Source organism: Cnephaeus nilssonii, assembly GCF_951640355.1.
Source record: "Cnephaeus nilssonii genome assembly, chromosome: X".
In the NCBI taxonomy this organism is placed as follows: Eukaryota; Metazoa; Chordata; class Mammalia; order Chiroptera; family Vespertilionidae; genus Cnephaeus; species Cnephaeus nilssonii.
The window spans coordinates 130,875,089-130,946,465 of record NC_137071.1 but is presented as its reverse complement, the minus strand read 5'-3'; the positions used below and the strand labels follow the sequence as shown (position 1 = coordinate 130,946,465).

General features: G+C 52.0%; 1 protein-coding gene across 1 annotated transcript; it reads left to right on the top strand.

The window, feature by feature from the left end:
* Positions 1-28,548: 28,548 nt before the first annotated feature.
* On the top strand, positions 28,549-46,593 carry NYX (nyctalopin; the record flags this gene model as incomplete). Its single annotated transcript, XM_079764654.1, is given in 5 exon segments — positions 28,549-28,663; positions 30,616-30,859; positions 31,696-31,769; positions 45,143-46,542; positions 46,546-46,593. Coding segments are annotated over 3 exon segments (1,470 nt in total). The 5' UTR covers positions 28,549-28,663; positions 30,616-30,859; positions 31,696-31,747.
* Between the last annotated feature and the right edge of the window lie 24,784 nt (positions 46,594-71,377).

Genomic DNA, 71,377 nt, shown 5'->3' with positions numbered 1-71,377 from the left:
AGGAGGAATCTGTGCACATCTCTGGCTCCTGGATGCCCGCCACTGCACCCCAAAGAGGCGGACACTGCTGGGAAAAAGGGTCTAGGAGTACTCGCCTCTCTTCTTCTCTTCCTCTCCCTGCCTCGCACCCCAGGCCTCCTGACCGGGCCATGCACACAAACTTTCCCTCAGCAGAATGTGGGTCACTGTGACCTCACTAGGAGGGAGTGTTTCTTTTTTTTTTCAGCCCTAAGGTCTCAAAGATGCTTAACGTTTTAGTTCATTTAGATGTTATTCGTCAAGACCCTGGAGTTTAAGGGAAAATGATGATTTGTCATGACAAGCAAATAGACACTGTGAAATCACAGCTGCCCCAGAAGAGCCAGAACATGTGACCAACATCTGGAAGACATCTGCATGACTGGGGTGGCCACAACAGATCCCAGAGAATTGAGGGTTTCTGGGTCCAAAGGACAGCAAAACAAAGTCCTTGTAATTAGGCAGCAAGCTGATGTGCCAGGGGATATTTTTAAAAGACCCTTTTGACTGTAAAATAAAACACAGACGCAGCGAAACCGATGCATGACTTAATGAACCAATCTGAGCTGAACATCCTGGGAACCACCACCCTGGACAGGGCACAGAGCTTTGCCAGGCACCCTGGCCACCCAGCACGTTTCCCACCAAATCACAGCTCCCCCTCCCCCAGAGGAACCCTGATCCCCACTTTTATGCTAATCACAACCAAGAGAGCTGTCATCCAATTGGCATCCCTTCCCACTAGAGTTTAGTTTGCTCCTTAAATGTCTTCTCAATCACTTTTAACTCGTTTCCTCCTTCCATCCCTTTCTTTTTCTTCCAGTTTATCTGGTGAAGAGCCGGAGCCATGTTGTCCTGCGAGTGTCCCCCCACGACCCGCGTGGTTTAGGGTTCAGGTTCAGGGTTCGGGCTCTGGAGGAGGCCGCACACAAATGAAAGACACTAGAAAATATTAATTTGGAAATATTGGGGGCCAGGCGGGAGCCCAACTCAAGGGGAAGGACTCTACCCCGATCTGGCCTAGGGATCCCTTTTATTAAGACTGGGCCAAAACCGGTTTGGCTTAGTGGATAGAGCGTCGGCCTGCGGACTGAAAGGTCCCGGGTTCGATTACAATCAAGGGCATGTACCTTGGTTGCGGGCACATCCCCAGTGGGGGGTGTGCAGGAGGCAGCTGGTCCATGTTTCTCTCTCATCGATGTTTCTAGCTCTCTATCCCTCTTCCTTCCTCTCTGTAAAAAAATCAATAAAATATATTAAAAAAAAGACTTTGGGATCCACCTATAGCTCTAGGCAGGCAATTCCAGTAATAGCCAATCAGCAAGGATTTACATAAGATTAAAAGATGGAGGTTGCATCCTGACCGGTTTGGCTCAGTGGATAGAGCGTCGGCCTGCAGACTGAAGGGTCCCAGGTTCGATTCTGGTCAAGGGCATGTACCTTGGTTGTGGGCACATCCCCAGTGGGGGGTGTGCAGGAGGCAGCTGATCGATGTTTCTCTCTCATCCATGTTTCTGACTCTCTATCCCTCCTCTCCCTTCCTCTCTGTGAAAAATCAATAAAATATATTTTTAAAAAAGATGGAGGTTGCTTTAGCTACCATTGTCTCCACTAGACAGTAGGTGGTTGGCTCTGACCTTTCAGAGCCTCAAGGTTGACCAGCTTTCCGGGTTCCTTGTCCACACCTCCCTGCTGGTGAGGGCAATGGGTGGCTCCCAACACTGTCCTGTGGGGCTTCCGGAGTCTGGATGTTGCCCCTTCACAGGCATGCGCTGTGAGCCATGTTCCTCTGGCTTCCATCAGAGGAGGTGCGCGCTGCGAAAGGAGGGATGGAGAATGTGACCACCTGGCCAGCTCATCCATGGTCTTTCCCCAGGAATCCTGGGAATGGGGCTGGTGCATGTGGAGCTCTCCATGTCCATCCTGTGTCCCCCACTGCGTCCCAGGGCCAGGGGACCTCGCACACAGCCACTGTCTCCTGGCTTCCTTCCCAGCCCTGGCTGCCTTCAGTGAGGTGGTTGGGCAAGCAGCCAGCTCCTGCCACAAGAATGCTGTGAAGCCCGCGTGGAATGGGGCCTGTCTTCCGGCAAGACAGCACTGCAGAGGCCAGGCCATCTGCCCACTGGCAGCGCCCCTGGCAGGTGGCTTCCAAAGCGAGTCGGTGGCCCGGGAAGAAGGTGACTGCCTGAGCTCGTTCTTTGTAGGAGCTTCTTGTTGCCCTGTCCTGGGTGGGCCGACAAGATGCGCTGGGCTGCCCCGCAGAGGAAGCTGCTCATCCTCGTGCCACATACCGCAAGAGCATGCAGAATCCGCGTGGTGGATACTGCACAGGCACCTCTGTCCGGACACCCAGTGGTCAGGACCCCACAGCCCTGAGCATTGAGCCAGGCCCTTGTAGGGACAGCCATTGCATGCCTCACACCGCTCAGGCCCCAGGAAATGACTGCTGTCCATCTCACCCCTTGTTCTGGAAGCCGAAGGCAGCCATTGACGGATTCCAGGGAGCCTGTGGCTGTGCCTCCTCGACCTCGGAGGTGGCCACTGCTAGGGGGGCCGGCAGGAGCTGAGCAGCAGAGGCTTTAGGTGGAAGAAGAGACGAATGGACTCGCCAAACCCTTCCTTCCAGACAGCATGACTGTGAGAGATTTCCACGGACCGAGTGTCATGTCCCACTGATGGTGGCTGTCCTTGTTGCTGCTTCTCTGTGTGCCAAACTGGTTCCAGAGGCACCACACGGGGGCTAGGGAACACTATGAGACAGCAAAAAATTCATGTTACTCCTGAATCTACATGTATGTATGATATCTATACACACACCTGCACATGCGTACACACACACACTTATAATATACAGGAAACAGGATATTGATTCTCTACAATGGAACCCAGATGGACATTGACCACTAAGAATGCAAAAAGTTATGTATATATCCTATCTAATAAAAGAGTAATATGCAAATTAACCATCACTTCACAATAAAGATGGCGGAACACACAGCCAATAAGGAGGGAATATGCAAATTGATGTGACAAAGATAGCGGTGCCGGCCAGATCCACAAAGCCAGCCAAGCTGGCCAGAGAGTGGGAGGGAGGCGGGGGCTTGGCTTCTTTGGTCGCACCCTGTGGGATCAGGCCTGAACCGGCAGCCGGACATCCCCCGAGGGGTCCCAGATTGAAGAGGGTGCAGGCTGGGCTGAGAGACACCACTCCCAGTGCACGAATTTCATGCACCGGGCCTCTAGTATATATATAAAAGACTAAGTGACCCTTACAGTGGAATGACCAGAACAATCAGTCTCTATGATACACACTGACCACCAAGGGACAGATGCTCAATGCAGGAGGTGCCCCCTGGTGATCAGTGCACTCCCAAAGGGGGAGTGCTGCTCAGCCAGAAGCTGGACTCACAGCTGGTGAGCGCAGCTGCCACAGTGGGAGCCTCTCCTGACTCCAGGGTAGCACTACAGAGCGGCGGCAGCAGGAGCAATGGGCCAGAATGAGCATGAGCAGTGTGGCGCCTGGCCCCAATTCGGGCTCCTCCCTGGCCACCTTCCTCTTGTCACACTGCTAAATCCCCCGAGGGGTCCCAGACTGCGAGAGGGATGTCTGACTGCTGGCTTAGGCCCGATCCCAGTGCCGTTCTGTGTAGAAGGCAGTCAGTCTGAACAACTCAGTGACTCAGGGAAGCACAGGGAACTCAGGGTGAGCCTGCCTCCATGCTTGACTCACCCACTCGATGGTGTTCACAGGACAGACGGTGGTGGCCCAGCCCGTGCATGTGCAGCAGCTGCTGAAGTTCAAGCAGCAGGCAGTGCAGCAGCAGAAGGCCATCCAGCCACAAGCCGGCAGGTGGACATCCCTCGAGGGTCCTGGACTGTGAGAGGGCACAGGCTGGTCTGAGGGCTCCCCATCCAGTGCACGAATTTTGTGCACCGGGCCTCTAGTATATTTATAAAAACATTTCACAAGATTTAATTAACATTTCAGATTAATAAAATTCCAGCCTGATTTAAATCACATACACTTTTAATTTTGAAGTATACATTTTCTCAGATTTTAAAAAATTTACCTTTACTATTGAGGGTATTACAGATGTCGCCCTTTTCACCTATTGACTCCTTTTAAACAGACATGCTGGGGGCTGAGCCAGATCTTATCTTTGGGCTCTGAGCTGTAAGACAGTCGGAGCAGCATCCCAGCAAGTCCTGCTAATTGCAAACTGCTTTCTCTAAAGCTCAGAGCCTGAGCCACTCTCCTTTGAGAATGCCATTGCTTCCTCCTTTTTTTTTTTTTTTTGCCTCTTTTTGGATTTCAGTGATGAAAGCAGATTACTTATTAATTGCAATCCTTAAAACCTTCAACTGTTTGTGGTAGCCCAGGGTAGTAAGACATGAGGATTCCTTCTCTTCGTACTTTTCAGTTGCTTCCAAATTCTCTACTTTTCTAAATTTCCAAGTTTTCCAAATTACTCTTATAATCTAAAGAAAAAACCAACAGCCTGGCTAATGTGGCTCAGTGGTTGAGCATCGACCTATGAACCAAGAGGTCATGTTTCAATTCCTGGTCAGGGCACATGCCCGGATTGTAGGCTCGGTCCCCAGTAGGGGGCATGCAGGAGGCAGCTGATCCATGATTCTCTCTCATCATTGATGTTTCTGTCTCTCTCTCCCTCTCCCTTCCTCTCTGAAATCAATAAAAATGTATTTTTAAAAACCCCAACAAACTTCTGTTGCTGAGCAGGCTATAACGCTTCTGGATCAGGAATCTGGTTCATGTAAACCCCAATAAATGTTAAGAGAATTGCTTCAGCCATTCAGTGACTATTGACTGAGCGTCTACTACATTCCAGGCACCATTCTGAGAGCTGGGGACACAGCAGCAAAGCTTTCATTTTCTGAAACAAAACATTAAATTTCTCTCCTAAAAAACCCGCAGAGAACTGAGGATGAAGCCACATGGAGATGGCTGGGGATGGGGAGATGTAGACACAGGAGGCAGCCTGAACTCTGCATTGGCTTGGGATTCATTCATCTTGTCTACACCTAAGTCTTGCTACGTATGAAATGATTTCAATATTCTTGTACACAAGTTTATGCAACAAATCCTATTTTAAATGTATACTCAGTAATCCTATATAATAAAAGAGTAATATGCAAATTGACTGTCACTCCAACACACAAGATGGTTGCCCCCATGTGGTCAAAGATGGATGCCCCATGTGGACACAAGATGGCTGCCACAAGATGGCCAGCAGGGGAGGGCAGTTGGGAGGGACCAGGCCTGCAAGGGAGGGCAGTTGGGGCGATCAAGCCTGCAGGGGAGGGCAGATAGGGGTGACCAAGCCAGCAGAGGAGGGAAGTTGGGGGTGAACGGGCCTGCAGGGGAGGGTAGTTGGGGGGGACCCAGGCCTGCAGGGGAGAGCAGTTAGGGGGACCAGGCCTGCAGGACAGAGCAGTTAAGGGTGACCAGGTTGGCAGGGAAGGGCAGTTAGGGGTGACCAGGTTGGCAGGGGAGGGCAGTTAGGGGTAATGGGGCTGGCACGGGAGCAATTAGGCATCAATCAGGCTGGCAGGGGAGTGGTTAGGGAGTGATCAGGCTGGCAGGCAAAAGCAGTTAGGGGCAGGCAGGCGATCAGTTAGGAGCCAGCAGTCCTGGATTGTGAGAGGGATGTCTGACTGCCCATTTAGGCCCGATCCCAGCAGGATCGGGCCTAAATGGGCAGTCGGACATTCCTTGAGGGGTCCCAGATTGGAGAGGGTTCAGGCTGGGCTGAAGGACACACAACCCTGTGCACGAATTTCGTGCACCAGGCCTCTAGTTATTACAATAAAATGGAGTCTTTTAAAATATATATATATATATATATATATATATATATATATATATATATATATATATATATATATTGATCTCAGAGAGGAAGGGAGAGGGAGTGAGAGAGAAACATCAATGATGAGAGAGAATCATGGATCAGCTGCCTCCTGCACGCCCCCCACTGGGGATGGAGCCCGCAACCCAGGCCTGTGCCCCGACTGGGAATCAAACCGTGACCTCCTGGTTCACAGGTCGATGCTCAGCCATGGAGCCACACCACCAGGTGGGAGTCGTTTTTGAGATGGGCTTTTGTGACATACAGATACTTATGTTTAAACTAGAGGCCCGGTGCATGAAAATTCATGCACTGGAGGGGGGGTCCCTCAGCCCAGCCTGTCCCCTCTCATAGTCTGGGAGCCCTCAGGGGCGGGAGGCGACCCGGCAATCAGGGGAAGGCGATGCCACATCACACTTCTGCTGCTGCCACTGCCGGCACCGCAAGCCTTGGCCGGCCCTCGTTACCTGAACCTCGGGCCAGCCCTGGGCAGCTGGGGGGCTGATGGGACTGGGGGACTCCAAAGGCAGGCACACGGAGTGGCCGGACCTGCCTGGGCGTAGGCCTGGCCTTGCCTGCCACCCCGGTGGGGCTGAGGGGACTGGGCACCGCCATCTTGTGGCTGTGGGCACCACCATATTTGAGGGCAGGGCAGTCAATTAGCATATTCCCTCCTTATTGGCTATGGGTGCTGCCATATTTGCAATGGCGTGAGGATCAAGAAGCATATTCCCTCTTTATTAGATAGGATATACACTTGGAAAAGCCTCAGTGAGAATGATGAGCAATTGCCACAGGCCCCATTCATGGAGCCCCGGGGTGGAAGACCTGCAGCTGCCTCCCTAGGGGAGAAGCCCACTGCCCATGGGGCTTTCAGCTCAGGGCTCCAAGGAACAGCACAGAAGCTTTCATTTTCTGAAACAAAACATTAAATTTCTCTCCTAAAAAACCCGCAGAGAACTGAGGATGAAGCCACATGGAGATGGCTGGGGCGGGCGAGGTGCTGGGGGCACACCCTGATGAAGCCGGATCTTGGCAGCTGCTGAAGGGCAGGCGGGGCGGAGACACAGCCAGGCCTGGTGCCCCTTCCTGGTCGGCTGCCAAGCCCCTGGCCTGGGGGTGGGAAACTTCAATATTTTGTAAATTAGCCCCACATTGAAGGGAGAAGGTCACTTCCGTTGGAGGGTGGGAAGTGGTGTTCCCCAATCAAGGGGGGGGGGGTTAGGAACTGTAGAAGGAGCGAGGGGAGGCCTCAGTGAGGGGCTCCGTGGGGTGGGGTGTGGCCAAGCCAGTATGACTCTTTTCTTGGTTATTATTATTATTATTATTTTTTTTTTTTTTGTTAATCCTCCTCTGAGGATATTTTCCCATTGATTTTAGGGAGAATGGAATAGAGTGGGAGAGACAGAGAGAAACATCGATGTGAGAGAAACACACGGATGGCTGCCTCCTGCATGAGCCCCGACCAGCGCCTGGGCCGGGGAGGAGCCTGTAACCGAGGTACGTGCCCTTGACCTGAATCAAACCCGGGACCCTTTGGTCCACCGGCGATGCTCTATCCACTGAGCCACACTGACTAGGGCCCTGGTCGACATTGACCTTTAGCTCTGATGGCAATGCCTGCAAAAGCACTGTTGCCGCCTCCTGTTTGTAGAACTGGCGGGAAGCTTGTCACACCTACCCTTGCCAAAGTCCCGGCTGAGGACCTGCTTCTTGAATTGGCTTTGATCGGCTCAGGTTCTCACAGCGAGTCCCATCCTTGGATCTGAGCCAGAGGGGCCCCTGCCCTGCGCCCCACATTTCAGAGAGCCCGCAGGCTACAAAACACAGCTCTGAACACAAGGGCACCGCTTGGCTGAGGCTCAGCTCGTCAGCATTGGCACAGCCTGGCCGTGACCTTGAACATCCCCTCCCATTGCTGACAGGATGTGTAGACATCCTGTGTCCATCAGACAGAAGGTAACCATGGCCACGTGCTGTGGAGACTTGCGGGTTGTGGCCTCAGGCGTCAGAGAAGAAGAGCATTTCAGAGTGTGAGGAGGAGGGACTGCAGTGCGCGGGGGTGGGGGGGGGGGTGGGGGGAGTATGAGCAGTCCCCTCCCCACCCCGGTGCTGAGTGTCTTCTGCTTAGAACCCCAATTCATGGATCTGAAAGGACTCATGCATTAAAGGTATCTTTCACAACATGGCAGGCGAGGGACATCAGTGAAATATTGAACGATACTTGCAAACCTAAATAATACAGACAATATTTTACAACATGTAACAATATTAAAAACAATTTCTGTTCCTCTTAACTTGGTAGATATGTAGCTCTCGACCAAATGTGTGCAATGTGACGCCAGTTTTTAAAAAGATGTATTTTTAGTGATTTCAGAGAGGAAGGGAGAGGGAGAGAGAGAGAAGCATCAGTGATGAGAGATAACCATTGACTGGCTGCCTCCTGCACGCCCCCCACTGGGGATCGAGCCTGCACCCCGGGCCTGTGCCCTGACCGGGCATCAATGCATGACCTCCTGGTTCATAGATTGACGCCCAACCACTGAGCCACACCAGCCGGGCCCGTTACTTCAATTTAGAAATTTGATGTAAATATATTTAAAACGTGTACAATTTTAACGCAAGTACATCTTGTGAGATAACAGGAAATAGATATATTGGTCTCTGTCCCCAGTTCCTGGCTCAGAGCTCCGGAAACTCTTGTAATTTCCTACGTGATGAGGGTACTAGGAGCGTCTTTTGTTCTGATGTTGGACTCCCAGACAGTTCAGGTGGCCAGATTTAGCAAGTAAAAATACAAAAGCCAAGTTAAATTTGAATTTCAAATAAACGATGAATAATTTTTTGAGGATGAGCATGTTCCGTGAAAACGTGGAATAGACTGACAACGCTATGCGGTGTTTGTCGGCAATGTTAGTTTCCCGGGCAGCTGCCCTCTACTTCATCTGGCAGCCCGACCTGAGTTCCCCCACGTGAGGAGGGGACCCCCCAACTCCTGTAATCTGCTCTGAAGCGCTGCTGTCAGGCAACTCTGTGTAAGCTGCTGGGTTTTTCTTAAACCTTTCTTCCTGTGAAGTAAAAAATCCCAGAAAGGTGTCTAAAACGGACACTTGTGATTTAAGAAATGTTTATGAAGCAAACTCCCGTGTCAACAGCACCCAGATCAGGAACTAGGACACGGTCCCACCCTCGAAGTTTCCACGCGCCCCTCCCTGTCACAGCCCGGGTCTGTCCTCAGGAAATAATCCCTCAAAAAAAGAGGAGAGGGGAAGGTCAATGGGGAAAAAAAGGAGACATATGTACTACTCTCTGTAATACTTTAAGCAATAAAATAAAATTTAAAAAAAAGAGAGAAGAAAGACAAGGAAAAGAAATAATTCCTCTCTCCTAACTTAAAAAAAATTTTTAATATATTTTTATTGATTTCAGAGAGGAAGGGAGAGGGAGAGAGAGAGAAACATCAATGCTGAGAGAGAATCATGGATCGGCTGCCTCCTGCACGCCCCGCACTGGGGATCGAGCCCAAAACTTGGGCCTGTGCCCTGACCGGGAATCGAACCAGGACCTCCTGGTTCATGGGTTGGGGCTCAACCACTGAGCCACGCCAGCTGGGCTCTCCTGACTTTTATAGTAATTATTTCCTTGCTTTTCCTTATCTTTTGCCCACTCCTGTGTGCACTCTAAAACACCATGGCTCAGCTTTGCCTGTGTTTGAACTTTAGAGAAATCAATGACGCCACAGGCATTGAAGGGGAGCTAACACTGTGTTGTGGCCTGTCGCTCCCGCATTCACTCTTCCTGCTGTGTAGGATCCCGTGGTGTGAGGACCACGTGGTTTAGCTCATCTTTCTGAGGTTAGTGGACAGCTGAGGTGTTTCCAGTTTGGAGCACTTATATGCTTGTTAAAGTTTAAGCCAGAAAGCAGTGTCATTTCTATATACATCTGAGAATATATAGTCCCCCCTCCCCCCCCCCCCCCCCGCCCCGGTTCTTTTACTTAAATGTAGGTATCACAGGCTTTTACTGTATTTTTCCGTGTATAAGACGCCCCCCTTTTCCAACCCCAAATTAAGAAATCAATATTGTAAACATGTTGCTGGTTCTCCTCTGAAGGCCTTCTTCTTTGTTGGCATCTTAAGGAGCTGTTCTTCCTGTTTTCTCCGCGGTCTGACCATGCACTCAGTGGGAGGAGGTCCACGTGGTCTCTCTGCAGCTCTGTGTCCACGCTCTTTGGCACAGCTGATGACAGTCAGTTTGAATCTTGCAGAGTAAGACCATCACTTACTGATGTTTATCTTTTTATTTTTTGACATCTTTATGGGCTCAGAACGCTCTGGTCCCTGGTGCATCTGCACTCCCCACCTCCACCTCCAATCACGGCGTCAGCTGACGTCAGTAACCATAAGGCTCATGATTGGAGGAAGCCTGTTTGACAAGGTCTGGGCAACTACGCACCCACATGGCTCCCTCCTCCGCTGACTTCTATGTATGAGACGCCCCTCGGTTTTCAGTCTAATGGTTTTAGAAAAAAATAGCGTCTTATACACGGAAAAATACGGTAGTTTGTGATTTCTGAAGTTTCCATGCCTGGGAAAAAGGGAATACCAAGTAACTACCCTTAGTTTTCTTGACCTTTTTATCTTGCCAGTTTTGTGGTTGTTCCATCAGCTCAACTGGTCCACCTGTGAGTATGGGTCTGTGTGCGGGAAACAAGACTTGGGAGGAATCAGAAACAGCTCCCGCTGACCCGGGTCCATTTTCCCAAGTGTGATGAGGTCAGTCATGATATTTTCCTGGGGAAAAAAAAGGAGTGACTTTAGGAAAAGAGTTTTAAAGCCGAACATGCCAGATAATGTCAGAGTTTGTTTCAATGTTTATCTACTCACTTTTCGTAAGAGATGAGTTTTCATAACACCAGCCTGTCCTCCAGAAGTAAAGGAAGATAAAAGTTTTAGAAAGAAACATGGCAAAAAGAAACAAAGAAACATAGTGATTAAAAAATATAATTTGGCTGGGGAAAGTCTTTTAAGGCAAGTGTTTCCAAACCCAGAATCCACAAAGCAAAAATGGGTTAGTTTAATTATATGATATTTAAAATGTCTGTGAAAACAAAAGTACCATAACTAAAGACAAAAGATAAATACAGACCAAAAGGAAATCTTTGAAATACACACGGCAGACTACAAGCTGCTTTTCTTAATATACAAAGAGGTCTAATTAATGAGAACTAAGACCAGTAATCAACAGGAAACAGGCAGAGGTCAGGAACTGGTCACTTACAGAAAAAGAAATATAGCCCCGGGCACATGCCTGGGTTGTGGGCTCTATCCCCAGTAGGCGGCGTGTAGGAGGCAGCCAATCAATGATTGTCTTTTATCATTGACTAGACGCCAGGTGCAAGAAATTCATGCACGGGGGAGGGGGGTCCCCTCAGCCCAGCCTGCACCCTCTCCAATCCAGGACCCCTTGGGGGATGTCTGACTGCCAGTTTAGGCCTGATGTCCTCTCACAATCCAGGACCACTGGCTCCTAACTGCTCATCTGCCTGCCTGACTGATTACCCCTAACTGCCCCCCCCCACCAGCCTGGTCACCCCTAACTGCCCCCCTTGCCGGCCTGGTTGCCCCTTACTGCCCCCCCCTTGCCAGTCTGGTCGCCCCATGCAGCCTGTTTGGTCATCCCTTCGGTTGTTTAGGTTTCGATGGTGGCTTAGGCTTTTATATATATAGATGTTTCTCTCTCTCCCCCTCCCTTCCTCTCTGAAATCAATAAAAATATATTTAAAAAAGAAAGAAAGGAAGAAAAAAAGAAAGGAAGAAAGAAAGAGAAAGATAGATCTCCGTGGTAGTCATTAAAGATGTTCCCAAGTCCTGCCTCTCTCATTTCTCCCCACACAGGGTAGAACTGCACTTTCCCACCCTCTCTGAAGATAGGTGTGGGCATGCGGCTTGTGGCTGATGAGATCTGAGCAGAGGTGACATGTCCCTTCTGAGTGAACACCTGAAGTGCCAGCACCTGCCAGCTCTTCCCCCTGGCCCAGTGACTGTGGACACAGTGTTGAGCTGGGGTCGGGGCCTCCGAGGGACAGTGCTGCGTGCAGCCTTCTTACGGACCTGGCCAGACATATAGTCGGAGTGGGAAGGGACATTTAACCGCTGAGACTGTGGATGCTTTTCATCACCTCAGCCTCCTCCAGCCCATGGTGACTAATCCCATCTCCCAGAGAGAAAACCCAAGCGCAGAAAGAGTGATCTCATTTGTATGCGTGTGTGTTTCTGAGCTTAAGACATTTCTGGAAGAAATCCTGAGGAGCTTAATAGGGCTTACGACAAAGGTGCTGAAAGGAGGCCGAGATGGGGGAGGCGGTTTCTGCTTTTCACATCACAGTCTGTAACGTTGGATTTGAAAACAAAACAAAACCATGACCACGGCTAGTGTAAGCTTCAAACTAGCTAACGTTTCCACAGAAAGCTTTCCACCAGGTTTCTGTTCATGGCAGCCTGATTCAGAGCTCCAAACTGGAAATAGCCCAGGTGTCCATGGAGGAGGGAGAAACACATTCTGGTAGAGTCACACAGTGCAATCCTTACTGTCTAGGAATGAGGATCAATGAACTACAGCAAATGTCACAACGTGGATACTCACAGCGATGTGACATTGAGCGGAAGAAGCACACGAAAGAATATGTACAGTTTATTCCGTTTATGTCAAGTATAGAAACTGGCCAAACTAATTGATGGTGTTAGAAGTCAGGAGAGTGGTCATCTACCAGGTGGGTTTTTTAAAAGTATATTTGTATTGATGTCAGAGAGAAAGGGAGAGGGAGAGAGAGAGAAACATCAGTGTGAGAGGTTAGCATGGATCAGCTGCCTCCTGCACGCCCCCTACTGGGGATGGAGCCCACAACCAGGGCATGTGCCTGGACCGGGAATCGAATTGTGACCTGGTTCACAGTCAATGCTCAAGCACTGAGCCACGCCGGCCGGGCATGGGTTTTAACTGGGAATGGCTCCTGGGGGCTTCTGGGGCAAGGGCCACACATATGCTCAGTGTGTGGAAACGCATAGATCTCTGTCTTATCATGCGTGCACATATGTAGGGCACAGTTCGAGACAAAGCTCTCGGCCCGATCTAGTTGCTATAAAGAATTAACAGCTGGAAAGAGGGTGGCACCTGGCTGGGTGGTGCTGGTGGCGCAGGGCACAGCTGGGCAGCCTGTCCTGGCTGGCGGTGCCCTGTGGGCACATACATGTACTGAAGCCGGGAGCCCAGTGCCCTCGTGTGAGCCCTGGGATTGATGGGGCAGAAAGAGAATGTTGGGGACCAGCTATAGTTGCAAGAAATACTAATCATCCTCTGTCGGCCGGGATGGCTTTGTGCTGATGAGAGAAGGCGCATGCTCACCGGGCTGGGAGTGGCACGTGGGCCCTGGAGCTCCCCTGGACACGCGGCCCAGCCCCCCATCCGGGAGCTGCCTCTGGTCCCGGGAACATCAGCACCCTGGTTGCAGAAGCCAGAGCCTCCAGCCCTCGGAAGACCCCAGCCTTTGCACACCCCAGGCCTGTGCCGATGCCCAGCCCGAGTTACCTGTGACCTGCCCATTTGGCACACTCTTTGCCTGCTTCCCTGTACTCTTCACCCTGTACCCCATATGAGCAGCCGGCTTATGGGGGCCGCAGAGCAGGTGTTTGTGGGTGACCTGCTGCTCCCCCTGCTGCCGGCGGGATGGGAATGAACGCTCCTATGGGACTCCACCCCGTCTCTGCCCAATTGGCTCAGGTACTGACAGCAGCCGGGCCCCCTGGTTGTCCAGTCACAGAATAAAACCCCAGCAGCGACACTCCCCGCCCAGGCAGGACCTGCGCGTCGCCTCTTGGCATTGCATGTGAAGTCCATGCATGGGCGTCCACTGGGACCCTAAGTGGTGGCCAGGGCTTTCCATCCGGAGCAGGATCCTTGGCAGCCAGGCCGGGGCCTGGCTCTGCGGCAGGAGGGGTGCAGGGACGCAGGCTGGAGCAGGAGCTGCCGGCCGCCTGGCGCGGTGCTTGATGAGCTTCCTGCAAGGGACCTCGCTGTGTTTTTAACGCCCAGAAAGAACATGATCTGATTGCAGCATTTCCCTGAACACAGAAGCAAAGGAGAGAAAGAAATTCCCGCAGAGCGCAGCGCCGGGGTCCCCCGAGGTTGCAAGCGCTTTCCTAATCACATGGAGACGCGGCTCGCCCTCCTCCCTGTCACCCTGGCCGCGGCTCGCCCTCCTCCCTGTCACCCTGGCCGCGTGGTGGCATTTGCCCAGGGCTCTGTGTGTTTGCTGACACAGAGATGGAGGGGTCCTTGGAGGGCGCAGCTGGCTCCTATAAGTCACACACGAGAGATTTGCAAGAACGCAACACGATGGCGCTTTTCTGGTTAAATTTGTTCTGTTTTGGAAAATATATTTTTCATAAACAGATATGATTTATGCTACTGTGCAATGGGCTTCTTATCTTGTATTAAATGAGTTAACAAATGCATTCTTTAACATTTGCTCAGTTGTTTTTTTAATATATCTTTATTGATTTCAGAGAGGAAGAGAGAGGGAGAGAGAGATAGAAACATCAGTGATGAGAATCATTGATCAGCTGCCTCCTGCAACCGCCCCTCCAGGGGGGGGTTTGAGCCCGCAATCCGGGCCTGTGCCCTGACCAGAATCGAACCTTGACCTCCTGGTTCATAGGTCAATGCTCAGCCACTGAGCCACGCCCTCAGTGTTTAATTTGTAACGCAGTCAAGATTGAGAGCTGTAACAAAACTCTTTGGGGGCCTCAATAATTTTAAAGACTGTAAAGGGATTTTGAGACCACACATTTGTGAACTGCTGCTAGCTCTATAGTTTTTTTTTAAACTTTTAATTTTATAATAACTTTAGATTTACCAAAAAGTTGCAAAGCCAGTACAGAGTTCGTGCACCCCCACCCGCTTCCCCTAATGTTACATCTTGCGGCATGTACGTTAGCCAAAATGAAGGAGCCCATGTCTGTATATTGCTATGAATTAAGCTGCAGGCTTCCCTCAGATCCCCCCCCCCCACCCCCGCCTCGTTTCTCTACTAATGTCATTGTTCATTCCAGGATCCCATTTCAGGCAGCACATTCCATTGAGTGCGGATGGTTTTTCATTTCTCCGGTTTCAGTAATGGTCTCTCATGCTTTTTAAATGCAGGCATGATGGTGGATGCATCCCACGCACCCCGCTCTGCAGTTAGGACGTGTGTGATGAGCTCACATGAGCTGGGTGCACGGTCATCGAGAGCATCCAGAACCCAAAGCAACACCTGACCCAGAAGCCCCCTGGCGCCCCAGGTCACAGACAGCTGTCACAGGAGAAGAAGAGGCTGGGGAATCCCAGGGCAGGAGGACTAGGGACATGGAGACAGGACAGCTAACACAAGGCCAAGCAGTGTGGGCACTTCGCAGCTGGTCCGCAGATAACAAGCCATTATCTTCCCGGCCAAGGACACTTGAGAGAAAATGGTTAAAAGCCTCCCGAGAGAGAGAAGGCAGGAAAGGGGGAGGAGAGGGGGGAGTCTTTTTCAGCCACTGAACAAAGAAACCAGCCCTTTGGGGAAGGGGAAAGGGGAAAAAAGGATCATTTCTTTGTGTGTGTGTGTGTGTGCGTTTATTTTTAATTTTTATTTTTTACTCCCTAAAGCAGAGAAGCCAGCATCCTCAAGGCTGGGCAAGATAAAATTGCCAGGTGCGCCTCATGAATCCTGGGAAGGTCACAATTAAGTAAAAAGGACCTTGAGAATTCATCTGCACCAAGATATTCAGCAGAGGAATTCTGAAACCTACAGACAGGGGGTGCATCACGCCTCGGACCCCCACCCAGCCTGCGCTTCCTAAGCCAGATGGATAGGTTTGCTTGCCTTGCTTCTCTAATGAAGGCGCGTGCTTTAATTGCCTTAATAAATTGGCTTCTCACAACGCAGTCAGTGTTGGCTTTTCTGCCCAACAATCTGTTTCTGAAATCTGATAGACTAACTGGAACTTGAAGGGAACAGGATCAGTCAGGAGGGTCTATGAGAAGAGCTGGAGCCTGTGGGAGTTCTCACGAGATCACTACAGGAAGAACTCCATGTTTACACTAAAGCTCTATGGTTCTAACTTCCCCCTCCCTTAACTTCCGGTTTCCCTCCATCTGGGGGCGCAGGCCATAACTGCATGCCCTGGGTTGCAACCTTTTCTTTTTTCCAACCCTTTTCCGTGGCCACACCTAGTCGATACTATTTTTCAGTGGGTAGAATTGTTCATTTGCTGCACGTACTTGAAGTTCATTCACTCTCCTTGCTAGATAGCAGGGCTCAGCAAGCTTTCTGTACAGCTGGATAGTAAATGATTTAGGCTTGTGGCTATAAAAGCGGCCACAGACAATACAGAAACAGATGAGCATTTATTTTCATGTTTTTACATGTCCATGTCATGTCATTAAAGTTTTGGCTTAGTTGTCACCCATATTGCTGTATATCTAGCATCCTGTTTTCATAATTCACCATTATCAATAGCTTGAATGCTTTTGTTTAATATAAGTTTATTGAGTGAGGTGGTTATTTGGGTTCTATTTCCCAGAATAAAATGACTGTGCCAAACAGTATGAATATTTTTATAGTTCTTGCTATCCTATCTAATAAAGAGGGAATATGCAAATTGACTGTCATGTTGTCACAAAGATGGCAGCACCCATAGCCACAAGATGGTGGTGCCCAGTCCCCTCAGCCCCACCGGAGTCCCCCAGTCCTTTCAGCCCCACCAGGGGGGTGGCAAGCGTATGGTGCGGCCGGACCTGCCCTCTTCCCCCCAGCTTCCCAGGCCACCCGAGGCTCAGGTAACCAGAGTGGGCCGAGGCTTGCGCTGCCGGCAGTGGCAGCAGCAGGTGTGATGGGGGCGTCGCCTTCCCCTGATCGCCAGGTCACCTCCCACCCTAAGGGCTCCCGGACTGTGAGAGGGGGCAGGCCGAGCTGAGGGACCCCCCTCCAGTACATGAATTTTCATGCACCGGTATATTTTGTATCATGTTTTCATTGTTTAAAAAATAAATAATGTTGACTCTTTTGATTACACGGTACACAAATGGAACTCAAAACTGTTTAAACCTCAAAGAAAACCTCTTGGGGGAAGGCGGAAAGGGGAGTTGTTATTTAATGAGTACAGAGTTTCGGTTTTGGATGGTGGAAAAGTTCTGGAAAAGAAAGTGAGGCCTGGCCAGTGTGGCTCAGTGGTTGAGTGTTGACCCAGGAACTGAGAGGCCACCTGGTCAATTCCCAGTCAGGGAACATGCCTGGGATGCAGGCTCGATCCCCTGTGTGGGGCGTGCAGGAGGCAGTTGATCAGTGATTCTCATCACTGATGTTTCTATCTCCCTCTCCCTTCCTCTCTAAAATCAATAAAAAATTTTAAAAAAAGAATAGTGGGGATGGTTGCATAACAATGTGAGTGTGAAATGCCACTGAATTGTACTCTTCAAAGGGCTAAAATGGTCAATTTTATGTTCTATATATTTTACCACAATTTTTAAGATAGGAGGAGAATTTCTTGGATCTAGCAACTGAATCTCTCGCTCAGTCATGGCCCATGCAGCACCATTAGGACTTTGGCCCTCTCGCTCCGGTATCTTAGTTCTTTGTGGGGGTTTCAGTCTCAGACAGCTCTCTCCATATGGCAAGTGACATAGTCCCCGGTGTCACTAGGTTTAGGTCTCCCTTGACCCTCACAATCCCGGAGAATTCGCCACAAGTCTCTCCCCAGGGTCCATGCCAGTGTCTTACAAAGGCTCCAAATGGCCTGTTAGGGTCACAGGCCCATTCTAGCACAATCAGCGCCTTCAGGAGGATGAGTTACTGGGGCCATCTGAGTCATCTTATTCCAGACCCAGGGCCTGAGCGTTTCACCGGAATCGGGGAGGGCAAGTTCCCCAAAGAAAGAGAAGAAACAGCAGATGTCTGCTGCACATGTTCTGGCTTTCCTGTGTAACCCAAGCACGACCAGAGAGCATTTCAATGTTTCAAAACATTCTTATGTTATTGGTCATTTGTTTTTGTTTTTAATCGCCATGCCTGCGGTTTGACCATTTGCTGGCTAGCATTTCTGCCTCTCTGTGAATACCAGCTCATTTGAATAAACCAGTTCATGTGTGCTGAATCAAGGGGAGAATGAGTCTTTGTGATCCAATATGGGACAAGTGAGGTATGTGTGTATTTAAATATGTTTTTATTGAGTTCAGAGAGGAAGGGACAGGGAGAGAGAGATAGAAACATCACTGATGAGAGAGAAACATCGATTGGCTGTCTCCTGCAAGGCCCCCTCCTGGGGATTGAGCCCACAACCTGGGCATTTGCCCTTGACCAGAATCAAACCCTGACCTCCTGGTTCATAGGGCGACGCTCAACCACTGAGCCACGCCGGCCGGGCTAGGATCAGTGTTTTGTATGCTGTTTTCAGATGGTATGTTCTATATGCACTTGGAAAGAGACTATCTTAAGTTGCCCCATTGTTAGTTATTCCACATGCCTGTTAAACTCATTACTGCTTATGGAATTGTATTCTAGCGCAGAACCCCGCGAACCTCGCCCCCCCCTCAATTTTGAGTGAATGAGTTATTCAATCATATAATATTTCCTGATTTATTTTATTTGTTTTTCTCGTTTCTTTCCCAAAATGGAATGTTGAGTGTTCCAATTAAAATATTTGTTTCTATTTCTTCTTGCTTTTTTGTTCATTTTATTATTTTTGTTTATTTGTTACAATGAGGTTGCATTTTATTTTTTTCCTAATCTTTCTTTTAAAAAAAATCTTTATCGTTGAAAGTATTACATAGGTCCTCCTTTTCCCATTAACCTCTTCCAGCCATTCCCCTTCCCCCGCCCCCCCCAGGCCCTCACCATCCCATTGTCTGTGTCCATGGGTGACACATATATGCACACACACTCATTGGTCAATTCCATGTTCTTTTCTGGCCTTGGTTGCAATGGCTTTTATAACACACTAGAGGCCCGTTGCAGGAAGATTCCTGCAATAGGGCTTCCTGTGGTGGTCTGCCACCCCACCTGCTTCCCTCCCTTCTCTGCCACCCTGCCTGCTTCCCTCCCTTCTCTGCCACCCCGCCTGCTTCCCTCGCTTCTCGGCTGCACTGCCTGCTTCCCTCCCTTCTCCACCACCCTGCTTGCTTCTCCGAAGCTTTGCTCCCTTCTGCAGTGCTTGGCTTCCTTCTACGCTGTCTTCAGTCTTCGCTCTGTGCCTGAATATGCAAATTAACTGCCATCTTGGTTGGGTTAATGTGCATACTCGCTCCTGATTGGCTGGTGGGCGTGGCTGGTGGGCATAGCGGAGGTATGGTCAATTTGCATATTTCTCTTTTATTAGATAGGATAAACATTCCCTGTTTGTATGTTCATGATGGAATGTACATTTGGCCATTATGTAATGACCTTGTTTATTGCTTGTACTGCCTTTTGCTATGGCATCTGCTTCATCTGCTTCCACATAGTAATCCCGGCTTTTCCTCTTCACCAGGAATGCCCTCTGACCCCGCCACTCCGCGGGTTTTCTCTGCTTTGCATGTCTCTGTAGCAACAAAGCGTTAGATTGTGTTGTTTTACCAGCCGGTGAGCTGCCTGCTTTTTATAGGAGAGGTCAGCCCGCTTGTGTTTAATGCTGTAACTGATGAAACTGTCCCACACCCCATTTCCTTTGAATGCTGCTCAGCTCCCTATGCAGTCCTGCATCCTGCCTTGCAAGGCGCACAGAGGCAGCGGCTGCCTCCTTGCCAGGAGCCTGGACACAAGGAGCCAGCAGGTAGTGGTGGAGGAACGGGATGTGGGAAATCGCCAGGCTCTTCCCTCACGTTCCCTGCCGAGCCAGCCCTGTGCCCTCTTATTCAGTAAACGATACATGTCTTCATGTTCCTTGAAATATGTTTTTATTGATTTGAGAGAGAGGAAGGGAGAGGGAGAGAGAAACATCGATGATGAGAGAGAATGATCAATCGGCTGCCTCCTGCACACCCCACACCTTGGCCTGTGCCCTGACCGGGCATCGAACCTGCAACCACTTGGTCCATGGGACAACGCTCTACCAACTGAGCCACACCAGCCAGCTGTCTTCATGTTTTACGAATGGAGTTCTCAAAGGAGATCTCTGGAGAGCCCCTAAGAGGTCCCACGAGGACAGAAGACATTTTTTGTGATATGTGAAGGCGCTGAGGGCTCCTTTCACCCCGCTTCTCTCACGAGCACGCAGTGGAGTTATCGGGGCGCATGTCTGACATTGAAGTATGGTAGCAATCATCTCAGGTAGAAATTGCAGTTTTAACTTTAACTTTAACCCTGCTGTTTGGCTTCTGTACTTATTTGCTTGCTAAAACAATAGAAAAGTTATTTTGATTTTCTGAACTTATGTCTGCTATCCCAATCGATGGAATACTCCATGGATGGTGGTTTGAATATCCCATTGATTGTGATCTTACTGGTTGTCAAAGCACATTCTTCTGTACCTGGGAAACAGGACAGCACAATTACCCTAAATTGTCTCAGTAGCTCCAGATAATGTGTTTCGGTTGACTCAGTGGTCCCAAGACCAGGACAGCACAGTTATTCTAAACTAGCAGCCTGGTGCATGAATTCGTGCTCCAGTGAGGTCTGACCGGCTCACCTCGATCAGGGCCAATTGGGTCAGGGCCAGCTGGGTAGAGGGGCCACAGGCGATTGGCTGGCGGGCCCTGCTGATTGGAGGCAGGGCCAGCTGTGGGGAAGGGGATATGGGTGGTGGGCCAGCCAGCCAGCCCCACCCCCTGATCTGGCCGGTTCACTGGCTGCAGTGGGCATCATAGGACCGGGTCATTCTGGTCATTACAGCGTTCTAGTCACTGGCTTTTTATATATATAGATTGCCTCAGTGGCTCCAGATAATGCGTTTCTGTTGATTCAGTGATCCGTAGACCCAAAACTATACTTAATCTTTATCGATAACTAACTTGCTCAATTTCGCTTCTGTAACTGCTTTGTGCAAACAGGTTCCTCATTCCAAACCCAAAGATGTAATCGATACCTTTGTGATATTCTGCATATAAGCCGGATGTGGCGAGCATTTCGGGGCTGCGAGATTTGGAGTGCTGATTGCCCCCTCATAAGCCGCCAGCCTTTAATAAATGACTCCATAATTGGACTTCTGGATTGAGGCGTCCTTTGTGAGATGCGGGGTACACTGCAACAACATCACCACAGCCCGGAGGGTAAGCAGAGCCCCAGCCGCCTCCTAGGAGCGCAGACCAGAGAGAGCTGCAACAATGTGAGCAGCGCCATGCTCCCCTTCTGTTGGTTTTGGAAAGCAGAGCTATTTTGTCATAAAAATGGACCATTTGGCCCTGACCGGTTTGGCTCAGTGGACAGAGCATCAGCCTGCAGACTGAAAGGTCCCAGGTTCGATTCCGGTCAAGGGCATGTACCTTGGTTGCGGGCACATCCCCAGTAGGGGGTGTGCAGGAGGCAGCTGGTCGATGTTTCTCTCTCATCGATGTTTCTAACTCTCTATCCCTCTCCCTTCCTCTCTGTAAAAAATCAATAAAATATATTTTTCAAAAATGTACTATTTATGTTAACCTGTAATGGGCTTATTTTAAGCCAATTGGTAAATACAGATGAAAAAAATGCCCCAGCTTTAATTTTAGTAGTGACTATTCATAGATGTGACCCGCAAAAGGCTTTAATTTGTCAGTGTAAAGGCATCCTGAAACCGAAAAGGTGTGGAGCGGCTGAGAGGAGGCATTGCAGATGCATTTCGCTGTCAATTGCGGAGCAGCCTTCCCGCGTGGGGAGGGCATGTTTCTGGAGGGAGACCTGCCTTTGTTCGGAAGAGCAAACCGCTGGGCCCTGGCGCCTGGAGAGAGGGCGCCAGGCTCCTCGGCAGAAGGAAGGGGTGAGAATTGGGGTGCTTGGGGCGAGCTGGCAGGGAGAGGAACAAAGGAGAGGGAGGAGCCCTGCCAAGTGGGGGGAGGCGGAGCCCAGATGCCGGGGAGGGGGGCCTGGGTGGGGGCGGGGAGGGTGGAGAGGGCTGGCTGCTATTCTGTCACATGCTCTCCCGTGGTCTTGGGGGGGGGGCCCTCCCCCATCGCAGCCTCCAGAGCCTCCGAAATGGCTGCTGCACGCCCCCCCCCCCCCCCGCAGCCCGGAGGGGAGGGGGGGAGCGGTGTTTCGGGGAAATCAAGGGACAGCGGCTGTGTTGCATGTGCAGGTTGGCATGGAGTGGAGAGAAAACAAGAGGTGGCATGGGGGGGGGGGTCAAGCCGGAAAGCAGAAACGGAAGCCCCTGGGTCAAATGTGGGGTCTCCTGCCGCACCCCACTCCCGGGGCGCTGCTCCCTAGATACGGGAGCAAGACACAGGGTCTCCTCCATCCCCCGCCCTCCAGTCACAGAAGCATGAACAGACCGTGGCACCTCAGAGGGAAGGCAGGGGAGGGGGGCTGGGAAGAGATCAACCCAAACCCTTGTGTGCATGTATGCATCACCCGTGGACACAGGCAGTGGGCGGGGTGAGGGCCTGGGGTGGGGGGGGGGAGGGGGGAGCAGGCTGGGAGAGGTTAATGGGAAAAGGAGGACCGATGTAATCCTTTCAACAATAAAGATAAAAAAAATAATATCTATAAGAAGAAGCACTTCTATAGCTATTTTTTAAATAAAGACACAGGGAATTTGCAACCACAGCCGCCACCCCTTGCTGGCTTAGAAGGCGGGTGCAGGCGGGGGGGCGGGGGGGAGGGGGGCTGTATTGTTGGAGGCAGCCACGTGGATCTCTCTTTTCCTTAATACCGCTCACCCCAAGGACGACCCCTGGCATGCTCCTGGCCCCGGGTCACACAGACCCAGGTCTCTCTTGCCAGCTTGCTTCCGCTCGGGGTGGGCAGTCTGCACGCATCCCGCCTGTTTCAAGAGGCTGGCGGGGGTTAGCACGCGGGGCCTTCGCAGCTTCAGGATGAAAGCAGCATCTGAGGTTACGCCATCGTCCCCGGTAATGACCCCCTGGCCAAACCTGCCTCCGTGCAGAAGAGGTGGGTGTGTCTCCGGGCACTTAATGGGATGATGAAAATACATTAATGATGGGTTTCCCTTCTCACGCACGGTGCAGCTCAGGATCGTCCCTCAAGGTGCCTTCACGGCCTCTAATTAGCCCGCCGAGCTCTCCCAGGCGGAAGGGAAACAGCCCCCGTTGGAAAGAGGGAAGTGAAACCCAGAAGAAGGGGCCTGTGTGGGGGAAGGATTTAAGAAATTAGTCATTATTATATGCCACCTCTTAATACTATCTAACCAGAGAGAGAGAGAGGAGGAGGAACAATAAACCAAATGGGCCATAAAACTCAGACATTCTGATTCTCGGTTTCATCTTTAGTTTAACCATTCTGAATTCGGGATTATGCATAGACCTGTTTTAGATTTTTAAAAGGAAGGGAGAATTGCTAATTAATTTAGCTCTTTGTAGGTTATTTTTATTATCAAGCTAGAGGCCCAGTGCACAAATTCGTGCACAGAGTGGGGGAGGGACTGAAGGAGGTTGGCCACTGGCTCTAAGGAGGGAGCCGGCCCTCAGCCCACCTGGGAAAGGGGCCGCATCTGCTGCCACCCACCCCCGGTTCCCCATCCCAACCCGGGGCCTGAAGGCCCTGGTGGGGTCGGGAGAGGAGGCGATGGTCACCGGGCCGGGCGCAGAAGGAACAGACGCTGGATGCCAGTGCTGCCCCACCACCGTGTGGTTCCCTGCATCCCCTCGTCCTCCTTCCCTCTCTGCCACGCTGCCACCACGGCGGGTGGGTAGCCCCCAGGGAAGGGAGAGGAGGCAGTTCTCTACCTCCCCTCCTCCTCCTTCCCTTGCTGTTGCCGGCAGCCCCCATGGAAGGGAGAGGATGAGAGGGAGACAAACCCTTGTGTCGAGGGCTGACTTTCAATAGATCATAGCAAGGGAGCTGCTCTGCTATGTATGAAACCCCAACCCAGAAGCAGGTCTCTACGAATGGTTTAGCGCCAGGGGCTGAGGGGGGCCAGCCGGCTGGGAGGAGGGGCCACGGGAGGTTGGCTGTGGGAGTGCACTGACCACCAGGGGGCAGCTCATGCATTGAGCACCTGCCCCTGGTGGTCAGTGCGCATCATAGCGACTGGTTGACTGGTCATTCTGGTCGTTCGGTCAGAATGGTCACTTAGGCTTTTATATATATAGATAAAGGAGATGTAGGAAAGTTGATAGGAATGCATGGCAGTAAATGCAGAGAAAACTAGACAAATTTCTTCTCACTGAAGTTACTTGGCTGTATGTGTGAAAGGGGCCAAATGAGGGGCGTACTTTTACAGAGCTGTCATTGATAAATACTTTTCAAACACACACAGAAGTGGAGACCCATGCATTCGTCACCCCGTTTCCTCAGTTATCAACCTTCAGCTATTTTTGTTTCCGTTCTGCCCTGCCATTTGCTCGGTGGGAGTATTGTAAGCAAACCGCAGACATATCATTTTACCATAAAATTTTCTGTATTTTTTCCTGCTGGATAAGGACCTTAAAAATAGAACCATAATACCATTATCACACCCAACAGCAAGCCAATTCTGTATGTTATCTAATAATCTATCTGTAAGTTCTTTCTACTGATTGTTTCAAAATTTTCCAAAGGTTGGGTTGATTGATGTTTCTTAAGTCTTTTACTTAACAGATGGCTCTCCCTCCTCCTCCCGAATTCCTTTCCTGTGTCGGAAAAACTGGATCATTTGCCCTGTGGAACTTTCCATAGTCTACCTATTTAACTGATTGTATCTTTGGTGTGTGTTTTTTTTTTAAACATCTCTCTCCACCCTTCATCTTTCTTTAAATAGTAGCTAGATCTAGAGGCTTGATCACCTTCATTTTTTCCCCTTTTTTGGCCCAGAATAGGTCAGTGTACTTTCTATTATGTCACAACAGGAGGCTCTTAATGTCTGGTTGCGCCATTTTGAGGGCATGTTAAGAATGATCAGTGAGATCCATGATTTCATTGCAACATAGTGATTTCCTCATCTCATCATGTCTGCATTTATTAGCTGTGATTCTTCAAGAAAGAAAACCTTGCCTGACTGGTCTGGCTCAGTGGATAGAGAGTCAGCCTGTAGACCTGCGGACTGAGGGGTCCCGGGTTCGATTCTGGTCAAGGGCATGTACCTTGGTTTTGGGCACATCCCCAGTGGGGGATGTGCAGGAGGCAACTAATAGATGTTTCTCTCTCATCGATGTTTCTAACTCTCTATCCCTCTCCCTTCCTCTCTGTAAAAAATCAATAAAATATATTTTAAAAAAAGAAAATAAAAAAAGAAAGAAAACGTTTTTCTCAACTCGTGCATTTGGTGACCCTGCAATGCAATCCATACAGGAAAGGAAGGGAAAAGCTTGATTCTTTCCCTTTAGTTATCACCTTCCAGAAGGCAGCCCTAGGTACTGCAGAGTCTACTGATGAGAGCTTTTAAAGCATCATTATAAACTCACTAGAGGTCCGATGCACGAAATTCGTGCAAGGGGCTCAGCCCTCGCAGCCCCGGCTTCGTCCGAAAGGTTGTCTGGACGGTTGTTCTGCTGTTCGGTCTAATTAGCATATTAGCTCTTTATTGTACACTGAGTGGCCAGATTATGATCTCTGAGTGCATAATAATCTGGCCACTCAGTGTATATCCTATAGAATAAAAGGCTAATATGCAAATTGTCCCCTTGACCAGGAGTTCAACCAGCAGGCAGGCCGGCCAACCGCCCATGTCCCCTCCCCCTGGCCAGGCTGGCCGGACCCCACCCATGCACGAATTCATGCACCGGGCCTCTAAATATATATATGTATGTATGTATACACACACACACACACACACACACACACACACACACACTGAGTGGCCAGATTATTATGCGTTCAGAGATCATAGTAATCTGGCCACTCAGTGTATAGGATGGTCGAACACAGACATGTATTTTACTTGATGTGTTTCAATTGATTACATTCAGGGTTCTTATTGGGACTTGTCCCGCCTTTGGCCAATGGAAGCACTCAGCCTGCCTTCCACCGCAGCCTCTGATGATGGCCTGCCCTCTGAGCGGGTACGGTGCGCCCAGGCCTTGTACGCTGCCTGCTCCGGCCTCTGCCTCAAGGGGCTCCGGTTCCTTTTCCTGGGAAAGGAGGAGCGAGCTTCCCAGGAGGTGTTTGTAGGGTGAAAAGGCAGGAAGGGCCCGGGCCCGCTCTTCCCTTACAGACGGCCAGCCAGGCTGGCCGCCACCGTCAGAACTACGTGGCCGGGTCGGAGGGCAGGTGCTGGGAGACCCTCCCCAGGGCGTGACCTTGGCCGAGTCAGGCCCTGGCCCTGGCCTCCCTCCCAGCCGGAAGCCGGGCGGCTGCAGGTGCGTGACTAACGTTTCCCGCGATGACGCGCCTGGGACTTTCCCGGCCCGGCCCCGCCCCCTGCAGGCCCCGCCCCCGGGGCTGGTGAGGACGCGCGAAGGGCGGGGCCCGGGCGGGATGGGGCGGGGCCTGCAGGGGGCGGGGCCTGTGGAGGGCGGGGCCGGGAGCTGGGAACCGGCTCGGGGCCTCGGCGCCCCCTGGCGGCCACGCCCGGCGAGGAGCGGCTCCGGGCGGGGCAGGGCCGTGGCTGCCGCAGAAGCTGCTGCAGAGGTTTCGCAAGGACGCGACCTGAAGCGGCAAAACCCACTGAGTCACGCGGAGCCGCCGGCCGGGGAGGGGCGGGCACGTGCACACTTGTCACTGGCTGCCCCCGGCCCCCCTATTGGCGGGGGAACGAGGGGGGGGCGCGAGCCCGCACCCCCAGGGTCCTGGCCTGCAGTTGGGGCGACGTCACTAGGCCGGGAAACGGAATGAAAGCTGTGTGGTCCCTGCCCCGCCCCCTCCCCGGTTCCAGAAACGAGGTCCCGAACCCGGGCTGATCTAACCGGCCCCGCGGAGCGGTTTCCACCGGAGGCTGGCAGGGCAAGGACAGGGGAGTGGACGGCTTAACCGAGAACAAAGCGGGGAGGCGCTTCAGCCACCGGGGGAGCCCCCCTCCCCCTTCTCATGCAGGCGGCGGAGTGGCCTCGGGGATGGGGTTCCCTCGGGTCCCTGCCTGGCTAGCGCCCCAGAAAACCCAGGGACTGGAGGCAGGAGGACTGGGTCCCAGCTCCACCTCCCCCTCTCACCTGGGAGCAGGCCACTCCTTTGTGGGCCTCAGTTTCCCCACGTGGAGAAGGACGGTTTTAAGGAGGATAAGGCCCAGGAAGCGGGGGGGCCTGTCCTGAGCGCCCCTCCTCCTTCCCCCTCCCAAGGTCAGAGAACAAGGCGGGGCCAGGGGCCAAAGGTGTCACTCACCCCAGGACTTGCTGTCGCTCCGCCAGCTACCCCCGGGGCCTCATTAGCAAACATCGCGCCGGCCTGTGTGCGGAACATGGGCCGCCCTGCGTGTGTGCGGGCCCACACGCCATATGTCCACATGTTTGAAAGTTCTAAGCCAAGCTAACAAACGCTTAAATAAAATATGTCCTGCCCGCCGGTGTGGCTCAATTGGTTGAGCCTCAACCTATGAACCAGGAGGTCAGGGTTCGATTCCCGATCAAGGACACAGGCCCGGGTTGTGGGCTCCATCCCCAGTGGGGGGCATGCGGGAGGCAGCAGATCCAGGATTCTCTCTCATCATGGATGTTTCTCTCTCTTCTTTCCTCTCTCTGAAATCAATTAAAACATATGTTCTATCCTCCTGCCTTGTCAGAGATACCCCCATAATAATCTGGAAAGCCCACGGGGTCCTCGCCCACACGTGTCCTCAGGTGCAAACAGCCGCCCCTGGGGGCCCCTTCCCCAGGGCACAGTGGTGGGGGGCACCGACTGCCCTCGGGAGGATGGACTCAGAGAGGGGGCTCAGAATCTCTTGGGCAGGGAGTTCGAGGTCCCAGGCACCCAGAATGCAGTTGTGGGCGGGCATGTCCAGTGGCCCCGGGACTCCTTGCTCCTGCCTCCCCCCACCTTGTCCCCTGTGAGAACGCCATCAGTGGGAAGGCCGATGCCTGTGGGAGGGGGAAGGGAGGGGGAAGGTGTCGGGAAGGGGCTCATTTCTCTTTTAAAAAAAATCTATTTTATTGATTTTTTACAGAGAGGAAGGGAGAGGGATAGAGAGCTAGAAACATCGATGAGAGAGAAACATCCATCAGCTGCCTCTTGCACACCCCCCACTGGGGATGTGCCTGCAACCAAGGTACATGCCCTGGACCGGAATCGAACCTGGGACCCTTCAGTCCGCAGGCCGGCGCTCTATCCACTGAGCCACACCGGTCAGGGCTATTTGTTAATTTTTAAAAAATATATTTTTAGTGATGTCAGAGAGGAGGGAGAGGGAGAGAGAAACGTCAATGAAAAGAGAGAGAACCATCAATCGGCTGCCTCCTGCACGCCCCCCACTGGGGATGGAGCCGCAACCTGGGCCTGGGCCCTGGCGGGGAGCAGCCCTCCTGGTTCCGGGAACAGCCTGCACCCAGGGCGGAAGTTGGAGGGTAAATGCCCGCCTCCTCCCCTGCAGGGGAGATCCTTCTGACTTGGCCCCGGAGGAGGCCGCCCTTGCCCAGGGAGCCAGCGTGCCCAGGCTGCACACGAGCCTCCACTCCGCAGTCACCTCCCCAGTCAAAGCGCGTCCGGATCCCCGCCTCAGGGTCTGCTGCTGGGGGGACCCCACTCAGCAAACGGGCGTCCACGCTGCCCTGGGCCTCAGGCTCCTGTGGGTAAATAAAGGCGTGGAAGGAAACGGCCGAATCGGCTGAACTGGGCCGCCTGGGTGTGGGGTAAACCTGCCCCCCCCCCAAGGGCTGGTCTCTGCCTGGTGTGGGCATGCGGGTGCAAGCAGGAGGGGTGGGAGCAGAGAAATAGAAGGGACCTGGTTTAGCCCGGCCGGCGTGGCTCAGTGGATAGATCGTGGGCCTGAGGACTGAGGGGTCCCGGGTTCGATTCCCGGTCAGGGCACAGGCCCGGGTCCAGGCTCCATCCCCAGTGGGGGGCGTGCAGGAGGCAGCTGATCCGTGATTCTCTCTCATCATGGATGCTTCTATCTCTCTCTCTCTCCCTCTCCAAAATCAATAAATAAATTTAAAAAAAAGAAAAGAAAAGAAGGAACCTGGTTTAATAGCCAAGTCCCCTCTGGGAGCCCCCATAGGAGACGCTGAACTGCTGAGCCCCAGGAGGAATTCGCTCTTTTCCCTTCATCAGAGGCCCGGCCGGGTCCCTGCTCACTGCTCCCCCCTCCTACCCCCCCCCCCCCCCCCCCGCCCCGCCAACGCCGCAGCAATCACAGAGAAAGGCGGGGCTTCCCACCGCCCCGTGGGGAGGGGAGCTTTCTAGAAGCCACCTGCACAGGCAAAGCGTTGCATCCTGGGCCACCTTTGTGTCTCAGGCTCCCCCCTCCCCTCTTCGCCCCCTTCTGATCGGCGGCCAAACGCTTTGGGACGGAGCCAGCGCGGTGCAAACCGCCCGCGGGCCCCTGAGCGGCGGGGTGGGGGGTGGGGGGGGGGGACCCGGCTAGCTCTCCGGATGAAAGGGTCCTGTCTGCAGCTCCTCCTGGGGGCGTGCCGGGCAATCGCACTTCCTGTGGCCACCCCTCCCCCCCGGGAACACGTTTTGGGTTCCAAGGCCGCTGGCCGCCCCAGCTGCAGTCACAGCGTGGACGGGCCCCTTGCTCCGGCCCGGAGAGCCTCTGATTGCTCCCCCTTCCCGCTCCCGAGGAACGTCTGAGTTCACGGGGTGGGGTGGGGTGGGGTGGGGGGGCTTCCGCAGGGCGATCCCCGGCCCAGAGCAGCCGGCCCGGGAGCCTCGGGGAGACATTGCAAGGTTGGCCCCCAAGCCAAGGCCCAGGGGTATAGGTGCGGGCGGTCTGCCCTCAGGGCCTCTGGCCGGCGGGTGGGGGGTTGGGGAGGCTGCACTGGGCCCAGGTGCCGGATGAAGCCGGCAAAGGATGCTTCCTGCCCTGGCCGGTGTGGCTCTGGCTAGAGCGCCAGTCTGCGGACTGAAGGGTTCCGGGTTGGATTCAGGAGGCAACCAATCAATGTGTCTCTCTCCCATCCATGTTTCTCTCTGTCTCTCCCTCTCCCTTCCACTCTCCCTAAAAATCAATGGGAAAATATCCTCGGGTGGGGATTAAGAAAACAAACAAACAAACAAACAAACAAACAGAATCCCCCACCACAAATGCAGATGCTGATTCCAGAGGGGGTGGTGGGGGTGCTGAGAGTCCCCATTCCTAACCAGCTCCCATGTTGCAGACTCTGAGGCCCGATGGATTGGCCCTGGGCGGTGGCCAGCTCAGCCTCCCCCCCTCCCCCCAAACCAGGTCTCAGCCTGATGGGCAGGCCGGAGGCATCAGGCACTGCAGAGCACGGCCCCTGGGCAGCCCGCATTTGGGAAAACATCCTGGCTTTAGCTGCCCTGGCCTGGCCCCACCTCCCCGGTTTTGTAACGTGTCCTCGCGGAAAATGCTGAAAATCGCTTTTTGTTTGGCAGGAAGCCAATTTCTGGCTGCATGGTGCTTGGGGGGGTGGGGGTGGGGTGGTGGCTGGGGTCGGGGCGGGAGGTGGGGTCTGCAGAGGGTTTAAAGGGGCCGGGCAGATGCAGGGGCCAAGGCCTGGGATAAAGCCGATTGGTGTGTCAGCAAAATCTGCCACTGGCTTTTGTGATTCGCAGGGCGGACACATTCTGTCATCTGCGCTAATCCTCATCCTATACAGGATTTTCCTGCCATTACATCTGGAGGAAGAAACATCAGCGCTCAAACCTGCACAAGCAACTCTTCCTGCTGCCCCCCCACCCCCACTTCTCTGCGGGAGGATTTTCAGCGGCTGTGGCTGCCTGACCTCGGAGATGGATGGGCTGGGGGAGCCCAAGGGAGCCTCAGAGGAGGAGGGGACCAGGCCGACCCCCCAGGCCGGTAAGCAACATTTGGGGACTGTCCGCTAAGGCTTCGGGCAGAGGTTCCCTCTGTCTGTCTTCTCACGGGGTGTCAGCGAGTCCACCTGAGTGGCTGTCAGGGATTTAGCCTGATGGAGGGTTTCTGAACACACCCAGGCAGGGAGCTTCTGATTGGCTGTTGTTTCTTCTTCTCCTCCTCCTCCTCCTCCTCCTCCTCCTCCTCCTCCTCCTCCTTCTTCTTCTTCTAAATATTTTTTTTTTTATTGATTTCAGAGAGAGGAAGGGAGAGGGAGAGAGAGATAGAAACATCAAAGATGAGAGAGAATCATGGCCCCACACTGGGGATCATCCCACAACCCAGGCATGTGCCCTGACTGGGAATCGAACCATGACCTCCTGGTTCATAAGTTGATGTTCAACCACTGAGCCATGCCGGCCAGGCTGGTTGTTGTTGTTGTTGTTGTTGTTCTTCTTCTTCTTCTTTTTTTTAAAAAAAACATGTTTTTATCGATGTTGGAGAGTGAGAGAGAAACATTGATGAATCAATTGGCTGCCTCCTGCACGCCCCCTACTGGGGATTGAGCCCATGTGCCCTGACCGGGAATTGAACTGTGACCTCTTGGTTCACAGGTTGTCACTCAACCACTGAGCCACGCCAGCTGGGCTGTTAGTGGTTCTTCTTAACCCAACAGCATGATTATTGGGAGACGTGAGTGTGAAGGAGGGGGAAGCCGGGCAGTCAGGGAGGAGGGGGGAGGTGTGAGGGCCCCCCCCCCCCCCCCCCCCCCCCCCCCGTGTCCCGGTTCTCCAGGCACTGCTCCCGGGCGCCCGGTGACCTGTGCTCTCTCCCCTCAGGCAGGGATCCAGCTGGGTGGCCCTAAGCCACCAGGCTCCTGCAGCTCCCGGGATGCTGGCCCTGCTGCTGCCTGGTAAGTGGCCAGGCCGCCCCCTGGCCCCGCCGCCTGTGGCCTGCAGGGGCCGGGGTGGGCGAGCCCTGGAAGATGCATGGGAACCCAAGAAGCGTGGTCTCCAAGCGGTTCCCGTGAAAGTTTCATTGGGTTCAGTTTGGGTTCCGTTTCATTGAATGTGGGGTCGTGGGGGAGGGGGTGGAGAATGAGAGAAACAGTAGGTGGTGGATTTTTGTTCGTTTCAACACAAAACTCAGCCCTAGCCGGTTCGGCTCAGTGGATAGAGCGTCGGCCTGCGGACTGAAGGGTCCCAGGTTCAATTCCAGTCAAGGGCACGGGCCCGGGTTTCGGGCTCCATCCCCAGTAGGGGGCGTGCAGGAGGCAGCCGATCCATGATTCTCTCTCATCATTGATGTTTCTATCTCTCTCCCTCTCCCTTGCTCTCTGAAATCAATAAAAATATATTAAAAAATAAAATAAAAACATAACTCTGAGCCAAATATATGAAATAACTTTTTGGTGATTTTCTTATTTTAATTTCAGATATGAATTCATTGATGTAGTCACCAAAAACTACAGTAGCTCTCTAATCACTTTATTTGAAGATCATTTTACTTAAAAAAAAATCCCTTAGCCCTAACTGGTTTGGCTCAGTGGGTAGAGTGTTGGCCTGCGGACTGAAGGGTCCCAGGTTCGATTCCGGTCAAGGGCATGTACCTTGGTTGCGGGCACATCCCCAGTTGGAGATGTGCAGGAGGCAGCTGATCGATGTTTCTCTCGCATCAATGTTTCTAACTCTCTGTCCCTCTCCCTTCCTCTCTGTAAAAAATCAATAAAATATATTTTTAAAAAATCCCTTAAAGAAACCATCTTCCTAAAGGAAGAAAAAAAAAAAAAAAGGAAAACTATCAGGCTGGAACTGTGTGATTATGGATGTTGAAATCCTGCCCACGCGCCCAAGTTTTTTGACCTGTTGTTCTATAGGTTTTAATAGAATCAGAAGACTCATCACAAATTTAAAAAAATATGTTTGTATTGATTTTTTGGGTAGAGAGGATGGGAGAGGGAGAGAGAGAGAAAAACATTAATGATGAGAGAGGATCCATCGGTTGCCTCCTGCACGCCCCCTACTGGGGATCGAGCCGGCACCTGGGCAAGTGCCCTGACCGGGAATGGAACCAGTGACCTCTTGGTGCATGGGATGGTGCTCAACCACTGAGCCACACCAGCCAGGCTCATCCCAAATTTGTCACCACACATCTACAGGTCTAGGTGCTCAAACCTGAGATAGCCCAAGGAAAAATCCCTTGTGAAGTTCTGCAGTAAATAATTCTAAACAGAGACTCTGGTGTTCTGACCCTCGGGCGAATATAATTATTTAAGGTTGTAATGACCCATGTAATAGCAGCATTGGCAGAGAAAATTTTACCAGATAATTCTAAAATGGGAATCGAATTTTTTCACTCTTTTTTAAAAAGAATATTTTTATTGATTGCAGAGAGGAAGGGAGAGGAAGGGAGGGAGAGAGAGAGAGAAACATCAATGATGGGAGAGAACCATTGATTGGCTGCCTTTTCCAAGCCCCTTACTGGGCATCGAGCCCACAACCCAGGCATGTGCCCTTGACTGGAATTAAACCTGGGACACTTCAGTCCCCAGACTGACGCTCTATCCACTGAGCCAAACCAGCTAGGGTGAATCTTTTCACTCTTCATTCTACCTTTTCAAAAAGCAGAACTTGCTCTATTCATGGAGTCGACAGATACACACGGTACCTCCCACACACTCCCGGGGTTTTATGAGAGATGATTGCAAAGACTTTGTCCTTGAGAAACTTGCAGTCTTTTATGGGAGACCCACCAAGTAAATGAGAAAAAAATTGGAACAAGGTGCAGGGAACATTATGATAAATAGGACACGGCTGCCTACCTCGGGGAGGCTGCAAAGGACAGGGCTGACATTTAGATAATTACAGACAGCCTGCTTCTGGCCGCCCCCCACCTAGAAACGATAGGAAGTTTGATTGACTCATTGGGACAGAGTGTTTACTTCCAAGAGCCAATATTCTTTTCTTTTTTAAGTCAAGGACTGATTTTTAAAAAAATATATTTTATTGATTTTTTTACAGAGAGGAAGGGAGAGGGATAGAGAGTCAGAAACATCCATGAGAGAGAAACATCGATCAGCTGCCTCCTGCACACCCCCTACTGGAGATGTGCCTGCAGTCAAGGTACATGCCCTTGACTGGAATCGAACCTGGGACCCTTGAGTCCGCAGGCTGATGCTCTATCCACTGAGTCATACCGATTAGGGGAAGGACTGATTTAAAAAATATATATTTTTATTGACTTCAGAGAGGAAAGAAGAGGGAGAGATAGAAACATCAATGATGAGAATCACTGATCGGCTGCCTCCTGCACAACCCCCACCGGGGATGGAGCCCACAACCCGGGCATGTGCCCTGACCTGGAATTGAACCATGACCTCCTGGCTCATAGGTTGATGCTCAACCACTGAGCCACACAAGCTGGGCCCAATATATATATTTTAAAATATATTTGTATTGATTTCAGAGAGGAAGGGAGAGGGAGAGAGAGAGAGAGAGAAACATCAATGATGAGAGAGAGTCATTGATTGGCTGCCTCCTGCACCCCCACACTGGGAATCGAGCTCACAACCCAGGCATGTGCCCTTGACCGGAATCGAACCGGGGACCCTTCGGTCCGCAGGCCGACGCTCTATCCACTGAGCCACACCAGCTAGGGCCAGTCTTCTTTTAAATGTGCACCCACAGCTCTCCCGACCCGCACAGGGTGCAGGCAATATGCCCAGCCCGTGTGCTGCAGAACAGGACAGTCCCTGAGGCAGGAGACCGGCTACAGCTAGACTTCTGTGACAAGTTGGCGAGCTCAGCGGTGACATCATGTGCTAACAATAGATGCACTTAGAATTAATGGCCGTCCCCACATCCCTGGCATTGCATTTCAAACACTCCACAGCACAGATAATGTTCCTTGGACTGCAAGTCACAAGGATGAGGGACGCCGTGTTCCCGAGAAGCAGGCGGGATAGAGCTCTACCCCAAGTAGAGAGACGTGACTCAAAGGGCCTGACAGAAGGAATGATCTGAGGCTCACAGCCGGGTGGAGCTGGGGCAACCGGAAGCAGAAATTCTCTGGCCACGAGGGTCTCCTGGAAGGGCTAGGACTCTCCCCGCTCCCCCATGTCAACCTCTTTCCGGTTCATCCTCCTTCTCACAGCATAATATCCCGATTCCTTTAAAAAATATTGTTATTGATTTCAGAGAGAGGAAGGGAGAGGGAGAGAGAGAAACATCAATGATGAGAGAGAATCAGTGATCGGCTGCCTCCTGCACACCCCCTACTGGGGATTGAACCTGAAACCCAGGCATATGCTCTTGACCCGAATCGAACCTGGGACCCTTCAGTCTGCAGGTGGACACTCTATCCACTGAGCAACACCGGCTAGGGCAGTATCCCTATTCCTTAAATCGCTTTACAGGGTCCTTCATCAGCAGCATGCTCTAAACTGAATCTTTTAAAAAATTATATATTTTTTATTGATTTCAGAGAGGAAGGGAGATGGAGAGGGAGAGATCAATGATGAGAGAGAATCATGGATCGGCTGCCTCCTGCACGCCCCACACTGGGGATGGAGCCTGCAACCCGAGCCTGTGCCCTGACTGGGAATCGAACCCTGACCTCCTGGTTCTTAGGTTGTCACTCAACCACTGAGTCACACTTTTTGGGCTAAGCTGTGAATCTTTAAAGAGGGCCAGGGTTTGTTTTTTATTCACCTTGTAGTTTCTAGATTGTCAGACACGGTGGGTACTTAATAAGGGTTTATTTGTTGAATGGGTGAAGCCACCCAGATTAGAACTGTTCCAATCCTCTATAATAAAAGCCCAATATGTAAATGGACCGAATGGCAGAACGACTGGTGGAATGACCGATCGCTATGATGCGCACTGACCACCAGGGGGCAGACGCTCAACGCAGGAGCTGCCCCCAGCCCGCAGGCCCCAGGCCAGCCAAGGCAGGTGCCAGGTGGGGGACCCCGATCACCCCACCGGTTGCCCCTCAGAGAGAGGCGACCGGTGGCGGTGGCGGTGGGGGGTGGGGTCAGCAAGCGGGCGGCACCAGGCCAGCCAAGATGGGTGCCTGCTGGTTGCCCCACAGATCGGCCCTGATTGCCGGCCAGGCCTAGGGATCCTACCCATGCATGAATTTTGTGCACCGGGCCTCTAGTATCTTTTTATTTATTTATTTTTTTTTTTAATTTCTTTATTGATTGTGGTATTACATATGTGTCCTTATTCCCCCGTTACCCCCTAACCCCCCGGGCCTCTAGTATCTTGATAAAGGCCTTGCAGCAGATATTGTAACAGTACACACACACACACACACACACACACACACACACACATTTAAAAGCTCATAAACTCAACAGTAAGACAACTCAATTTTGAAAACCAGGCAAACAAATGTGAACAGCTATTGCCACAAAGAAGATATACAGGTGGCTAGTAAACACATGAAAAGACGCTCCACGCCCTTCGGCACTGGGACATGCAAGCGAAGCCACAAGGAGCTGCCACTTCACAGCCGCCAGGAAGGCTGGAGTCAAGAAGACAGACCGTCCAAAGTGTTGGTGACAATGGGCAGCCGTTAGGGTCCTCACCCGCTGCTGGTGGGAACGCAAGGTGGTCTGGCCGCTTTGGAAACCGATTTGGCAGTTTCCTCTAAGGCTCTACATGTGCTTAGCATCCGATCCAGCCGTCAAATGAGAAGTGAAAACACACGTGCACAGAAGACCTGCACACCAGTCCTTACATCAGCTTTAGGCAAAATAGGCGAAAACTGGAAGCCATCCGAACACCAAACGCCCATCGACAGGTGACTGGGGACACAAATCGGCACATTCTCACATGGGATGCTGTTCAGTAATAAAAAGGAATCGTCGCCTGAGATTCAGAGCCACATAGATGAACCTCACAAGCACACTGGTGACTAAAATCACCGCGTGATTCCGCTTATGCAAAGCTCTGGAACCTGCAGCACGGATCTCTTTCAGAAAGCAGGTCCTGGGTTGCCTGGAGTCGGGGGTGGGGAGGGGGCCGCTTTCCGGTGGCAGAAAAGTGATAGATCGTGATTGCGGTGGTGATCACACGGGCCAGTCCTCTTATTGTACTTACTGAACTGTACACTTCAAATGGGTGCATTTTATTGTAAGTCAACTATATATACCTCAATGAACTTGATTTAAAAGGACAAAGAGCCCGCTGGCGTGGCTCAGCGGTTGAGCATCGACCTATGAACCAGGAGGTCACAGTTTGATTCCCGGTCAGGACACAGGCCCGGGTTGCGGGCTCGATCCCCAGTGTGGGGCGTGCAGGAGGCAGCCGATCCATGATTCTCTCTCATCATGGATGTTTCTGTCTCTCCCTCTCCCTTCCTCTACCTCTCTGAAATCAATAAAAAACATATTAAAAAAATAAAAAACACAAAGGTGTACAATTTGGCGGTGTTTATTTTTAAAAGATATTTTTATTGATTTCAGAGAGAGGAAGGGAGAGGGAGAGAGAGAGAAACATCAGTGATGAGAGAGAACCATGGACCAGCTGCCTCCTGCACACCCCACACTGGGGATGGAGCCCGAAACCCAGGCCTGTGCCCTTGATCGGAATCGAACCGTGACCTCCTGGTTCATGGGTCGACGCTCAACCACTGAGCCACACTGGCCGGGCCTAACCTCAATACTCTGAGACTTGGTGCCTTGCTTTTCACTCTGGGCAGACTGAAGTGTCAGTCGCTGGGTGAGATTTCATCCGGGGACAGCAGAGGCTCCCCCTCACCCACCCCTCCTGTTGTCCAGCTGTTACAGACGAGGAAACCGAGACGCAGAAAGGTCGCCTGAGGTTAGAAACAAAAACCAAGCGGGGGGAGGGGGGAGAGGGGGAGGAAAGGCGTGCCAGGAGAGTTTGGGAGAGAACTAGAGAGGCCACACCCCGGGGAGGAGTGATTCCAGGCTGACTCCCTGGAAGGCCCCACATGTGGATCCTGGAGCCAGGCCCCAGGCCCCGGCCAGTCTGCAATTTCTCACCGGCCTCCCTCCCGCCCCGCCCCCCCTGCTCCCGCTGCAGGCTGGGAATCAGAGCACCGATGGTCACAGGGACCCTTCCCCCACATCCCGAAGAGAAATGGCTGAGAACTGCCAGTGAGTTGGACCTACTCCTCTCACGAACTGTGATCTTTTAATCTGGCAAATATGTTCCCGGCCCAAGCATTCGCATGGGACTCAGCTCGGGACAGCCCGGGAGCCTGGCTTTTGGAGCGATCGCACTGGTTCCAGGGGGGCCCCTTTCCGTCTGCACTGGGGGAAGCCGGGGGTGCCCGGACCAGCCTGAATCCCGTGTTCTCTGCTCCCGGCGCTGGCTGGCACGGGGCCCCCTTCCCGGACAGGGCGCCCCTGGTCCTGCGTTTCAGTTGTTTTCTCTGTCAAGGTGAAGAGTTCACAGGCTCTTCAGGGATGGGGGGGGGGGGCAGGGGGGCAGCAGGAGGAGCTGGAGCTGGATTCCCTTTCATCGTGGGAAGCTGCCTCACTCAGGATGTTACTCAGGAATCTAGTTGCAAACCAGAGAAGCCACTCTAGGCCGCCGAAGCGAGAAGGGTTCAAGCAGGCATGTTCGGTGTTCCCAGGCCTCCCGGTTGGAGGCCCTCTGCCTGGAGCAATGCCTAAACCAGCTAGCGGGGCAGGCCCAGCAAAGACCCTTGGGCCACCACCACTGCAGCTCCCCGAAAGCATGCTGGGCGCTTGTGTCAGCAATTCCATCATGAGCTCGGCCGGCGTGGTTGAGCACTGACCTATGAACCAGGAGGTCACAGTTCAATTCCGGTCAAGGGCACATGCCCAGGCTGCAAGCTCAATCCCCAGTAGGGGGCATGCAGGAGGCAGCCAATCAATGATTCTCTCATCATTGATGTTTCTTTTTATTTAAAATACTAGAGGCCCGATGCACAAAGATTCCTGCAAGAATGGTCCTTCCTTCCCTTGGCTGCCGGCACGGCCTTCGCCCCGGTCCAGAACCGCCTTTCCGCCTTCCCACGCTGCCCAGAGGCCCAGAGCGGCTGGGGTGGTGTGAAACGCCTGCATCCCGCCCCACCCTTGGTGCCTACAAATGCAAATTAACCTGCCAACTTTGTTGGGTTAATTTGCATACTCACTCCTGATTGGCTGGTGGTTGTTGTGAAGGTATGGTCAATTTGCATCTTACTCTTTTATTAGTGTAGATATTTTTATTGATTTTTAGAGAAAGAGGAAGGGAGAGGGGTAGAGAGAGAGAAACATTGATGAGAGAGAAAGTCATCAATTGGCTGTCTCCTGCACGCCCCCACTGGGGATCCAGCCCACAACCTGGGCATGTGCCTTAAATGGGAATGGAACTGGCGACCTCTTGGTTCCTGGGTTGATGCTCAACCACTGAGCCACACCAGCCAGGCTCATCACAGATGTTTCTGTCTCTCTCCCTATCCCTTCCTCTCTGAAATCAAGAAAAACTTGTTTTTAAGAAGGCAATCCCATCCTGGGAGCCTGAAAGCCAGGTGCCTGTGCACCCTCCCGGACAGAAAATGGTTACTTCGAAACCCAAGTCTTGCTGAGTGTGTGTGACCCGCAACGCCGGTCCTGTGCTTGGGCCCCAGCTGCAGGGGCTGTGGGGGAAGTTTCTGGTTTCAACCTTGAGCAGGCAATGGACAAGGCAGGAAAGTCCCTAAGTGTGAAAAGAGAGCTTCAAGGGTGCAGTGGAGGGGGAGGGGGAGGGAAGGGGGGGCGGGTGCAGGTAGAAGGGGTCCATGGGGAGAAAAGGGGACCGCTGTCATACTTTCAACAACAAAGAGAAATTAACAAAAATAAATAAAAATGTAAGAAGAAACAAGACATGGTGTGGGGGAGCCAGAAATGGTGTCAAATGTCCACTCTTATCAGAGACTAGAGGCCAGGTGCATGAAATTTATGCACGGGGGTGGGGGAGTCCCTCAACCTGGCCTGCACCCTCTCTAATCTAGGACCCCTCGGACATCCCTCTCACAATCCGGGACTGCTGGCTCCTAACCGCTTGCCTGCCTGCCTGCCTGAGCACCCCAACCCCTCTGCCTGCCTGATCGCCCCTAATCCCCCTGCCTGATTGCCCCTAATCTCTCTGCCTGCCTGATCACCCCTAACTGCCTCTGCCTGCCAGCCTGATCGCCCCTACCTTGCCCTCTTGCTGGCCTGATTGCCCCGAACTTGCCCCCCTGCCGGCCTGATCACCCCTAACTTGCTCCCCTGCTGGCCTGATCGCCCCTAACTGCCTCTGCCTTGGCCCCGGGCCTAAGCCGCAGTCTGGCCTCCCTCTGTAGGAGGCAACCTGGGGATCAGGGGAAGGCACTGCCTCCATTACCCCGCTGCTGCTGCCACTGCCAGCCTGAGCCTGGGCCCTTTGCAGCCGCTGCAGCTTTGTCCGGAAGGACGTCCAGAAGACATCTACTCTAATTAGCATATTATCCTTTTATTAGTATAGATGATTGGTTGCAAGGAACAGAAATCATGTGGCCATGCGGATGGTTGCAATGGGTTTCTGACATGAAAACAGGGAAATGGCACAGCAACAGCCATTAGCAGGGCCCCGTGGGAACCGAGAGCGGGCCAGGCTCCCGGCTCCGGCTCTGTCACCCTCACGTTGACTCTGGTCTCCGCACACCAGCTTCCTCCCTTGCCCTCGGCTCCTGCCTCCTCCAGCTTTGACCTGCGCGTGGCTCTGTTACAGATCCCAGCCCCAAGGCCGTGCAGGTCGGTGCTCACAGGATCGCCCCGTCTGTCCCGTGTTCACAGGGAGGGAAGGGATCTGATGGCTTAGGCCAAAGGTTCGCCCTCGGCCCACACGGCTGTGGCGGGGAGGCGGCAGGAGGGGCACATGGGTGTTATTTCTCAGATGGTGGTTGGCACAGCTGCTGTGCACACGTGGGAACTGAGAGGGCCCCGAAGGCCAGGAAGTGCAGGCCGTGGGGTTACAGTCAGAGGAGCGGAAGCTGAAAGGCCAGTGAGGGGGAGAGGAGCGCACACGCCGCGGAAGACAAGCCGAGGCTCTCGTTGGTGAGCCACTCTGAACCTCAGCTTCTTCTTTTGTCAGAAGGAGAGAAGAATACCTCGCAGCACTGCCATCTGAAATGAAATAATCTATGTGCCAAGCTTAGCCTTGAGCAAACACTCATTAAAATGTGGTTGTTCTCAATGGAACACTACGCTGTGGTAAAAAAGAAGGAACTCTTACCATTTGCAACAGCATGGATGGAGCTGGAGAGCATTACGCTAAGTGAAATAAGCCAGTCGGAGAAAGACAAATATCACATGATCTCACTCATTTGTGGAATATAATGAACAACATAAACTGATGAACAAAAACAGATCCAGAGACAGAGAAGCATCGATCAGACCGTCAAACCTCAGAGGGAAGGTAGGGGAGGGTGGGGGGAAGGGGGAGAGATCAACCAAAGGACTTGTATGCATGCCTATAGGCCTAACCAATGGACACAGACACCAGGGGGTGAGGGCATGAGTGTGGGGGGGTGTTGGGGCAATGGGGGGAAAAGGACACATATATAATACCTTAATCAATAAAGAAAAAAATTTAAAAAATGTGGTTGTACTAAAAGCAAAAGAAACCCATACAATTTGATGAATTGCAGTAGCACTAGACATGCGCACATCACCCAGACAACATTCCTAAACCACGTCGTGTGGTATTTGCTGTCTTCCTCGACGGGGCCCATCTGTGGGTCTTGTTCCCTTGAACTCCCAGAGCCACTGCCAGCAGCTGTGTTCTAGGGCCGCGTGGAGAGGCGGTCATACAGTGTGTAGTTATTTAAAACAAATCTTTATTGTTGAAAGTGTTACATAGGTCTTCCTTTCCCCCCATTAACCTCTTCCAGCCGCTCCCCTCCCCCCACCCCCAGGCGCTCGCCACCCCATTGTCTGTGTCCATGGGTCATGCCCATATGCACACAAGCTCATTGGTTGACCTCTTCCCCCTCCTCCCCCCTCCCCTCTGAGGTTCCACAGTCTGTTCCATGCTTCCCTGTCTCTGGGTCTATTTTGTTCGTCAGTTTATTTGGTTCATTAGATTCCACAGATGAGTGAGATCACGTGATACTTCTCCTCCCTGACTGGCTTATTTCGTTTAGCACTACAGCATGTATTCTTCTGTGTCAAGTTTCTCTGCTCAACATAATGCTTTTGTTTGCTCCCCTTTGTTGCTGAGTAGCATTCTGCTGTAAAAATAAATGTATTGTAATTCACTTCTCCACTGCACTGTTGGGTAATTTCTAGCTTTGATCTATTATGAATCAGCCACTATGCACTTTCTTGCACAGTCTTTATGCAAACATTTTTTAAAATTTCTTTTGGGTAAACACCTAGGAGTGGAATTGCTGAGTCATAGGGTAGGCATATGTTTAGCTTTAATAGACACTGCCAAGGTTTTCCAAAGTTATTGAACTGTTTTCCACTCCCACCAACAATGTAAGAAAATCCAGTTGTTCTATATCCTCAGCAACATCTGGGGTTGTCAGAGTCTTTGGAATTTTAGTCATTCTAGTGGGTATGTAGGGAAATCTCATTGTAGCTTTAATTGCACGTCCCTAATGGCTGATGTTGATCATCTCTTCATGTGCTTAATGGCTACTTAATATATTCTTGCTCTGGCCAGGGTTGTTAAGTGGTTAGAGCGTCATCCCATGCACTGAAGAATTGTGGGTTTGATTCCCTATCAAGGGCATGTGCCTGGGTTGCAGGTTCGATCCCTGGCCCTGGTCGGGGAGCGTGTGGGAGCAACTGATTGATGTGTCTCTCCCACATCAATGTTTCTCTCTCTCTCTCTCTCTCTCTCTCTCTCTCTCCTTCCCTCCCCCTTCTTCTCTCTGAAATCAATTTAAAAAAAAGAAAAAAGTATTTTTCCACAGAGTACACTAGCTATCGGCAGGAATACTAGTCTGATACAAATTATTCTGCCATTTATTGCAAGCAGGACTCACCCAAATGTGTTATTATTATTATTTAAAATTTTGCTTTGGTGCCTGGTCTCTGGATTATTAGGCACATAGTTAGTTAGTCTTCATATTGGGTAAGCCAACGCTAGACTTCGGTTGTCTGTTCTGAGAATTTACTTGATTGAATTGAAATTTCACAAAATCATCCAGTAAATTAGTTATTCCTAATGGCTATCAAAGTTTCAAAGGCTGAAAATAGGTCTCTAATAGTGACAACATCTTGAATCTTTAAAGATTAAAATAACCTTTAATTTAGTTCCTCAAATAGGTATTACATTGACACGATTCAAACTTTATTGTTTTTTTATCCTCACCCGAGGATATATTTTCCAATGATTTTTAGAGAAAGTGGAAGGGAAAGGGAGAGACAGAGAGAAACACCAAGTGAGACACACCGATTGGTTGCCTCCTGCATGCCCTGACCAAGGTACGTGCCCTTGACTGGAATTGAACCTGGGACCCTTCAGTCCTCAGGCCGACACTCTATCCACTGAGCCACACTGGTTAGGGCGATAGTTCGAACTTTAAAAGGTAAAAAGGATATACAATAAAAAAAGTTCACTCCTGTTGCATGTTTTCAAAAATTTGGCAGCTACATTTGTGACCTCTTATATTATACTAGAGGCCCGGTGCACGAAATTCATGCAAGAGTAGGCCTTCCTTCCCCCGGCTGCTGGCACCTGCTTCCCTCCGGCACCCAGGACCTGGGCTTCCCTTGCAGATAGAGGCCCCGCCCACCCCCTGCTGCCCGCTGGTTGGTGGCCTGGGCCTCCCTATTTGGGGTGATCATGGAGCCCCCGATTGATTGCCCCGCCGGCCAGTGGCCAGGGCCTCCCTCTGCAGGGCGATCATGGGGCGATGGCTGGGCCCCCGACCAATTGCATCGCACCTGCCTTGGCTGGCCTGGTGCCAGTGGGTGGTATAGCGTGGTCCTGGATGGTCATCCGGATGGTCGTTCTGCTGTTTGGCTGTTCGGTCAACAAGCAAATTGGTTGTATCCTCTGTGTCTTAATCCCATGAATTCCTTGACAAAGAGTATTTTTTTAAAAAAATAAATGACATCCTGCAGCAGGAATCGTTACAGCGGAGGGCCTTGATGCCATTGAATCCTGCAAACATTTACTGAGCCATACCGTGCACCCGGAACAGCGCGGGCTGCTGGGCGCAGAAACATGAGCCACAGGGGGGGAGTGTGCACGTCTGTTCGTCAGGGAGGAGCAGAGAATGGCATGAAGGACTCTTAAAGAAATCTGAAGCCTTCTACTTGACCCAGTTGGAAGAGTCGATAGAAAAAATTCCGCCTGGGTCCAGCTGACACCTGGACTTAAGGTTACATTCTTGGCCTCGTCTGCGCTAACAGGGTCTCTCTCCAATCAGCAGCTGCCCTGTCACAGCCAAGCTCGGCTCAGGGTCCGAGAACCTGACCCTAAGCTTGGTGTCTAGTTCACAGTTCTTAGGGACAGGGAAAAACCAAGGCAAGCTTCTGCAACAAGAATATTGAACCGCCCGGCCGGTGTGGCTCAGTGGATAGAGTGTCGACCTTTGGACTGAAGGGTCCCAGGTTCGATTCCGGTCAAGGGCATGTACCTTGGTTGCGGGCACATCCCCAGTGGGGGGTGTGCAGGAGGCAGCTGATCGATGTTTCTCTCTCATCGATGTTTCTAACTCTCCCTCTCCTTCTCTCTCTGTAAAAAATCAATAAAATATATTTTTAAAAAAAGAACATTGAACTGCCTGGCCGGTGTGGCTCAATGGTTGAGCACTGGCCCATGAAGCAGGAGGTCACAGTTCGATTCCTGGTCAAGGGCACATGCCTGGGTTGCCAGCTCGATCCCCAGTTGGGGGCGTGCAGGAGGCAGCCGATCCATGATTCTCTCTCATCATTGATGTTTCTCTCTCTCTCCCTCTCCCTCTGAGATCAATCCTATATAATAAAAGCCTAATATGTAAATTGTCCCCTCGATGGGGGGGGGGAGGGTGGAGCCGGCCAGCCAACTTCCCAAGCTTCCTCCTCCCCTCCCCCATCGGCCAGACTCCACCTGTGCATGAATTTGTGCACTGGGCCTCTAGTACAAGTATATTAAAAAAAATAACTGGGCTGCAAAGGGGTGGGAAACCCTGTCTAGGGCCTAGGAGACTGAGAGACCATTTGGACGAAGCAGGCGGCCTGAGGACTCGGTGGTGGGCTGCCTCCTGCTACGCAGACAGGTAGGATTTCACCCGCAGTGACCCTCCTCCGGTTGACGGTTGCTCCTTGTTCTGTCTTTTCTCTCCCTTCCCACCCCCACCCAGCACTGGTCCTGAGCCGGGCGGGCGCCTGGGCCCCGGAGGCCTGCACGCGGCCCTGCCCGGCCGCCTGCTCCTGCGGCCTGGGGGAGCGGGGCTGCTCCGTGCGCTGCGACCGTGCCGGCCTCCTGCGGGTGCCGCCCGAGTTCCCGTGCCAGGCGGCCTCCATCGACCTGGACCGCAACGGCCTGCGCTTCCTGGGCGAGCGGGCCTTCGGGACGCTGCCGTCGCTGCGCCGCCTGTCGCTGCGCCACAACAACCTATCCTTCATCACGCCCGGCGCCTTCCGGGGTCTGGCCCGCCTGGCCGAGCTGCGCCTGGCGCACAACGGCGACCTGCGCTACCTGCACGCGCGCACCTTCGCGGCCCTGGGCCGCCTGCGCCGCCTCGACCTGGCCGCCTGCCGCCTCTTCTCGGTGCCCGAGCGCCTGCTGGCCGGGCTGCCCGCCCTGCGCGAGCTGGCCGCCTTCGCCAACCTGTTCCGCCGCGTGCCCGGCGCCCTGCGCGGCCTGGCCAACCTGACCCACGCGCGCCTGGAGCGCGGCCGCATCGAGGCGGTGGCCGCCAGCTCCCTGCTCGGCCTGGGCCGCCTGCGCGCGCTCAGCCTGCAGGCCAACCGGGTGGGCACCGTGCACGCCGGCGCCTTCCGCGACTGCGGGGCCCTGGAGCACCTGCTGCTCAACGACAACCGGCTGGCCGAGCTGCCCGCCGGCGCCTTCCGCGGCCTGGGCCGCCTGCGCACCCTCAACCTGGGCGGCAACGCGCTGGGCCGCGTGGCGCGGGCCTGGTTCGCCGACCTGGCCGAGCTGGAGCTGCTCTACCTGGACCGCAACGGCATCGCCTTCGTGGAGGAGGGCGCCTTCCAGAACCTGTCGGGCCTCCTGGCCCTGCACCTCAACGGCAACCGCCTCACCGCGCTGGCCTGGGCCGCCTTCGAGCCCGGCTTCTTCCTGGGCCGCCTCTTCCTCTTCCGCAACCCGTGGCGCTGTGACTGCCGCCTGCAGTGGCTGCGGGGCTGGATGGAGAGCTCCGGGCACGTGGCCGAGGTGCCGTGCGCCTCCCCGGGCTCCGTGGCCGGCCTGGACCTCAGCCGGGTGGCCTTCGGGCGCGCCCCCGACGGCCTCTGCGTGGACCCCGAGGAGCTGAACCTCAGCGCGGCCAGCCCGGGCCCGTCCCCAGAGCCGGCGGCCACCACCGTGAGCAGGTTCAGCAGCCTCCTCTCCGAGCTGCTGGCCCCGAGGGCCCCCGTGGAGGAGGCGGGCAACACCACCGCGGGGCCAGCCAACGCCTCGCTGGCCCTTCCCTCGGGTGCGGTGGGAGGCTCAGGCCACAGCACCCCGTTTCTCCTGGGCTCCAGCCTGCTGCTCAGCGCAGCCCAGCACATGCTGTGTGTCCTCCAGACAGGCTGAGCCTGCCACACGGTGGCCCAGACTGCCTGGCCAGTGGCGGATCATTGACTTAATTGGGCCTGAAAGTGTTTGTGGTCGGGGGGCAGGGGGACAGGACTTTGATGCCTGAGTTAGAGCCAGTCCCCCGGCTAAGTATGAAGAACGGTGCCAGTCCGGTGGGGCAACCGATTAGGCCCAATCCCTTTGTTTCCTGCCACAACCCTCTCCCCTCTGGGCCTGGGCACACTAGGGTCCAGGAAGATGGACAGGACAGGAGAGAAGGGGGATGGGAGAAGGACTTAGACCCAAGGGGGTGGTGGTGATTCCTGGAGTCGGAGATGTGTTAGGAGGCGGTGAAAGCAAAGGGCCAGCGCTGGCCCGCCTGGCTCGGTTGGTTGGGTTGGTTGGGTTAGTTGGGGGGGGGGGGGGGTCCTCCCTGCGCTGAAGCATTTTGGGATTGATCCCCATAGGGGGTGTGCAGGAGGCAGCTGATGGATGTCTTGATCTCACATCAGTGGATCTCTCTCTCTCTCTCTCTCTCTCTCTCTCTCCCAAAATCAATAAAAAAATCTTAAAAACAACACGAAGATCTGTTTTATTTGCTCCACAATTATTCCCAGGGGTGGCCTTAGGCAGAAAGGAACCTGAGGGCAGAGTAGAGAAAAAAAGAGGGGGAGGTGTCTGTGGACAAAGAAATTTGTAAAATTCTAAGATTTTTAAAAAAGTTAACAGGTTTTTCTCCTGCAGGAGTCTTCTTTTTCTTTTTTAAAAATTTCATATTATTATTATTATTTTAAAAATATATTTTATTGATTTTTTACAGAAAGGAAGGGAGAGGGATAGAGAGTTAGAAACATCGATGAGAGAGAAACATCGATCAGCTGCCTCCTGCACACCCCTCACTGGGGATGTGCCCGCAACCAAGGTACATGCCCTTGACCGGAATTGAACCTGGGAACCTTCAGTCTGCAGGCCGACGCTCTATCCACTGAGCCACACTGGCTAGGGCCGTTTTATTATTTTAAAAAATTTTTTTTCAAGAAAAATGATCTTGAAAAATCACAATGTTATAAACATTAGCATCTCTCCTGCAGGACTTCTCAGCCTTGCATACAGAAACATGCATGTGAAGCTCCAGGGCCGCCACAGCCTTCTCAGTGTTTGGTGGGCAGAGTGTCCAGGAGACACAGAAATGCTGTGTTCGCGGGGCAGGGAGTCTCCAGCCTGGGTGACCCCATCAGCTGTGGGAATGGTCATGGCTGCACACCGGGGCTGAGGAATGGCCAGGAGGAGAGGAGGCAGCCAGTGGCGGGGAGGGGGCTGAGGTATTTCCAAGGAAGGGAGTTGGCCAGCTGTGAGTGCCCAGGCCCGACTGCCTTCGCGAACGTTCTGGAAATCCCTAAGCTTAATGTCCTGAGTTCCTCTCTCTGTGTTTGAAGAGGTTTTCTTTTATATTTTTTCTCTTTTTTTTTAGTCTTCAAAGAAGTTTTTACTAAGATATCATCTAGATAAATGAGAAGATATCATACATGTCTTATTATTATTTTTTAAAATGTATTTTTATTGATTTCAGAGAGGAAGGGAGAGAGAGAGAGAGAGAGAGAGAGAGAGAGAGAGAGAAACATCCATAATGAGAGGCCCAGCTGGCGTAGCTCAGGGGTTGAGTATTGACTTATGAACCAGGAGGTCACGGTTCGATTCCTGGTCAGGGCACAGGCCTGGGTTGCAGGCTCGATCCCCAGTGTGGGGTGTGCAGGAGGCAGCCGATCCATGATTCTCTCTCATCATTGATGTTTCTCTCTCTCCCTCTCTCTCTCCCTCCTTCCCTCTCTCTCTCCCCCCCTTCATCTCTGAAAAAAAAAAGAGAGAGAGAATCACGGACCGGCTGCCTCCTGCACGCCCCCCACTGGGGATGGAGCCTGCAACCTGGGCCTGTGCCCTGAGCAGGAATCGAACCCTGACCTCCTGGTTCATGGGTTGACGCTCAGCCACTGAGCCACGCGGGCAGGCTGGAGCGTCCATTCTTCACGGTGACAGTACTTTTGCGTCTCCAGGTCATGTTACATACTAGCAATGCCGCGGACAGCACCGCTGAGGGGGGCGGGAGTGTACAGCCAGGTTGTGACCCTTGTGCTCATCAGCCCAATTGAATGGCTCACACCAGCATTTCAAAACCAAGACAGAACGCCAACGTCACCGAGCATCATGTGGCTATATGAGAGTCAGTTTTGGTTTGTGAGCCTTTCTGTTACATTTGTATGCGTATGTTCAGATTATATGTGTATGTATCTGGAGTGCTTAACACAATCTGTATTTATTGTGAGCTAGCATTAAAAAAGTTTGAAAGTCACGAATCTGGAGCATGAATGATTAAAAAAACACCTTTTATCTGGGGTAATCTCAAACCCACAGAAAAGCAGCAAGAAGAGTGGAATGAACACTTTGGCCTAGCCAGTGGTCGGCAAACTCATTAGTCCACAGAGCCAAATATCAACAGGACAACGATTAAAATTTATTTGGAGAGCCACATTTTTTAAACTTAAACTTCTTCTAACGCCACTTCTTCAACATAGACTCGCCCAGGCCGTGGTATTTTGTGGAAGAGCCACACTCAAGGGGCCAAAGAGCTGCATGTGGCTCGCGAGCCACAGTTTGCCGACCACGGGCCTAGGCTTTCCAGTTGATAGCATTTTACTATATTTGCTTTCCCTTCCTCTCCATGTTATTATTATTTCTTTTTTAAAAAATATTTTTTTATTGATTTCAGAGAGGAAGGGAAAGGGAGAGAGAGATAGAAACATCAATGATGAGAGAGAATCATGGATCGGCTGCCTCCTGCACGCCCCACACTGGGCATGGAGCCCGCAACCCACCAGGCATGTGCCCTGACTGGAATCGAACCTGGGACCCTTCAGTTCACAGGCCGATGCTCTATCCACTGAGTCAAACCAGCTAGGGCTATTATTATTTTTTACTAACCCTTTGAGTTAGTTGCAAACATCACAACCCTTCACCCCTAAATACCTCAGATGTATTACCTGAGTCAAGGACATTTTCTCATCCACAATACCATTATATCAAAATCAGGAACTGTCATCAAAACAATACTATTATTTAAACTATACTGTATATTGAAACCTCAACAGTGGTCTAAAAGATTTAAAAAATTTTTTAAAATACATTTGTATTGATGTCAGAGAGGAAGGGAAAGGGAGAGGGAGATAGAAACATCCATGATGAGAGAGAATCATGGATCGGCGGCCTCCTGCACGCCCCACACTGGAGATGGAGCCCGCAACCCGGGCCTGTGCCCTGGCCGGGAATCGAACCCTGACCTCCTGGTTCCTGGGTTGATGCTCAACCACCGAGCCACACCGGCCGGGCGGGATGATTTTTGAAGCAGCCATTTCCTTTCCTGCGGGTGGAAAACTGAGGTTCCTAGGGTGTGGCTGTGTTCATTTGATTGCAATGCTTCAAAATGGTCAATCCCTCGATTGATTTTAATGTTCCCAAATGCAACCATTTTCCAAATGTCTTACTTTTCAAATGTGAGACCCAGATGAGGTCAGAATTGTTTGTTCAAATTGTGTGTGGTGGCCATGGTAACGGAGCGAGGATTCCGAGAATCCTGGAGACCAGCTCTCTCCGTAACCATGGCAGCCACAGCAGCCGCAGCCTGAGCTCCCGAGGAGCCAGACCCGCCTGGGGGGGGGGGGGGTGGTGGCCCTGCCTTGCACGTGGCGTGGGTTCCTGAGAGGCGGCCAGCACATGCGGCTCCAGTTCTGCCTGGGGGGGGGGGGGGTAGGGGGCCAGTTTTTAGGGAACATTTGTTTGGCTGAAAGTTTTTGAACAAGTAGCAACACTGAAATAGCCTCTGGGAGACAGATTTTTCTAGAGCTACGCAGCCCAGAAGGATTCTGGGAACGTGGGAGTTGCTTACCGTCAGACGGATCCCCAGTTGCCTGGAACGAGTTCCCGGGGACTTGTGCCCAGGGTGAGCTCTCCCGAGAGAAGGGGGAGTGGGAGTTCCCGGTTTTGAGTTCCTGGAGTTCCCCACCCCATCACTGGCTCACTAGGAGCACCTTGGGAAATGTGAGGAGCTATGGGCCCTGCTGAGCTAAACGACGTGTACCTGTCAGGATGGACCGCGTTATGCTGCGTAACAAACAGCCCCCAGTCTTCAGTGGCTTCCTGAGGGCTATTTCGTGCTTCAGCAACATGAGCTTCAGCAACAGGGGGCTCTGCTCGTCGGAGGCACTTAGGTTCCCGGCCAGTGAAGGAGCTGCCGGCTTAGGACACGGTCACCCCAACACTGCCCGAGGGCTTGCCGCCCCAGAGTCACGTTCGATTGGCCCCAGTTGTCGCACAGCCACACAACGTCACCAAGGCAGGGAAGGCCGGTCCTCCCACGTGCCCAGGGGAGAGCTGGGGATATTGCTACCCACCAGCGACGCCCCAAGCACGAGTGGCTTCCCGCAGCTGGCCTGCTAGAATGAGGCCTGGACTCTCAGAGCTGGCCCAAGAGCCCGGCCGGCGTGGCTCAGTGGTTGAGTGTGGACCTATGAACCTGGAGGTCACAGTTCAGTTCCTGGTCAGGGCACATGCTTTAGTTACATGTGAGTGTGAGTGTGAATGTGAGTGTGTGTGTGTGAGTGTGTGTGTGAGTGTGTGTGTGAGTGTGTGTGAGTGTGTGTGAGTGTGTTTGTGAGTGTGTGAGAGTGTGTGTGTGTATGTGTGTGTGTGAGTGTGTGTGAGTGTGTGTGTGTGAGTGTATGTGTGTGTATTGTGTATGTGTGAGTGTGTGTTTGTGAGTTGTGTGAGTGTGTGTGTATGTGTGTGTGAGTGTGTGTGAGTGTGAGTGAGTGTGTGTTTGTGAGTGTGTGAGTGTGTGTGTGAGTGTGTGTGTGTGTGTGTGTACTGGATCACAACATAAAAATATGTCTCTCACTGCAGGTCATCATCGTGAACATTTGAAAGCCAGCGTCATAGATGAGTTTGATTCCTCTTTTCAAAGAACGTGAAGTTAAAAGTCAAGTGCAGCCCTAGCCATTTGGCTCAGTGGTCCACTCAGTGTCAGCCCATGGACCAAAGGGTCCTGGGTTCCATTCTGGTCAAGGGCATGCACCTCGGTTGCAGGGATCCCCAGCCCCAGGTTGGGGTGCCTTGGGGAGGCAGCCAGTCGATGTGTCTCTCTCACATCAATGTTTCTGTCTCCCCCTCCCTCCCACTCTCTTTAAAAACCACTGGAAACTTTGCGCAGCGGCAGCATCGCAGCCAATGAGGGTTAGCCAAGGTGCGATTAGTGCTAATTGGAAACATCATCCATGGAAAACTGTCCGCGGTGAGGATTAAAAAACAAACAAACTACAAAAAGCCGAGCGCACAACTGCATTCCGTTTACTGACTCTCCTCCTCCGGCCAGTGGATGTTCTTGCGTCGCCACCAAACAGCGGATTGCCTCATGTAGACCCGTGTAAAGACCCAGTTAGATCAGAAGCAGCGACATGGGGCACTTGGAAGAACCTGGGCACTTAGGAGTCAGAATGGAGGTGCCCTTTGACCCCCCCTGAAGAGGCAGGAGGAGTGGCCCGCAGAGCGGAATGGCTGTTTCATTTAATAAGTTAATGACTAATCATGAGCACCCTTTGAACGTCCCTCTCGGTGCCTCGCAGGGCTATCGAGTATTAAAGCACCAGTGACATAAGGCAAAACCCCACCAAGGGTACCCGATTCCAGATTTGAATCCGGGTCTCTCAGCTCCAGACCCAGAGTGAACTTCCCTGACGCCTTTCACCTCTGGGAACTTCTCGGAGCCAAGACGTCAGTTTCAGAGAAAAGGAAATCTGTCCCACGCACTTAGCAAGGTTCTTTGTAGACACAGACAAGCTCACTTCACCATTCATACAGAAGGGGCGGGCCTGGAGTAGCTCAACTGATCTTGACAAAGAACAAAGTGGGAAGAATCACTCGGCAATATTTAAGTCTATATGGTTACAGTAATCAAGACATGGTGGTATTGTCAAAGAGATAGAAACATAGAGACCAATGAACAGAATGGAGAACACAGAAATAGACCCACAGAAATAGGCTCAGCCAATTTCTGACAAAATTGCAAAAGCAGCCCGGCCCGTGTGGCTCAGTGGTTGAGCGATGACCCATGAACCAGGAGGTCACGATTCGATTCCAGTCAAGGGCATATACCTGGGTTGTGGGCTCAATCCCCAGCAGGGGGTGTGCAGGAGGCAGTGATCCATGATTCTCCCTCATCATTGATGTTTCTTTCTCTCTCTCTCCCACTCCCTCTTTCTGAAATCAATTATATATATATATATATATAATATATTTTTATTGATTTCAGAGAGGAAGGAAGAGGGAGAGAGAGAGAGAAACATCCATGATGAGAGAGAACCATGGATCGGCTATCTCCTGCAAGTCCCCTACTGGGGATTGAGCCCACAACCTGGGCATGTCCCATTGACCGGAATCGAACCCGGGACCCTTCAGTTCACAGGCCAATGCTCTATCTGCTGAGCCAAGCCAGCTAGGGCTAAAAAAATATATTTTTTTAAAAATTGCAAAAGCTTTTTAATGAAAGCTAGCTCTTTCTTTTTCTATTGAATTTATTGGGGTGACATTGGTTAATGAAATTATATGGGTTTCAGGTGTACAATTCTACAACATCATCTGTATATTGTATTGTGTGTTCACCGCCCCAAGTCGTCTCCTTCCATCACATCTATCCCCCGTTTATCCTCTCCTACCTCCCCCACCCCCTTTCCCTCTGTTAATCACCATACTGCTGTCTGTATCTATGAGTTTTGTGGGTTTTTGGCTTAATCTCTTCACCTTTATCACCCAGCCCCTAACCCCCCTCCTCTCTGACAGGTGTTAGTCTGTCTTCTGTATCTGTGGCTGTGTTTCTGTTTTGTTTGTTAGTGTATTTTGTTCATTTGATTCCACATATAAGCAGCAGCCTTTTCAAAATGGTGCTGGAGTAATGGGACATCCATTGGCAAAAAACATGAACCTCGCCCTTAACCTCACATCTTATGCAAAAGTGAACGCAAAATGAATCTTGGAATTAAATTTAAAATATCTTACCTAATAATAGACAAACATGTAAATTGGCCGTACCTCCGCTACGCCACCAGCCAATCAGGAGTGATATGCAAATTAACCCAACAAAGATGGTGGTTAATTTGCATACACAGGCACCTAGTGACGGGGGGGGGGGGGGGCGGCAACGAAGCAGGCCTGGTCTCTCAGGGCATCTGGGCAGCGTGGGAAGGCGGGGCCGGAGCGGAAAGGGGGTGGGCCAGAGTAGAAAGGCGGTGCTGGCAGCCAGGGAAAGGAAAGCCCATTCTAGCACGAATCTTCGTGCACCGGGCTTCTAGTAAAGTTATAAAACTCAGGGAAAAAATAGGAAGTCTTTGGGATCTAGGGCTAGGCAGAGTTCTTGGACGTGACACCAATAGGACTATGCAGAAAAGGAAAAATGGGCAAATTCTGTCACTAGCCCCAACATTCGTGTGCACGACATTTCAAAAAGGCCAATATTCAAAATGTCAGAGTTTGCAGTAAGAAAGGGTTTTGATTGAGAAAGCACCTAATCCAGAAATGGGGGCGGGGGGTGCTCAGAGGCTCCTCAAATCCATCTTAAAGGAGCACACACAAAAGTTTAGGCTCCTTTTAAATCAAGGGAAGGGAACATGGCGCCCGGGGGGGGGGGGGGGCGCTGGTTTGGTAAAAGCTGAAGCTATTAGCCTGAAGGCCACGGGAACAAAGCAGGCAGAACGAGGCTGGGTCAGGGAGACCCAGCATGCCACTCTGCTACAATTCTATCTGATCACAATGAGAAGATTTCCTTGTGCAAAAGGCCCCCTGAAGAAGGTGAAAAGACAAGCTACAGCTAGGGAGGAAAGAGTTCCCAGCCACAATTCCACAAAGAAATCTCAAATCCCCACAGCCAAAGTGCTAACAGTGTCACTCGAAAATGGGCAGACAGCTTTTTAAAAAGATATATTTTATTGATTTTTTACGGAGAGGAAGGGAGAGGGAGAGAGTGTCAGAAACATCAGTGAGAGAGAAACATCCATCAGCTGCCTCCTGCACACCCTCTACTGTGCAACCAAGGTACATGCCCTTGACCGGAATCGAACCTGGGACCCTTCAGTCCTCAGGCCGATGCTCTATCCACTGAGCCACACCGGTCAGGGCTGGGCAGACATCTTACAATGGTGAATACGAACATGGCAAGATGCTCAGCATTGTTCACCTAGCCCAGGGGTCGGCAAACTGTGGCTCGCGAGCCACATGCGGCTCTTTGGCCCCTTGAGTTTTTAGCAAAGGCCAGCTTAGGAGCACCCTAATTAAGTTAATAACAATGTACCTACCTATATAGTTTAAGTTTAAAAAATTTGGCTCTCAAAAGAAATTTCAGCCCTAACTGGTTTGGCTCAGTGGATAGAGCGTCGGCCTGTGGACTGAAGGGTCCCGGGTTCGATTCCGGTCAAGGGCATGTACCTTGGTTGCAGGCACATCCCCAGTAGGAGGTGTGCGGGAGGCAGCTGATCGATGTTTCTCTCTCATCGGTGTTTCTAACTCTCTCTCCTTCTCCCTTCCTCTCTGTAAAAAATCAATAAAATATATTAAAAAAAGAAAAAAAGAAATTTCAATCGTTGTACTGTTGGTATTTGGCTCTGCTGACTAATGAGTTTGCCGGCCACTGGCCTAGACCAGCCGAGAGACCGCCAGGATGGCTCAAACGCAGTGGCCACGCCAAATGCCCGGGAGAAACGGGATCCCTGAGCGGTGGCTGCTGGGAGCGGACAAGGGCAGAGCCGCTCTCGAAAAGGTTAGGCAATGTTTCCCGAAACAAAACATGCAACGACTCTGTGACTCAGCATTTGTACTCCTGGCCACTCACCCCAGTGAATGGAGACTTCTGTTCGCCTGAAAACCTGGCGGCCCATGCTCCTGGCGGCTTAGGCGCTGGCACACCAGCTGAGAACTGGCACCAGCCCCATGCCAGTCACACACGGTCCATGGCTCCCGAGACGCTTCAGTGAAAGGGACTGGACTGGCGATGCGGGCAACCGGCACCCGCCTGCGGAGGGTTAGGAAGGAGGTTGGTTAGTTTGAAAGAAAGCCTCTCTCTCAAGCCCAAGGTCATATAATCAACGCTTAACAAGGGCCCAGCTGGGTGGCACTGGCTCGCCCATTCATTCATTCATTCATTCATTCGTGGCTTCTCTCTGTGACTCTCAGCACCAGCAGGAGCGCAGCCAGGGACTGAGGCTGAGCCAGCCGGGCAGGGACAGAGCCGGGGCTGGACTGAGCTTTGGCACAGGCTGAGCTCCGAGAGCCTCAGATGCCCTGGCGATGCCAGCTGATGGCACAGTCTCTCTGGGTCCTGGCCTTCTGAGAGGGGCAAACACAGGACACGGGGACGCAGCTAGAATTGTAAGAAATGTGGGTCCTGCTCTGTCGGCCGGGATGGCTTTGTGCTGATGAGAGAAGGCGCATGCTCACCGGGCTGGGAGGGGCACGTGGGCCCTGGGAGCTCCCCTGGACACGCGGCCCAGCCCCCCATCCGGGAGCTGCCTCTGGTCCCGGGAACATCAGCACCCTGGTTGCAGAAGCCAGAGCCTCCAGCCCTCGGAAGACCCCAGCCTTTGCACACCCCAGGCCTGTGCCGATGCCCAGCCCGCGCTACCTGTGACCTGCCCATTTGGCACACTCTTTGCCTGCTTCCCTGTACTCTTCACCCTGTACCCCATATGAGCAGCCGGCTTATGGGGGCTGCAGAGCAGGTGTTTGTGGGTGACCTGCTGCTCCCCCTGCTGCCGGCGGGATGGGAATGAACGCTCCTATGGGACTGCACCCCGTCTCTGCCCAATTGGCTCAGGTACTGACAGCAGCCGGGCCCCTGATGGTCCGGTCACACTTGGGCCGAGACTGAATGCCCCGCCGATGCCAGCTGATGGCGCCCCGTCTCCAGACCCCGGCCCTTCTGGGCTTGGTGAAGCCGGGGGCGGGGCAGGGGGTGGGGTGGAGCCACCTGGGCGTGAAGGGGACACCCTCGCTCAGTACTGGTCCTGCCCCCCATCCCCGATCTTTACACCCACGACGAGGAGAGGAAGCATTACTAAACAGGGCTGCCTTTGGGCTTTGCTCTGCCCCCACCAGCAATGGCCCTCGCTGCCATTCTCTGCTTTCTCTCCTTGGAAAGGACATTCCCCGGAAAGTGGACGCCGGCCACCGCGCAGAACGGACCGAAAGCGCCCCCTGGGGGTTGGCGACGGTCCTGTCTCCAGCTGAGCAGCGTCGGGCCTGTTCTCGGCCTTGGAAACGAGCATCCCTGGGGTGCCGATGCCCCCCTCCCCCACCCCACCCCCGTCCCCTCTCCCCCTCCCCCACCCGCCCAGCCAGCGGCACTTGCCTACTTTCGGGCTGCGGCCGACCAGGAACGCGCATGCTTTGTGGTCTCCCTGGCTCAGGGCTCATCACTGTGATGAGCACAGAGAACAGCCTTCTGGAAAGACAAACCGGCCCGGCAGGCCGAGGCTTCCCTTTCTCCCGCAGGAACGCTGTTCCCTGGAGCAGCTTTGCTGAGGAGTGGGGAGCGGAGCCAGCGCGAAGCCTGGACTCCCAGCCGAAGCTCAGGCAGCCCGGGCGCAGCCGTCAGACAGCCGCCCAGACCAGCGGCCGAAATCAGGGCAGAACAGTTACAGGGGAGGAAAAAGAGGGTTCCCTCAATCATTCTTTTTTGTTATTTTTTTAATAAATATTTTATTGATGTCAGAGAGGAAGGGAGAGGGAGAGAGAGAAACATCAGTGATGAGAGAGAATCATGGATCGGCTGCCTCCTGCACGCCCCCCACACTGGGAATTGAGTGCACAACCCGGACATGTGCCCTTGACCGGAATTGAACCCAGGACCCTTCAGTCCGCAGGATGACGCTCAATCCACTGAGCCAAACCAGCTACGGCTTTAAATATATTTTTATTGATTTCAGAGAGGAAGGGAGAGGGAGAGAGAGAGATAGCAACATCAATGATGAGAGAGAATCACTGATTGGCTGCCTCCTGAATGACCCCTACTGGGGATCCAGCCTGCAACCTGGGCATGTGCCCTTGACCAGGAATCGAACCTGAGACCCTTTGGTCCATAGGCCAACGCTCTACCAACTGAGCCACACCAGCCAGGGCTATAGCTACCTATTGATAATGCCATAGTTTTGGCAGGGCTTAACTCAGTGGAGCAATTTTGGGGAACATTTTATTCTATCTGTTTCATCCCCACGCACACCCCGCCCCCTTCAGATGCCAGTGTTACGTCCCGGTTGTCACCTGTGCTCTGGCAGGCCAAGCATAAATCAGATATTCCGATGACCCCTTCTTGGGTTCAATCACTTTGCTCGAGTGGCTCACGGGACTCAGTAGCCGGAGAAGCTTCCTGATCTGGCTTCCTCACCAGATCACAGGTTCGTTATGCGATAGTAACGAACACAAGGAGCAGCTGGAGGAGGACGTGCAGAAGGGAGGCCTGGAAGCGTCCGGCACAGCAGCTTCTGTCCCCATGGAGCTTGGGGTGCATCACCCTCCCAACACCTGGGTGGGCTTACCAACCAGGAAGGTCCCGGAACCCTGTCCTTGGGGGTTTTTGTGGAGGCGTGATTGATGAAAGCATCAGCCGCTGGTGATGAACTCAACTTCCGGCTAGACCAGTGGTCGGCAAACTCATGAGTCCACAGAGCCAAATATCAACAGGACAACGACTGAAATTTCTTTTGAGAGCCACATTTTTTAAACTTAAACTTCTTCTAATGCCACTTCTTCAACATAGACTCGCCCAGGCCGTGGTATTTTGTGGAAGAGCCACACTCAAGGGGCCAAAGAGCCGCATGTGGCTCGCGAGCCGTGGTTTGCCGACCACGGCGTTAGGGGATTGGGGGCCGGGGGCTGAAATTTCCCAGCCTCTGATCACAAGGCTGATTCCCTTGGCAACCAGCCCCATCCTGAGGCTGTCCGGGAGTTTTCCCCCAGTCACCGTGGTAACATACTTAGGTGTGCTTGAAAGAAACTTGTTAGGAGTAACAAAAGACACTTTCATTGCTCTTACCACTTAGGAAATTCCTAGGCTTGTAGGGGCTCTGTGCCAGAAACACGGCCAGACCAAGGCACATGCCGCAACTTGGCAAACTAGGGGCCTGTTCGGTAACTTCCACCAGTAACCTGTGGGAAGGTTGTACCATCTGTCAACACTATTTGATCAAAGCAACACAAATGTGCACCGGTGTGCTTTCCCATGAAGCCAATTTTCTCGAGAGTCACATATGGCCTAAAGGTGGAGCTCCCCTCCCCCAGCCTCCCACCCTCTCCCCCAGAAAAAACTCCTCCCACTTCCCAACCTTGTAAACCATTTAGAGAGAGGAACTGCCTGGGTCCCCAGCAGCCTCCGTGTCACTGAGCCCCAATCCCCGCTGATTTTTACAGCCCGTAGTTGTGGGGACTTCTCTTCCCAGATGTGGGACCCTGGGCTGGGGGTCTGGTGTGGGGCTGGGACCCCTTGCTCCTCATGGGAGGCCTCCGCAGGGACGATCTCCCTCCCCAGCCCGTTCCGCACCTCCACCCCTCCTACCAGTCTCAGTGTGCTGTCTTTGCTTCTCTAGTTGTAGGACTTCCATTCAGCCAGCTTTCAGGTGGTTCTGGATGATGGTTGTTCCGTATTTTAGTTGTGATTTTGATGTGGTTGTGGGAGGCGGTTACCTCTGCTGCCGGCTTGGTTCGCCCATCCCTGGGCCGGGGATTGAGCCTGCAACCCAGGTGCGTGTCCTTAACTGGGAATGGAACCCACTTCCTGAGAACACTATGAAGGAGTGACGTCCACAGTTCTGTCCTCAGCAGCCCTGCTCAGCTCCAGCAGACTCATGCCTGTGGCTTTTTGTGTGAAGTCAATCCATCTTCTATTTGGTCTTTCTTTTTTTCTTGCTTCTTGCTATTTTCCACGCCATTATTGTCTTTTCCAAAGAACCCTGCCTTTCCATGTGCTCCAAGTAGGACAGCTTCAGTGTTGTCATTCTTGCCTCCAGCGATAGTGGCTTGATTTGCTCCAGGACCCACTTGTTGCTCTCCCCCAACACCATGTTTCAGATGCATCGTTTTTGTCATTATCAGCCTTCTTCATAAACCTACACATGTGCTGAGTGTACAGAACTAAACACACACACACAGACAGAGATTAGTACAAGTCTGAGTACAAGTAAAACAGGAAATATGGGTAAGTGGTGGATTATATCAATGTCAATATCCTGGCAGTGAGATTATGCTATAGTTGTGCAAGATGTCACTATGGGCGGGGGGGGGGGGGGGAGAAACTATGTATTATTTCTTAAAACTGCATGTGAATCCACAATTATCTCAATAAACTTTCTAATTAAAAGAAAATGAACACAAAGGCACCAAGGAGGTAGCGACCACAGGAAGCAGCTGCTGCCCCTGGGGCTGAGGGAGTAGAGGGAGGGTGATGGAATGATTAAAACTTAGACACCTGGAGGAGGGGTCCTCTAGCCCAGTGGTCGGCAAACTCATGAGTCCACAGAGCCAAATATCAACAGTACAACGATTGAAATTTCTTTTGAGAGCCAAATTTTTTAAACTTAAACTTCTTCTAACGCCACTTCTTCAAAATAGACTTGCCCAGGCCGTGGTGTTTTGTGGAAGAGCCACACTCAAGGGGCCAAAGAGCCTCATGTGGCTCGTGAGCCGCAGTTTGCCGACCACGGCTCTAGTCAAACACAAAGCCCGATACCCAACAAGGAGACGAGAAAGCCCAGATCTGCTTCCCTGAAAAAAAGCTTGAAACAGCCCGGCTGGTGTGGCTCAGTGGTTGAGCATCGACCTATGAACCAGGAGGTCATGGTTCAATTCCCGGTCAGGGCACATGCCCGGGTTGCGGGCTCTGTCCCCAGTAGGGAGCATGCAGGGGGCAGCCGATCCATGATTCTCTCTCATCATGGATGTTTCTTTCTCTCTCTCCCTTCCTCTCTGAAATCAATACAAATATATTTAAAACAAAGGCTTGAAACAAAATTTAAGAATAAGTTGAGGAGGGGTCATGCACGTTCATTCATTCTAATGCAGGGACCTGATTGCATAGTCTTAGAACTAAAGCATCTAAGGAAGGAACTTGAAAGAGGGCCGGAGGGAGCACAGTGATTTCCGTGTGGCAGAGTTTGATCCAGTTTAGTCTGGTAGCCTCTTGGGAGCCATGAGGAGGCCTGCTGTTACCTTCTGAGACACTGAAGACCTAGAAAGAAAAACCAACCATGTGGGTCAGGTTTCAAGCACCTGGGGGAAAATGGAGGCTCTAAGGGGGCACAGTGAAACTGGTTCTGCAAGTGCCGGAGAAGCTGCCCACTGGGCTCAGATGCTGCTGCTGCCAGAAAGCAGTTCGAGGTGCTGCTCATGGGGTCCTTCCTCCTCCTCCAGCCTGACTGGCTCCCTCCAGCACCCCCTACTGGCAGAGCCCCAGGTCTGAGATCACAAAGCGAGGAGTGTGGGTTTATTGCTGAAAGACAGCTATATATATAAAAGCCTAAGCGACCATTTCAACCAGTCGACCGAACAACCGAACGACTGGTCGCGATGATGACGCACTGACCACCAGGGGGCAGATGCTCAATGCAGAAGCTGCCCCCTGGTGGTCAGTGTGCTTCCACAGCCAACCTCCCCCAGCTGGCCAACCTCCCGCAGGAGGTCCCTCCCCCGGTGGGCCAGCCCTGATCAGTGGACAGCCTCCCATGGTCCCTCCCACAGTCCCTCCCCCTGGCTGGCCCCGATTAGCCCCGATGTGCCCTGATTGCTGTCCAGGTGAAAGTACCCCACCTGTGCACGAATTTGGGCACAGGCCCAGGTTGTGGGCTCGATCCCCAGTAGGGGGCGTGCAGGAGGCAGCCAATCCATGCTTCTTTCTCATTATTGATGTTTCTCTCTCTCTCCTCCCTTCCTCTCTGAAATCAATAAAACATATAAAATAAGAAAATAAAGAAGAAAAGACCATCCTTTCCCCACTGCCCACCACTCTGCCAGTGCCCAAATATGCTGGGACTGCTTGGGGCTCTATTTTATTTCATTGGTTTGTATATCTACCCTTGTGCCAGCAGTACACTAGTGTCTATGCTGCAGCTTTATAATAAGTCTTAAAAGCTTTTAGAGGAACATTGCACACCTTGTTCTCCTTCAAGATTGCCTTGATTATTCTATGTCCTTGGAATCTCCACATAGATTTTATAATTAGTTTGTCAAGTTCCACAAACAAAACAAAACTCGTTGGAATTTCAAATGAGATTGCACTGAATTCTTAGACAAGTCTGGGGAGAATTGACATCTTGACAATGTTGCACCTTCTAGCTGAGACTATTGTATGTTTCTTCCTTTATTTAGGTCTTCTTTCAAGCTTTTCAATAATGTTTTATAAACTACTAGAGGCCTGGTGCATGGAATTCGTGCACTGGTGGGGGAGGGCGTGGCTGCGGGGATCGGCCTGCTGTGGGAGCACTGCTCATCCCAGTCAGCTGAGTGGCTGTGGACCCGTCCTCTGAGCAGTTGCTCCCTGATCTGGCATCTTCCCCGGAGCCTGAGCACTCGCCTCTCCAGGGGACTTGGTTGGGGCAGGCCCAGGGACAATAGCGCTGAGAGGCGGTGGAGTAGGCCTCAGTCCTGTGGCAGCCACGAACCCGCCTCCCAGCCTCCGGGGTCAGCTCTTTGAGCCCGGCGGCACTGCGTGGCCTGCGGGCGTCAGGAGGAGGTGGTAGGGATCATGGAGGAGGAGGCGACGATCTCAGCCCGGGTTCCTGCCTGTCAGCCCGGGGTTTGCAGCAGGAATAGCCGCTCATCCCGGTCAGCCGAGCAGTGCTCCCACTGTGGTAGCTGCCCCTGGTGGTCAGTGCTCATCATAATGATTGGTCGACCGGTCGTTCTGGTCATTCCACTGTTCAGTCACTGGGCTTTTATTAGATAGGATAAGCTACAGAGGGGTCTTGTGTGTGTGTTTTTTAGGCCTATTCCCAGATGTTTGATGTTGTTCAAATCTTGTATATCCCTAGTAATTTTTTTGTTTGCTTTATCATTATGAGCAAGGTACGTGAAAATAGCTCGCTATTATATTGATTTACTCCTTGAAGTTCTGCGCGTTATTTTCTTTACTTTGAGGCTAGGTTATTACCAATATAGAATTGTTAATCTTCTCGGTGGATTGCCCCTTTTTATCATGATGAAATGGTCTCTGGTAATGCTTTTTGCTTTAAAGTCTATTTTATCTAAAAGTACTATAGCTACACTGGTTTCTTTTTTAGTGTTTTCCCAACACATCTTTTCTGGCCTTTTAGTCTAAAACTTTCTCTCTCCTATGCTTAAGGTGTATCTCTTAGAAGTCTAGAGACTAAAATTTAAAAAAGTACAGTCTTACCGTCATTTTCTTTTCTTTTTTTAATTTTTAACTTAAAAATATTTTTTATTGATTTCTGAGAGGAAGAGAGAGATAGAGACACCAACGATGAAAATGAATCATTGACCGGCCGCCTCCTGCAGGACCCACACTGGGGACCAAGCCCGCAACCCAGGCATGTGCCCTTGACCGGAATCGAACCTGGGCCCTTCAGTCTGCAGGCTGATGCTCTATCCACTAAGCCAAACCAGTGAGGGGACATCCTTTTCTTTTAATTGGAGCATTTAGTCTATTTGCATTTCATAAAATTTAAAATATACATACATTTGGATTTACATTAACCTTTTTACTCAAGGACTTCAATTTATCCCTTCTGTTCTGGATTATTTATCTCCTTTCTTGCCTTCTTTTGGATTGATTTAGTATATTTTATTTTCCACCTTCTATTGGCTTGGCAGTTACACTTTCCTTTTTCTTTTAGTGGTTACTCTAGTCTTGCATCCTTGGCTACAAAAGTCTAGCATTAATTAGTGCTAATGCCCCTCCCTTGACATATTAGATCTTAAGACTTATTAACTGTATTCAGCTTCTTCCCAATTTAAATGTCAGTTCTATTACAAATTTTTTTTAGCATCTATTTCAATGCAATGTAGATTTAAAACCTCACAAGACATTATTGTTCTTTATTTATACAGATGTATGCATCTATTTACCTACTTTCTCCTCACATGTCTAGTTCTCTTTTCTTTAAAATATATTTCTTATTGCCTGGCTGGTGTGGCTCTGAAGCATCCATCTTATATAAAAACTGCTGTTTGAAGTTTTCACCCTGCTATTTGGCTTCTGTAGATGCTTGCTTGCTTAAATAACAAGGAAAATAAGACTACTCCCACTTCAGAGAGGCCATTAAACCTTCCCCAGACAAGGTTATCAGTGCTGGCACCAGGCCAGGCCTCTGGTTGAGGTCTCAAGGCCCCAGCACATAGGGGCTCTTTAAGAACTTGCAACGGGGGCCGGAAACACCCCATATTTGGGAGACAGAGAAGGTAAAAACATATAAATAGGGAAAGTTCCTCCATGTTGGGGCCCAGAATTTGAGAGACATTTTCCTCTGGACCCGCGCGTAATAAATGTAACTCCATCTCTCTAAGTATTGCGTGGTTCTTCTCCGGTTTTCTCTAACAGCTCAGTGGTTGAGCATTGACCTATGAACCAGGAGGCTGCGGTTCGGTTCCCTGTCAGGGAACATGCCCAGGTTGCGGGCTTGATATAAAAATATATTTTTAAAAATGTATTTTTTATTTACTTCAGAGAGGAAAGGAGAGGGAGAGAGCGATAGAAACATCAATGATGAGAGAGAAACATGGATCGGCTGCCTCCTGCACACCCCACACTGGGGATGGAGCCTGCAACCCTGGCATGTGCCCTGACTGGGAATCGAATTATGACCTCCTGGTTCATAGGTCGATGCTCAACCACTGAGCCACACCAGAGGGGCTATTGTATTTTTTTAAAAATATTTTTATTGGTTTTAGAGAGGAAGGGAGGGGGAGAGAGAGATAGAAACATCAATGATGAGAGAGAACCATTGATCGGCTGCCTCCTGCAAGACCCCAGTGGGGATGAGCCCGCAACCTGAGCATGTGTCTTCACCAGGAATTGAACCTGGGACCCTTCAGTCCACAGGCCGATGCTCTATCCAGTGAGCCAAACCGGCCAGGGCAGGGGCTATTGTATTTTTTTATTTGTATTATTTGTAAATCTACTTCTGTCCACCCTGTATGTGTATATATATGTTGCCTTGACAGAGGGACACAGACTGTTTATAGCAGTTGAGTGGCAGAATTTGGTTGATTACATACTTTTTGCTTATCCATATTTTCTCATCATTCTACGAAGGTCATGTGTTATTTAAGTAATTAAACAAGATAATGTCTCCCTTTTAAGTTAATTATGTTGGCTGTGGGTTGAAACAGGTATTCTTTGTCTGCAAAGGATATTTTTTGCCTTATTTTTTAGAGTTATGGTTTGTTTTTAAATTAGAACTGGTGTTGATTTTTATAAAAAAATTTTTTTTTGGCCATTGCAAAGATGATTGTATAACTTTTCATTTTTGTAACTGAGACATATAAAATGCACAGGTCTTAGGAGTTCAGTGTGATGTGTTTTGACATAATGTATATACCCCTTTAACCACCACTCCAAACAAGAGATATAACATTTCCACCTCCCCAGAAAGTTCTAGAAGCAATTCTGTGCTGAGGTGTAATGCTTTGTGCACAGTCTGGATTTACCCATCTCCAGCCTCAGTTTACCTTCGGGAGGGCCAGGAGTCACATGGGAGGCCCCAACACGCTGTCCCCTCTCAAGCTGGTCAGCAGCCCATGCTGGTGGCGGAAGGGAGCTAGATTCTGTGCAGGGCCAGTGGCCATGGGGAGGAGAGGGGAAGCTGCCTCCTGGGACGTGAAGAGGGCAATGGCAGGAACGTAAGTTTTCAGTGGCCCAGCCTAAGAATGTGTCTATGGCAACCTGTTGGCGGGGACCACACGCTGACAGGCTCAGAGGGGCGAGGAGCATGGAGAGCAGGTGTTGTGGGTGCAGGATCCCGCCACTGCTGCCACCGTGGCATTGCAGCTGCAGGCCCCTTGTCTGTGCTCATCCTATATAATAAAAGCCTAATATGCTAAGTGGTTGGTTGGCTGTTCAACCAATCAGAGCATAATATGCTAATGATATGCTAATGCTGCTCAACCACTTGCTATGATATGTACTGACCACCAGGGGGCAGACGCTTTGACTGGTAGGTTAGCTTGCTGCTGGGGTCCGGCCGATCAGGACTGAATGAGATGGGCCAGACATGCCCTGGCTGGCCAACCTCCTGTGTCCCTCCCCGGCCCTGATTGTGCACTGGTGGGGTCCCTCGGCCTGGCCTGCACCCTCTTGCAATCCGGGACCCTCAGGGGGATGTCAGAGAGCCAGTTTCCACCTGATCCCGCAAGCCAGGCCAAGGGACCCCACTGGTGCATGAATTTCGTGCACCAGGCCTCTAGTTCCTTAATAAAGTCAGATGCCACCTTCTGGGACATTCTCTCCTGGAGCACCCTTCCCTTTGACTGGGTTGCTAGCTTGTACTACATTGTCCTCAGGGGGCTTGCTACGTCAGGATACTCAAGGTTACTACCCTCAGTGACCTTGAACTCCAGTGGAGGCAAGAAGCCAGCAGAAAGAGTACTTGGGATTCCAGGGACTCAACTTCTTCTGTCTGAATACGATCTAGACTCTTCTATGTATTTTTGGTAGCATGAAGTTTACTTGGGGAAAGCAATGAATCGCTCCTAGTTTGTTTCCTTAACATGGGACTTATTGCCCAGCCTGTGGCTCAGTGGCTGAGCATCAACCCAGGAACCAAGAGGTTGCCAGTTCGATTCCCGGTCAGGGCACGTGCCCAGGCTGTGGGTTTGATCCCCAGTGAGGGGCGTGCAGGAAGCAGCCGATCAATGATGTTCCTCTCTCATTGATGTTTCTATCTCTTTATCTCTCTCCCTTCCTTTCTCTCTAAAAATCAATAAAACATATTTAAAAAGAAAAAGAAAAAAAGAGCCTTAAAATGTGTTTAACAATGGGTCTCCTCAGTGGGAGCTGTGAGCACCTTGGGGCGCGATTGTTTCTGGGGGTGTGTGTTTGGACACATGCAAGTGTAGGTGTCTGAAGCCACTATGGTCCTTTGCTTGGGCAAAGCCTAGGGCCAGGGCAGGGCAGGGCGGGTGTAAAGCAGGTCATTGAGGCACTTGAGGGGTCGCATCCCAGGCGCACCTGGGCAGCAGGCTCCCTCCCGAGGCCCCCTGTGCAGCTTGGAACAAGGCCTGTATTTAGGGACGTTCTAGGAGCTGTCACTACTTGGATTTATTTTCATTTTTTAAAACCTGAAGCTATTTTATTTTTAAAATATTTTTATTTCAGAGAGGAAGGGAGAAGGAGATAGAAACATCCATGATGAGAGAGAATCATGGATGGGCTGCCTCCTGCACGCCCCCTACTGGTGACTGAGCCAGCAACCTGGGCATGTGTTTTGACCGGGAATGCAACCTTGACCTCCTGGTTCATAGGTTGACAATCAACCACTGAGCCACATTGGCTGGGCTGAAGCTATTTTAAATCTGCATCTAAATGCGAGCCACTGACCTAGTCAGTTTGGCTCAGTGGGTAGAGCATCGGCCTGTAGACTGAAGGGTCCTGGGTTGGATTCCCGGTCAGGGCACAAGTTGGGGTTGCGGGCTCCATCCCCAGTAGGGGGCGTGCAGGAGGCAGCTGGTCCATGATTCTCTCTCATCACGGATGTTTCTCTCTCTCTCCCTCTCCCTTCCTCTCTGACATCAATAAAAACATTAAAAAAAAGAAATGCAAGCAACTGAACTGGAACAGCTCGTGTACCACGGTGCATAGCTACGCCGAAGACGGAGGCTGCCGGGGCGGACCCCGAAAGCATGGGAGCAGCCCTGTGCCCCAGACCTTTGTGGGGGGTGGGTGGGTGGAGGGGAACTCCCTCCTTCTCCCGCTCCCCCTCGTGTGGTGCGCCCCCGAGCTGTGTGGCCTGCAATCCGAGGAGACAACGGCCTTTTGGGGTTTTATACATTTTATTCGTACATTTCTCCAACTTTGAAATGACAAAAGCCCAATTCTATGGTTTCCCATTACACAGCATCCTACAGGTATGTATATTCTACAAAGAATACTATGGACACTCTCTTCCTCCCCCGTCACACGAGATCACTGATTAGGGTTCCATGGACTTGGCCCGCGGGCCAGGGCGCACCAGGATCGGTGGCTCTGGCGACAGGCGGAGGGATCGGGGCGGGAGGGCGTGTGCTAAGGCATGTAGATAGATACACACAGAGAAAGAAAAGCAGGACATTTACAGAGAACCGGACCTTTCCGACCCCGTCACCCCGCGGGCGCTGAAGGACACCCCCTGCACAGACGCACTGGCACGCTAAGGCTTCGCTGGACCCTGCAAATACTTACAATTGGCTACGGTGAGATATACAACAACCATGAACACCGCTCTCTTTTGATCACTGAGACAATACTTCAACACCTTTTATAAAAAGGCAATTATACACACAGAGAAAAGAACACGCTGGCAGAACGGTAGGCAACACAACCCGAGGACGGGGTCTGAACGGCGCCCCTGCCGGTGCCCCAGCCTCCCGCCCGCCGGGGGCCACTCCAGGACACGGCCGGGACTGCACATCAAGGCCCCCAATTCCTGGTCTCTTCAAAGTGAAAAACAAAACAAAACGAAAACAGAAAAACAGGTAGGGCGACTGGCTGTAGAGGAAGGCCTGTTATGGGCGCTCCTCTGGGCCCCACGCTGGCCACACCCCCGGGCCTGTCCTGGGGAGGAAACTGACACGGTCCCTAGGTCACGTGCCCGAGAGACTGGAACTGACACACGCGTGAGTGGCAGCCGAGGTCTCTCGTGTCGTGACACATCTCTTTCCGTTTTCTGTTGCTCGGTCCATTTGCACAGGTTCGAGTTGATGGAGGGGCAGGTGAAGGTGGTGGGGTGCTGCTGGCTTTTCAATGCCCCCCAGGAGCGAAGGGTGGGCGTGCCCCTATGAGAGGGGGTGCGGGCCCCCCTGCAGCCCGGGGGGGGGGGCAGAGGAAAGCCAGCTCCCAGGGATGCTCTCCCGCTCCCGCTCCCGCACACGCCACAGCCAAACGCCACTCGCAGCAGCTCCAAGTTGAAGGCCAACGGCTAGGTGGGTGCGGCCAGGCCGACCCAGCGCGCAGCCTCCTGGGCATGCGCTCCTGCCACCGAAGAGCCCGAACGGAGAGGAAAAGCTCCCTTCTAAAGGGGCGAGAAGAGGCAAAGGTCAAAGGTCTGCCCAGGGGGATGACTCCCGCTGGAAGCCTGGAGCCCTTATGTGAGCGCAGCCGGAGCACAGTCTGGAAGAGGAGGACTCCCAGAGAGGCCAAGGGCAAGAGGAAAGCGCTCAGGGGCCTTGAACCTCTGCCGGCTGTCCTCAGCCTCGGGATAAGCCCTTGTGAAGAGGATGGAACCAGGAGGCTGGGTTCCGTTCTGGAAAAACAAACCCTCACCTGCTCCCCCCGCACGCACACACGCACACGCACGCACACACACATACACATGCACACGCACACACCAGTTAGATGATAGGAAACAGGTGAAGAGATGGACCTGAAATGAAGAAAAGGACATCGCACGGGGGAACACAAGAGTTGGCTCGGCCACCTGTCGGTGAGGGGCGGGGTCCCCTCTGAGCAGCTCCCTGTTCAGTTCCCCCCCAGGGCTCAACTGGCTCCACTTCGCCAGCGATGATGATCGCAAAGCCCGAACGCACTGCAAGTGATTTAAGGTCTCCACCAAAGCGCCCTCCTCTGCAGGAATGAGATCAAAGGCTTTAAAAGATGCCCAGTCCCAGCCGAGCGGCTGGCCCAGCAGTGAGATGGGGTTGGACGGGAACGAGGGCGCTTGCTGACTCCTGCCTGCACCCGGAGCTTTGCGGGGCTGGGAGGATGCCTTTGCCATGCAAATTGCAAGTAGGTCATCCCTTTTCCCCTCTGAGCACAGATTTTTCAACCACCTCACCTGTCGGGAGATGCATTTAACTGCATTTGAAAAGGCTACCACGTTATGTGACACTGGGAAATTCCGGATGAACTGAATTTCATTTTCCATTTCAGTGTTAAAATGGAATGTGCAAGGTAATTACTGCCTCAGGATTAAAAAAACCACATCTCTTCTTTATGATGAATATTGAAAATATTAAAAAGACCCTTTTTGTTGTTGCTGTGGGGGCGTGGGGTTGAGAAACCTCAGAATCTGGCTCATGCGACCAGTGAGAAGATCTAATAATCTCATCATTTGCTCTGGTATTTAAAAGGACAAAAGATGATCTTGCCGATAGAATGGAAGCAATCCAGAAGCTTTTGAGCAATTGTCCCTGGCTGCTCAGCGGACAACTGTAATGCAGTGGCAGCAGCAACATACTGGAATGAGTCTGAATTCCGCTATTTCGGTGTTTTCTGCTTGGTCATAAAGACGCTGCTGTGGAGAATGTGGGTATCAGTGGCATGGAGCAGGGGACCCCATGGAGAGGTCAGAGAGAACGAGTTCTGGGTGCAGGAACCCCCCAATCACACAATGGCAAGAACAGTGCCTGCCTGTGTGGAGGACCATCCAACCATCTGCATCAAGCCACCGAAGGGAGAGGATTAGTGCTATAGCGCTTCTCAGTCCTGGGACCACAGACACTCAGCTGGGCATCACTTTTCTCTTTCTCTGCTTGATCCAGTTATCAACGTGGCGTGGTCAGCATCGCTCACGATTTGGTCTGAAAGTGCAAGGAGGGCGCGGGGGTTTCTCCCAGAGGAGTTGCTCTGCCCCAGGTGTTAGCGGATTTTTTTTTGTGCTTCATTGGAAAAGAGGTAGAGCGGGCCCTTGCACGCTGAGAAGAGCCCGGATTGTAGTACCTTCAAGGGAATGATTATCTGGCCTTGGCATCGGTTAGATCGGAATCAATCCTAGCACAGCCCTAAACAACTCTTGGGGTTTCTCCTTCCATTCAGGATGTCTCTGCTACGGTGGTCTGGTCACCCTGCTATGGAGCCCCAACAGAAGCAGTTCGCTCAACATCTTGTTGGTAAGTTGCAGACTCATCTGGTCACGGACAAAGGACAACATCAGAGAGAAAAAAATCAGCATCATTTAATAAGAGTATGTGGCGAGGGATGACACCCCAAAAGGAGTATACAAACGTCTTCTCTGTGTGGTCCTTCAAGAGGAGCTTTTCAGCTCAGAACACACCCTGCACATCCTGCCAAAAGGCACAAAGCGATGAGGCCATCTAACTGTCAAGAAGCAAACACGATGGTATTTTTTTCAAGGATCTCAGGTTAACAGAACCACGTCACACACCCTGGCGCTATCATGAAAAACCTTCCACTGACCTCTGGCAAGAGTCGGAAACCCTCAGCCCGAATCTGCTGTAGTGGAAGGATGTGACCTCATGTAAGGGCGATGAGATGGTTAATGTTTCTACAGCAACAAGGACAGATGATTCTCCTGTGCCAAGGGATATAGCAAGAGGAAGGGAAACCACAGATGGCCTCTGGGACATGGTGGCCCTCGGGTGACCGCGTGTGCTCTGGGAGCCAGGCATGGTCTGAGCTGTGCTCTGGCAGAGTAATTTGTTGTCCTTCCAACTGATAGTCGCTCCTGGACCTTTGATGGTTCAATGAGCATCTAATGAATTATAAAATCGGAAAGATTATCGGTTGTATATCTGAACAAATCTATAATGAAATGAAGGACCCAAAGGCTTTTAATATTGAACACATAAAAGGAAGTATATTTAAAAAACTTGGTCAAACTGTCCT